The 71,595-nt window shown below is 35.8% G+C and overlaps 6 protein-coding genes across 16 annotated transcripts; 4 read left to right on the forward strand and 2 right to left on the reverse strand.

Annotated features, from left to right (window-relative positions):
- The first annotated feature begins 803 nt into the window (after positions 1-803).
- Positions 804-8,416, forward strand: LOC142531606 (nuclear pore complex protein GP210). 9 transcript variants are annotated; one of them, XR_012816344.1, is made up of 5 exons: positions 804-1,074; positions 1,193-1,458; positions 1,968-7,447; positions 7,527-7,574; positions 7,983-8,416. XR_012816344.1 is itself a non-coding variant. In XM_075637805.1 (3 exons), the coding sequence occupies exons 1-3, from the start codon at positions 905-907 to the stop codon at positions 7,382-7,384; spliced, it is 5,853 nt and encodes a 1,950-aa protein (XP_075493920.1). In that variant the 5' UTR covers positions 804-904; the 3' UTR covers positions 7,385-7,676. The 9 variants fall into 9 exon arrangements, 1 of the variants encoding a protein (XP_075493920.1); XR_012816347.1 differs by having other exon boundaries at positions 7,989-8,416; XR_012816346.1 differs by lacking the exon at positions 7,983-8,416 and adding an exon at positions 7,881-7,895.
- Positions 8,417-22,923: 14,507 nt separating this feature from the next.
- On the forward strand, positions 22,924-26,116 carry LOC142531996 (serine/threonine-protein kinase D6PKL1-like). Of its 3 annotated transcripts, none has more exons than XM_075638290.1 (4): positions 22,924-23,153; positions 23,260-23,396; positions 23,838-24,988; positions 25,103-26,116. In XM_075638290.1, exons 3-4 carry the CDS (start codon positions 24,108-24,110, stop codon positions 25,950-25,952), a joined length of 1,731 nt encoding a protein of 576 aa, XP_075494405.1. In that variant the 5' UTR covers positions 22,924-23,153; positions 23,260-23,396; positions 23,838-24,107; the 3' UTR covers positions 25,953-26,116. The 3 variants fall into 3 exon arrangements, with proteins under 3 accessions (XP_075494405.1, XP_075494407.1, XP_075494406.1); XM_075638292.1 differs by having other exon boundaries at positions 23,894-24,988; XM_075638291.1 differs by having other exon boundaries at positions 22,924-23,396.
- A 554-nt stretch (positions 26,117-26,670) lies between these two features.
- LOC142531997 (U-box domain-containing protein 45-like) lies at positions 26,671-28,360 on the reverse strand. The gene is made up of 3 exons (XM_075638293.1): positions 27,812-28,360; positions 27,310-27,721; positions 26,671-27,187 (listed from the first exon to the last, which is right to left on the reverse strand). The coding sequence occupies exons 1-3, from the start codon at positions 28,027-28,029 to the stop codon at positions 26,813-26,815; spliced, it is 1,005 nt and encodes a 334-aa protein (XP_075494408.1). The 5' UTR covers positions 28,030-28,360; the 3' UTR covers positions 26,671-26,812.
- Positions 28,361-30,177: 1,817 nt separating this feature from the next.
- Positions 30,178-33,267, reverse strand: LOC142531995 (putative pentatricopeptide repeat-containing protein At3g01580). The gene is made up of 2 exons (XM_075638289.1): positions 33,102-33,267; positions 30,178-32,861 (listed from the first exon to the last, which is right to left on the reverse strand). Exon 2 carries the CDS (start codon positions 32,584-32,586, stop codon positions 30,472-30,474), a length of 2,115 nt encoding a protein of 704 aa, XP_075494404.1. The 5' UTR covers positions 32,587-32,861; positions 33,102-33,267; the 3' UTR covers positions 30,178-30,471.
- A 27,516-nt stretch (positions 33,268-60,783) lies between these two features.
- On the forward strand, positions 60,784-64,483 carry LOC142530780 (serine/threonine-protein kinase STY13-like). The gene is made up of 6 exons (XM_075636612.1): positions 60,784-61,511; positions 61,896-62,028; positions 62,238-62,433; positions 63,411-63,535; positions 63,631-63,789; positions 63,887-64,483. Exons 1-6 carry the CDS (start codon positions 61,381-61,383, stop codon positions 64,196-64,198), a joined length of 1,056 nt encoding a protein of 351 aa, XP_075492727.1. The 5' UTR covers positions 60,784-61,380; the 3' UTR covers positions 64,199-64,483.
- Positions 64,484-65,163: 680 nt separating this feature from the next.
- LOC142531989 (SUPPRESSOR OF GAMMA RESPONSE 1-like) lies at positions 65,164-68,469 on the forward strand. Its single transcript, XM_075638283.1, has 6 exons — positions 65,164-65,452; positions 66,323-66,455; positions 66,728-66,914; positions 67,006-67,502; positions 67,574-67,864; positions 67,957-68,469. Exons 1-6 carry the CDS (start codon positions 65,445-65,447, stop codon positions 68,008-68,010), a joined length of 1,170 nt encoding a protein of 389 aa, XP_075494398.1. The 5' UTR covers positions 65,164-65,444; the 3' UTR covers positions 68,011-68,469.
- Positions 68,470-71,595: the final 3,126 nt, after the last annotated feature.

Here is a 71,595-nt window from a genome sequence, read left to right on the forward strand (position 1 = left end):
TTGAAGCCATATCCAAAGATATCTATCCAATTTTGGACAATAACAACGATGAGAATGGTTTTTTCAACAAAACACCCTCTCCATGATTAAAACCCTACGTCATTGTTTGATTCGTATGATATGATAAGTAAATCGTATATAATAAGAATGATTATAAAATAAAATGTAAAGATAAATAATGTAGTATGATAAGTTATATGATGTTTGATATGATTTTAAATTAATTGTTTATTTTTTTAATTATATTATAATTACTAAAGTGTTCTCGTCATATATTAATTAATAATATATTTTTAAAATAATTGAATAAATAAATAAATTTTTTAGAATTAATTTATTTAAAAAATAATAAATAAAAATTTAAATATTATATTAATTATTAAATTTTCCCTCATTTCTGAAGACAACTAACAAATCAATTAATATTATAAAAAATAATTTAAATTAAGTAATAACATAAATAAACATTTATTGTTATAATTAAAATAACAATACAAATTTGAATATTAAATCACGGTTAATATATTTTAAAAGTTAGAATATTAAAAAAATTAAATTAATTAAAAATCATATCTTCTTCTCAAAAGATTATATGAGTAGGTCTTTTGTGATACGGTTTCACGAATTTTTATCTGTGAAACGGGTCAACTCCACCGATATTCACAATAAAAAATAATACTCTTAGCATAAAAAGTAATATTTTTTTATAAATAATTCAAATAAGAGATTTATTTCGTAAAACAAGATTCGTGATATCATCTCACGTCAATTTTTATATCTTTAATGGTTTTTCCAGAGAAATTTCCATATTTCCGCCCCAAAACCCCGCGCACTAAAACCCTAGTTTCCAAATTTCCTCTTCCCCTGATGATCACCCCTCTTCCTCGATTTTCACCTGAGAAAAATGCTACCATTTGCTCCAGTTCTGCTTTATGCCCTCTTCCTGCTGCTGCATCATGCAAACTCGCTGTCGAGCTCCGGCCCTCACGTTGCCGATGTTAACATACTCTTGCCTCCCAAAATGACTTACCCAGTTGAATACAGACTTCAAGGCAGCGACGGTTGCTTCAAATGGTACGTTGTACATCTACTATGTTGAATCCAACTCCTGGGTTCATATTTATGTCTTCTTGTGTGGTGAGAAGTAGCTGGTTTTGGTTATGAGTTGTGTGTTTGTTTGGTGCTTGATTAGGTCATGGGATCACCAAGACATTTTATCTGTGTTTCCGGAGTACAATTCGAGTAGTCGTTGCTCGACGAGTGCCCGATTGAAGTCCATTGCTCCATATGGCGGGAGAAAGGAGACTGCTGTTTACGCAACTGATTTGAACTCTGGAATGGTGATTCGCTGCAAGGTTTACATTGACGCTATCTCGAGGATCCAGATATTTCATAACTCCATCAAGCTTGACCTCGACGGGTTGGCTACTCTTCGTGTTCGGGCCTTTGATAGTGAAGGTAATGCTGAAAATATACTGGCTCGTCACTTTTGGAATGCTTGGCTTTTTTCCCCCTCTCTCTTGACCATTTTGTTCTCTCTCGGCAGTCGGCACACTAATTTAATCATATTTCGAGTTTCATGTGTAAGCAATGCTTCTTTTTTTTTTCCTCCCTTTTTTGGGGAGGGAGGGAGTGCGGGGTGGTTTATTTTGAAGTACAGTATCTATCGTCTACAACTGCTGTTCCCCAAATTTCAGAATTTTCAAGTTGTTGGAGTCTCCTTGGTCAGAATCATAAGCTTCATTTTTTTTAATGAAAAATAATTATATTAAAGCAGATGAGAGGAGATCGAAAGCTATGAGGGGGTCATTGGCTCGTCTGGCTTTTTTATCTTTTTGTTGCATACTGCATTTTGTTAACTGTGCTTGCACAACGAGTCCACGCGTGTTTTCCGCGTGCAAAAGTGCTTGTTTCTCTGTTTTGTGTATTGTCATCATTTATTTTCTCATTCTATCTCTGATACACAGAAAATGTATTTTCCTCATTGACGGGCCTGCGATTCAGTTGGCGACTGATGCCTGAAATTGATGGATTTCCTCATAACCTTATCCATGTTCCTTTGAAGGAATCTCCATTGAGCGATTGCGGTGGCTTGTGTGGTGACTTGGACATCCAGGTGAAGCTTGAAGAAAGTGGTGTATATTCGGATCTGTTTGTAGTGAAAGGCACTGGAATTGGGCATGAGATAGTTTCTGTTCATCTGCTAGAACCATCATTCATGCATTTGGAAGATAAAATTGTTTTGACTGTTGCAGAAGCAATGTCATTGGATCCTCCATCACCTGTTTTTCTTGTTATCGGTGCTGTTGTCAATTACAATTTGAAGGTTATTCGTAATAATAGTCCACATTTGGTAAGTTTACCCTCTCCTTTCCATCAATGGTCAGTTTTGAATTCTTCAGTTGCTCAGGTGGAGAAAGAAATGGGTAAAGTTCATGCATTGGACTTAGGGATGACCACAGTTGTTGTTGATGATACTAGGGTTGTTGGGCACATGCAAACATCATCTCTTCATGTCGTCTTGCCCGATTCTTTGTTGTTGTTTATATCCCCTCTATCTCTACACGGAGATCTTTCTGAGGGCACCAGGCCCATTCCCTCTGTATCACGCTGGTATGTTGTTTATGGCAGACAATATCTCGTTGAGGTGAAGGTTTTCTCGCCGGGACCTGGGGCACAAGAAATTTACATAACAGAAAGCGATGATATTGAAATTCACGATAGCAATGAGTTCTGGAATATTCTTCCAGTATCAGATGCTATAATAACCAAACCGAATTATAGAATACTTAATGCAAATTTATGTGGATTGGGAAGGCTAATTGCAACTTTGGCTTACAACAGTGGAGATGAAATGAGAATAGAAGTTCTTAAGGTTGTTCAAGAAGTCATGGTCTGTGATCAAGTTAAATTCACTATTAAACGAGAGAGTGATGCTTCTGACAGTATTCTCCTCCCGTGGGTCCCTGGTGTGTATCAGGATTTGGAGTTGGAAGCAAGTGGAGGTTGCGCAATGTCTTCCAGTGACTATAAATGGTTTTCATCAGATGTGGCTGCTGTGTCTGTGTCGGCTTCTGGAATTGTTCAGGCAAACAAGCCGGGAAAAGCAACTATCCGAGCAGTGTCTATCTTTGATTCATTGAATTATGATGAGGTGGTTGTTGAAGTTACGTTGCCCTCTTCAATGGCTATGCTTCCTGGATTCCCTGTGGAGACTTCTGTTGGAACATATCTTCATGTTTCTGTGACACTAAAGGCACCAGGTGGATCCTACTTCTATGCATGTGATGCTTTCAGGTCTTTGGTGAAATGGAAAACTGAAAGTGAGTCTTTTATAATTGTCAATGAAACTGTTGGTTTAGTTTTTCCGAACAAGCAGGAAGACGTTGAACTCAAATCCTTATCACATGGTCCTCCATGTGCTTGGACCCTTGTTTATGCATCTAATCATGGTCGCTCTTCGGTGCATGCAACATTGACTAAAGAAAATCAACATTTTGACCAGACTAGTATAGTCCCCGTTGTTTTGAAAGCATCTTCTAGTATTGCAGCATATTTACCTCTCATAGTGCATCAGGCGAGCAATGGGAACCAGTTTGGTGGTTACTGGTTTGACTTAGTTCAGGCCCAATCGCAGAATCAGTTAAGTAATTTGGATCATCTATATCTTGTCCCTGGAACACACATGGATATAATGTTAAAAGGGGGACCAGAAAGGTGGGATCAAGATATTGAATATATTGAAACGGTGGAAGGTTTAGATGAACATCAATTGCATGTGAAAGATAGAGTGGTCATTTATCAAATACCAACCAGCAATGGTAATGCATACAGAATAGTATGTGAAAGTTTGGGGACTTTTAAACTCATTTTTAGGCGTGGTAACTTAGTTGGAAAAGATCATCCTTTGCCTGCTGTAGCGGAAGTACAGTTATCACTTGCATGTAGTTTTCCATCTACCATTGTAATAATAGCTGATGAAGCTTTGAATGCACCTCAAATTTTACAATCTGCTGTTCAGGCTAACCGTACACCAGTAGGAATTCATGTATCTCCAATTACAGTTGCAAATGGACGGAGAATACGAGTGTCCTCAGTTGGTATTAGTGATTCTGGAAAACCATTTGCAAATTCATCTTCTCTCGATTTAAGGTGGGAACTTATTGGATGTCAAGGTATGGTACTTATGGATGATGCCTACAGTTCATCAACAGCAAAATCCAGTTGGGAGAGATTTTTAATCTTGCAAAATTCATCTGGACTGTGCACCATTCGCGCTACGGTTGTTTCCTTCATCGATTCTATTGGCCATCATGATTTTACCAGGATGCCTGAAAGTTCAATGAATAATCTGACAGATTCAATCCAGCTGCAACTCGTTTCTACTCTTAGAGTTAGTCCAGAGTTTAGCTTGTTGTTTTTCAGTTTGGATGCCAGGTTGAATCTCTCAATCAGTGGAGGGAGCTGCTTCTTGGATACTATGGTAAATGATACTCAAATTGTGGGTGTTATACAGCAAAGTCCTGCTCATCATTGTCAACATTTAATGTTGGCTCCTAAAAGCTTGGGGTCTGCACTTGTGACTGTTCATGATATTGGTCTTGTTCCTCCACTTGTTGCATCTTCTGCAGTCCAAGTTGCAGATATTGAGTGGCTAAAGATTACAACTGGAGAATATATAAGCATCATGGAAGGAAATATGCAGTCTCTACATTTTTTGGCCGGGGTTGGGGAGGGGTGGAGCTTTGACTCTTCTCAGTACATTTACATGAATATCCGTGTTCATATTGAAGATGATATGGTTGAGCTTGTGGAGGATTATGATTTTGCATTTGTGGGAGATGGGTATGTGCATGCGCCGAATTTCACCATCCGAGGTACTCATCTTGGGGTGACAACTATTTATCTTAGTACTGTCCAACATTCTGGACTTGAAATTGTGAGCGAACCAGTCAATGTGGAAATCTATGCCTCACCAAGAATACATCCCAGTGATATATTCCTAGTACCTGGTGCATCTTTTGTGCTCTCTGTACGAGGTGGTCCTAAACTTGGTACACATGCTCAATATGCGAGTATGGACGGTCAGATTGCAGAGGTTCACAAGTCTTCAGGTCGACTCTCAGCCATTTCTCCTGGGAACAGTACAGTAGTTGTCACAATATACAGTACTGGTGATTTCTTGCTTTGTCAAGCATACGGCTCTGTTAAAGTTGGGATTCCTTCTTCAGCAATTCTGAATGTTCAGAGTGAACAACTTGCTGTTGGCCGCTTGATGCGAATACATTCTTCTCTGTCGGAAGGAAATTTATTTTCCTTTTACGGGCTTTGTAAAAATTTCAATTGGACTGTGGAAGACAAGGAGATTCTGAATTTTCATGTGGCAAATCATGCACCAGAAGTAGAGCATGACAGTTTAAGAAATATTCCTTCTGGTTCCTTGAACAAGCAAGAGAGTAGCTTTATTCAAATTATGTATGGATTATCTGCTGGCAAGACAAATGTTACTGTTTCTTTCTCCTGTGATATCAGATTATCGAATTCATTTTCGAAGTCAGTGTTTTATAGTGCATCTAGATTACTGTGGGTGGTCTCTGATCTTCCACTTGCTCTTGGATCACCAATGACCTGGATCCTTCCTCCTCATTATACATCATCAGATCTATTACCTTTATTTTCTCATGGGTACAACAAAGGGGATCCGCAAAGTGATAAGCTTGCAATTGTGTATTCTCTGTTAGGGCATTACAATAGGAAGAATGAGGAGGTGCAGGATGCTGCAATACATATCAAAGGTGCTAAAATCATAACAAAGGGATTTGACAATCTTGTGTGCATCCAAGCGAAAGACAGGTCAACTGGGAGAACTGAGGTTGCTTCTTGTGTGAAGGTTACCGAGGTTGCTCAAATAAGAATTGTGACAGATGAGTTTCCTGTCCACGCGCTACCCATGGGTGCACAGCTTGATCTTCCAATCAAATATCACGATGCTCTTGGAAATCCATTTCACGAGGCTCATAATGTTACGCTGTTTGAAGCTGAAACCAACAATCCTGATGTTATCTCAATCAACAGCAGCTATCAAAATGGGGGTATCCATATTCTAGCAAAAAGCCAAGGGATAGCCCTTTTACAGATATCCTTCATCAATAATCCTCAGAAATCAGACTATGTTCTGATTTCTGTCGGGCCGCTCTTATATCCTCAGAATCCAGTCATGCACCGAGGAACAAGCCTTAATTTTTGCATTAAGGGCTTCGGGGATTCAAATTCAGGCCAGTGGTTTAGTGGCAATGCGAGTATTTTATCTGTGGAGAGACTATCAGGAAAAGCTGAAGCTATACGAGCAGGTCAAACCCATGTTAACTTCAAGAGTTCAAGTTTGCATCTTAGCACTCAGGTTACTGTGTTGGAGACGAATACTGTGTTGGTTGAGCCTCCAAAAGAGGTACTTACGAACGTGCCATTTCCACTGAAGGGATACGCCTTCACAGTAAAATTTAGTGATGCTTACACGGACCTTCATGAAGCTGTCGGAAACAACATTCTATCCTTGTTTGAGTGTGCAGTCGACCCTCCCCACATTGGGTTTTCTAAGCCATGGAAGGATCTTGACACTGATAATCTGTATTGCTTGTTCTTCCCTTATTCTCCAGAACATTTGGCACGATCAACTCCCAACTTGGGAGATACCGGACATCATACATCAGTTTCTGTCAGAGCTTCACTCAAAGGAAACCATCATATTTCTGGTTCTGCATCCGCTGTTTTTATTGGTGGCTTTACTGTACTTGAAATGGACCAACATTCATTGCATCTTAACATGACACCAGACTCAAACAAGAGGATTGTAACCATTATCGGGAATACTGATATCGAGATCAATTGGCGTGACAGGGATCGCCTTTCCATTAGACCCATCGGGGAGAGGGGAGATGCCGGGGAAGGGAAGCATGTGCGATATGAGGTCAAAGTTCTTGGAGGCGAGAGTTTTGAAGATCAACTCATCCTCTCACTCCCAGCAACGGGCCAAAGTGTTGAAATTAATGTTAGTTTTGAAGCTGAGGAGAGCAAAGCAGTGGTCAAAACAGCAGTTGTCACTTCATGGATTGGTGTAGTGGCTATTTTCTTCTTGTTGATATTAACTGTGACCTTCCTGATATATTGCCTTGACAAACCTGATAGATCAGAACCCATTATTCGTTCTGGCACCACAAGCGTGGCAGCACCTGTCACTCCTGACCGATCTAGCCCTGCCGTTGTAAATGATCAGTCTCCTCGGACACCACAGCCGTTCATAGACTATGTTCGGAGGACATTGGATGAAACTCCATATTACAGGCAAGACTTCAGGAGGAGGATCAATCCTCAAAATACATATTAGCTTGCATCGAGTAAAGTTTGCAGTGTATTTTAAGCCGCCTTGCCTCATCTTGTAAACTAACATGTAAGGGCCATCATTTCATAACAGTCTGTGTGTGTGTGAACTTAATGTCATATTATATGTTCCTTGTACAATTTTGTAGGACATAAGGATTACACATTTACACATGTTATTGGCCTTTGTGGATTAGGTGAGTTACTTTCATCTAGTGGTTTGCTCGATTTAATTGTTGAACTTTTCCCACCATTTTTTGCTTATCTTTATGCAGATAAGATGTGGAAGTTTACTAGTATATTGAGCTAATTTACCATGATAGACCTGATGATCAAGTGTCTTGTAATACATATTTACTGCTCGTGAGGAAAGACGAGATCGTCTTGTACTGATACAAAATTTTGGCTGGTTTTCAGTTGAGAAATGTTAAAAGTTAAAAGATAGTGCTTTATTTCCATCTTTTCACCTTGGTGTGATCACCTATTGCCTCTTTATTATGTAGGCGTCAAGAATGTAATTAGAAAATGTTTAGTGAAGGGATATGGTGGTTTTGGTGCTAATCATTGTGATGATTTCTTGCTATCTCCTTTTTCTTTTTGTGAAGCATCAGGCAGTGGCGAAGCCGTTGAACCCTTAAGTTTCACAAAAATACGGAAACGAGCCCAAGCCAAAGCTTTGCAGGGGAACACAGGTGAGGCGAATCCCCAAGCACGTTTACGATACTGGGGTTATCTTGAAACATAATCCGGAAACTTTATCACCTGTGTTCGGTAACGAATATGGTGAGCCTGGTCAGAGTTATGCGGGATATGGTGACGACGATTGTAGACGTGATGTGACTATGGGTAGCGGCAATAGTATCACAGGTTATTTGCAAAATTGAATGTCTATTACCTTATTTACTCGTTCATGTTTCTTAGTTCGTGAAAATGATCGGAAGAGAGTAGGAGTTTTGATGAGAGACATAATCTGAATCTAGTGTATTGTCACATACTTTTGTTGTGTAATTCATAAACTTGAATTAATAAATAATTTATTCACAAATTAGTATTTGTTTTAGTTTTCAAATTAATTTTATTTTTTAAAAAAAGGTTTTAAATTAATTTTATAATATATTATCTAAATAATTCATCTATTATAATTTATAATCTCGAATTTGTTGTTAATGGCAATTTTTTTTTTGTTTTTGATGGTTATTATCGAGTCTTCTACGATTTAGTTGCAGCAAGTTATCAACAATAACAAGAATCGAAAAAGGAATAGGAGAATTTGCCATGTATTGCTTGGATATTTTAGAAAAAAAAATTAAATGATTTGAAAAATGTAAATCACTTGCCTCATGAAGAAAATTATATTTATAATTGCATCAATGGCAACTCAAATTCCCAACAATTTTGGAGTTCAATTCAACTTGTTGAAATGAAAACTTTGAGATATAAACAATTATTTTGAGATTATGAAGGAGCAATATTAGTCTTCGACCTATTTATATTTTATACCTAAAATTTACCCTGAACAGATGACTTGTCAGACCCTTAATTGTATAAAAAAATATATTATAATAATTATAGTTTTTAACAAATTTAATTTTTAATCAGTAGATTTACAGCAAGAAAAAAATTTAAAATCCAATCAACTTTTTCCCTTCAAAAATTTTCTCGCGTCGAATAATTTCAGTGAATGTCAAGCTTGATCCATAAAACCTGTCATCCATCTGAAATACATCTGAAACTGGTTGAGTGTCCGTCTGACTTGGATCCATATCCATCCCTTCAAATTCCAAGAAAAAATTCAATCCCTTTAAATTCCAAGGAAAAGAAACATGAACGTTAAAAGATTGAGATTTGATCTTAACTCAATCTCAAAATTTAAGTCTAAGAGAAGGATTGCCCATGTCTGAAATTGGTTGAGTATCCGTCTTACATGGATCTATTTCCATTCCTTTCAATTCCAAGAAAAAACACATGAACATTCAATATTTAGAGAAAAAACACATGAACATTAAAGATTGAGATTTTGATCTAACTCAATCCCAAAATTTAGCTCTAAGAGAAAGATTTTACAAGTTTATGTATAAAAATTTCAAAAATGTAATTCAATCGATATGTGATATTCAACACATAACGGTGAGTCCAAGCTCTGAATTATGATATCATGTTAAGATTGAAATTTTGACCTAATTCAATCTAAAAAACTAGCTCAAAGTAGAGAAATGTTTCAATCCATTTAAAACTCCCAATGATTTAACTCAACCGATATGAGATATCTAGCACACCAAAAGATGTGAGATATCTAACGCACCTCCTAAAGCTTATGAATGAACAATTGGAGGATGAAATTTACTATATATTTTCGAGTGGCCATAGAGCAATCCAACGCATAACGCTGAGCCTGATATCCAATATCATGTTAAGATTGAGATTTTGACCTAATTCAACTTTAAAATCTAGCTTTATTGAGTTGATTGTATCCAGGTACACACACATGGAACTTGTAACAAGTATCCTTAGTATGTCCATTAACATTGGAAACAGGACAAACAGGTCGTTCTTTTGGGTGATTCTTAGAGTTGAAGCGAATTTTGTTTCCAGAGAATTTGTTATGTTCACCTTTGACTGCAAATGCCATTCCATCAGGTGACTATGTATGTGTAATTTTCAAACCAATTTGTTGTTGTCTCACCTCTTGCATTATCATAGATAAAACTTTATTGATCAATGGAAGATGATCAAGTAAGAGGATTTGACTCCTTACTGCTGAAAATGACTCATTGAGCTCATTCAAAAATGCTAGAACGTAAGGAAGAACTCAAATTGGAAATCTCCAGCCACCATTTAGAAGGTCCACTTCTTCAACAGTAGGTGCAGCTATTGTTGATTCTCCAATGGCTGCCATCTTCTATTCACACCCATTAACATGTGCAGAATATCCTCTATAAATAGTGGCTTTAGCTCGTTGTTCAAATTATCCCATTCCCAGTTGAGGAATCCTAATCCCAAGTAGAGGAGAGCCTCGAGAGTGCTGTAAGGATATGAGAGTTTTTTTATTTTTCTGTAAATTAAATCTATGAATTGAATAGATTGATTTTTCTCTCAAATTAGTTTGATCTTTTATAGTTTAATTCCCAACAAGTGGTATCAGAGCCTGGTTAGAGGTATTAGCCATCGAAGGAGAGCTCTTTGTGAAAAATTCGATTTCGTGAAAGTGTCTGAAATCTTGTTTTGATTATACCATGACGTAGCTCTCGTTCCCACGAGTCTACCGGTATTTTCAGATCGAAAATCGGACATCAAACGAATTTTCTGTGATTTTTAAAAGTTCTTTACGAAGAAGATGATGAACAGTGTCCACCACGCCATTGCAACGTAAGCGTCCAGTCAGTGCCACGTCATCAGCACTATTCAATTTTTTGAAAATTGCATTTTGGTCCTTATACTTTCTGCTCAGTTTCAAAATGGTCCTTTATCTTTCCTAAAGTACAGAATGGCCCCTGAACTTTTGGTAATGACTTAGAGACCGCCGAACTATCAGAAATTTATATATAGTGATCCCAAAATTTTCAGCAATAGAATTTCTGACCCCGAAGTGCCTATTCCACCATTTTCGGCCGTTCCGGACACAACGGTGTACTCCGTTTTACGAGATTCAGCTCCTATTTTGATAAATAAATATTGAAGATGACCACAGAAGAGTCAACATCATATTCTGGAGCTATGATTATGCTCACGACAACCAACTACACGCTGTGGAAACCTCGGATGGAAGATCTCCTCAGATGTAAAGATTTGTTCGATCCCGTAGAATTGAAAGGTGAAAATCCTGATCCAACCAAAGCGTCAGAGTGGAGGAAATTAAACCGGAAATCTATTGGTCAAATCCGACAATGGATTGATCATAGTGCCTTCCACCATGTTGCACAGGAGACAGACGCATATGCTCTCTGGAAGAAGCTGGAGGACATGTACCAGGCCAAGACCGCTCGGAATAAAGCCCTGTTGATGAGGCGGTTAGTCAATATGAAGTTCAAAAGTGGAACTTCTGTTGCCGAGCATACCAGTGAGTACCAGAGTCTGGTAAATCAATTATCGTCTGTAGAGATGCCGCTTGGAGATGAGATGCAGGCACTCCTACTTCTCAGTTCACTTCCTAATTGCTGGGAAACACTTGTAGTTTCTCTCAGCAACTCGGCTCCAGATGGCAAACTTACCATGTCCATGGTTAAGGATGCCCTGTTCAACGAGGAGGCCAGGAGAAAGGATATGGGCACAGATCAGACTCATGCCCTTGTCACAGAGCCCCGAGGAAGACAACAAGAGAAACAACAAAGGGGTAAAGGCAAATGGAGAGGCAGAAGCAAGAGCAGAGGCAGATCCACCGATGGCAGAAAACCTTCGTATAAATGTCATCACTGTGGAATAGAGGGTCATATGAAGAAGAATTGCTACAAATGGCTAGAGGAGCAAGGCCAGAGCAGTTCCCAGTCGAAGAACAAGGGTGGAGAAACACTAGTCATCATTCCTGAAGATGTAGCGTTCTGTTCGACCCATAATGAGACATGCCTTCACGTTTCAAAAGAAGACACAGAATGTGTGGTAGATACTGCAGCTTCCTATCACGTGACTCCGCACAATGAATACTTCATGACATACAAAGCTGGTGACTTTGGAGCAGTGAAGATGGGAAATTCCAGTTCCTCTGGGATTGTAGGAATTGGAGATATCCAAATAAAGACAAGTGTTGGAAGTACAATCACTTTGAAGGATGTCCGACATGTGCCAGATCTTCGGCTCAATCTTCTTTCTGGAATAGCCCTTGACAACCAGGGCTATGATAATCATTTCAGCAATGGCACATGGAAGATGTCAAAGGGTGCTTTGATAGTCGCTCGAGGACACATTTGTGGCACACTGTACAAGACTCACATGAAGATATGTACAGACACCCTCAACGTAGCTGAGAATGAGGGTTCTCAAAATTTGTGGCACCAGAGACTCGGCCATATGAGTGAGAAAGGGTTGTCTACCCTAATAAAGAAAGAGCTTATCATCGTTGACAAAGATGCTGTACCAGATCCTTGCAATCATTGTCTATTTGATAAGCAGCACAGAGTCTCATTCAGTTCCTATTCAACGAGAAGATCAGAGTTGCTCAGTCTGGTACACTCTGACGTTTGCGGTCCCCTGGAGGATGAGTCACTAGGCGGAAATAAATATTTTCTGACGTTCATTGATGATGCTTCTCGAAAGGTGTGGGTCTATTTCCTGAAAACGAAGGACCAGGTATTCGAATACTTCAAAATGTTTCATGTCATGGTAGAACGTGAGACTGGGAAGAAATTGAAGTGTCTCCGGTCAGATAATGGAGGCGAATACACTTCCAAGGTGTTCGATGCGTATTGCAAAACATACGGACATTCGACATGAGAAGACGATCCCTCGCACCCCTCAACACAATGGTGTAGCCGAAAGAATGAACCGGACAATCATGGAATGTGTTCGGAGTATGCTCAGTATGGCTAAACTGCCAAAGTCATTCTGGGGAGAAGCAGTCAGAGCCGCATGTTACCTGATAAACAGATCACCATCAGTACCACTGAATTTTGAAGTTCCGGAGAAACTGTGGTCTGGAAAGGATCCATCATACTCTCACTTAAGAGTATTTGGATGTTTGGCGTACGCACATGTATCCAAGGAGCTCAGACAAAAGCTTGATGCAAGGACCACTCCATGCATTTTCATTGGCTATGGAGATGAAGAATTTGGATACAGACTGTGGGATCCAAAGGAGAAAAAGGTGATCAGAAGCAGGGACATTGTGTTCCATGAAAGCCAGACAATAGAAGACATTGCAAAAACCTACAATGTCTCAGAAGTCAAATGTTGGTGCTCTAAATTCAGATGCAGCACTAAACCCGTTTGATATAGTGACAGAATACATGCCAAAAGAAGAAGCTGAGGAAGAAGGGGGTGTTGAGCAGGGGGAGCCACAACCCACTCCACCAGATGTTCCAGGACCATCACAAGGCCCAGATGATGGTGAATCTTCTCAGACTATTCCAGAAGTTCGTAGGTCTGAACGAGGACGGATTCCATCTAGAAGATATACGGAATCCGAGTACCTTCTGCTTACTGAAGATGGAGAACCAGAGAGTTTCCAAGAAGCACTATCTCATAAGGACAAAGAAACATGGTTGTCAGCAATGCAAGATGAGATGAAATCTCTGCAGAAGAATCACACTTATGAGATCGTAGAACTTCCAAAAGGTAAGAAGGCACTAAGAAACAAATGGGTGTTCAAGATGAAGAAAGATGGCAGCGGACAAGTGGTGAAATACAAAGCACGATTGGTAGTCAAAGGATTCCAACAGAAGAAAGGAATTGACTTTGATGAGATATTTTCACCAGTAGTCAAGATGACGTCAATCCGAGTTATACTTGGCTTGGTAGCAAGTATGAACTTGGAGCTTGAACAGATGGACGTGAAGACAGCTTTTCTTCACGGATATTTAAAAGAAGAAATCTATATGGAGCAGCCAGAAGGTTTTGAGGTTTCAGGTGATAACCTCGTTTGCAAGCTTAAGAAAAGCTTGTACGGTCTAAAGCAGGCACCAAGGCAGTGGTACAAGAAGTTTGACTCATGCATGGCAAGTCAAGGCTATAAGAAAACTGTTGCAGATGAGTGCGTTTACATTCGGAAATTTTCAGACGGGAGTTTCGTTGCTCTTCTAATTTATGTAGACGATATTATGATCGTGGGAAAGGATGCAACGAAGATTAGTCAGTTGAAGAATGAACTCTCTAAGTCTTTTGAAATGAAGGACTTAGGACCAGCTCAACAGATTTTGGGAATGCAGATTGTTCGAGACAGAAACAACCAACGGTTATGGTTATCTCAGGAGAAGTACATTGAACGTGTGCTCGAGAGGTTCAACATGAACAACGCCAAACCAGTCAGCATTCCACTTGCCAATCATTTCAAGATGAGCAAGAGTGCATGTCCTTTATCCAAGAAAGAGATAGGGGAAATGTCATCAATACCATATTCTTCAGCTATTGGAAGTTTGATGTATGCAATGGTATGCACAAGGCCAGATATTGCTCATGCAGTGGGAAAGGTGAGTCGTTTTCTCTCCAACCCTGGGAAGCAGCATTGGGAGGCAGTAAAGTGGATTCTCAGGTATCTAAAGGGTACTACTAAATTATTTCTTTGTTACGGGGGAGCTGATCCAATATTGGAGGGCTATACGGATGCAGATATGGTCGGAGATATTGATAATAGCAAATCTACTTCAGGATATATCTACACTTTCGCGGGGGGAGCTGTCTCATGGCAGTCACGACTAGCAGAAGTGTGTTGCTTTATCCACAACAGAAGCAGAGTATATTGCCGTCGCTGAAGCTGGGAAAGAAATGTGGTGGCTAAAGCGATATCTTCAAGAACTTGGAATCAAGCAGAAAGAGTACAAGGTACATTGTGACAGTCAAAGTGCTCTCGACTTAAGCTAGAACTCCATGTACCATTCCCGTACAAAGCATATTGATATTTGATATCATTGGATACGTGAAGTTATGGATCGACAACTGTTGAGACTAGTTAAGATTCATACGAAGGAGAATCCAGCAGATATGTTGACAAAAGTGGTAACTCGAGAAAAATTAGAGCTATGCAGAGACATATCTGGAATGCTTGTTTTTGGATATGGCTGGAGGGGGAGAATTGAAGAACTCAAATTGGAAATCTCCAGCCACCATCTAGAAGGTCCACTACTTCAACGGTAGGTACAGCTATTGTTGATTCTCCAATGGCTGCCATCTTCCATTCACACCCATTAACATGTGCAGAATATCCTCTATAAATAGAGGCTTCAGCTCGTTGTTCAAATTATCTCATTCCCAGTTGAGGAATCCTAATCTCAAGTAGAGGAGAGCCTTGAGAGTGCTGTAAGGATCTGAGAGTTTTTTATTTTTTCTGTAAATTAAATCTATGAATTGAATAGATTGATTTTTCTCTCAAATTAGTTTGATCTTTGATAGTTTAATTCCCAACACGTAATTCATCTGATGATGCGACTGGAGTTTCTTAATTCCATCACAGCATTGTCCACGAACACGTTGAGGTCTGAAATCATTTAACTCTTCCCAAATAGTTTTAAGTTTTGTGTAGTACACTTACAAAAATTTGGGCTTGACGATGATTGATCAATTCATGCCTCAATTGGAATATCATGGGTTCATTGCTATGTTGTCATCAAGCTTTGATGTCCTACCAAATTTCTAGGGCTGATCCAGGAAAGATGATACTTGCAGAAATTTCCTTTGAAATGGAAACGAGAATCCATGAGATCACAATGTTATTGTTTCGCATCCATGAAATCAACAAATTTGGATCCGAATTATATATCCGGCTTGGGAATCAATCCATCAATTTATTCTTCACATAAAGAGCTATAATCATAGCCCGATGCCAGGAGGCAAAGTTATCTCCGGTCATCGATTGAGAAACGAGGACAAGTCCAAGGCTATTTTGAGTGATGCATATAGTAGGAACTCATAGGATCATTGAAATTACCAGTTGATTCCATTGCCATGATGTGAAATTTGCATGGGAACAAGCGATAAATTTTTTTTTGCCAGACAACGAACTTCGATCGAATAAATCAAATCATATTTTGATCTAGCGAGCGCTCCTGATTCAGATTATCGATCTTCAATACATGAAGAATGCGAGCAGCAAGCTTTCTGATACCATATTGAAAGTGGGAAGAGAAGAGCAAGTTGGGAATTTCTCATTGTCAATTGACTGGAATGAAATAAATCCAAGAGATTCTGTACAAAAAATATATAGCAAGGTTAAGCAACTAATAACCAACTAAGAAACAAACTAAACAATGTTAAATGATGTATAAAGACGCTAATACGAGGTTGGTGCATGTATCCACCATCGTTGTACGCCACATTCATTGGTACCTGGGCTAAATCTTTTTTTATAAAAAAATTTATATGTAAATTTTGGATTAATTTGATATTAGTCTGGTGGATCAATTTAAAATATTAGAAGATTTTAGAATCTAAAATCTTAGTTCGAATAGACCGATATTCCTGACTCTGCAGTCATACAACTTTCTTGTGAAACACAAGCTTTAAAGCAACATGTTTGGGGTTCAAGCTCCAACGTTGTTAAAATATACTGTGTTAATTTGGGCAAATATTGCCTATCTATTTTCGTGTATTTTTTCCTTACTTTGATTAGCATGTGATTGGTCATACTTTCCTTTATTCTTTCTGTACCGTTAGAGTCATAATTGTCGAATATGTATTTTCCTTTTTTCTTTCATAGCATTTTCTTATATATGGATGTAAGAGCTCTTGAGTAGATGATGAGATGTATGAGAAAACATTCTTCCAGAATTTGTTGGTCTCCTTATTTTTTTACATGGTATCAGAGCAATACGTTTTTGGGATTATCATTTTCTAATATATTAGGCCAATATGACAGATTCAACTTCTTCAACATCAAACAAAGTTGGAGGAAGCGTCGTCGTCGACACATCCGACCCTTTTCTTCTTCTCCACTCGGACCATCCGGGAATTATTTTGGTCAACAAACTTTTGAATGGTGACAATTACGGTACTTGGAGTCGTTCGATGAGCATAGCTCTTAGCGCCAAAAACAAAACGAGTTTCATTGATGGAACCGTCAAGAAACCAATATCAAGTACTGAAAATTTTCTCCCATGGAAAAGGTGCAACGACATGGTTTTATCTTGGATCCTTAATTCCGTTGAGCCAGATCTCGCTAATAGCGTAATCTATGCGGAATCTGCCGCTGAAGTTTGGGCTGATTTGAAAGAAAGATTTTCTCAAAACAATGCCCCTAGAATATTTCAAATCGAAAGAGATATTGCCTCACTTCAACAAGATTCTATGTCTATTGCTGTTTATTTCACAAAACTAAAAGGATTTTGGGATGAACTGTCCTCATATAATGATCTTCCAGCTTGTTCATGTGGTGCTTTAAAGAAAATGGAGGAGCGAGAACATAGAGGAAAGGTGATACAATTTCTTATGGGCCTAAATGAATCGTATTCCGCTGTTCGTGGTCAAATCCTACTTATGCAGCCCCTTCCTCCTATTGGAAGAGTTTATTCCATGATTATAAATGAAGAAAAACAGAGAGACATGATTGTCTCTAAAGAGGCCATGCTGGTAGACATACGAAAAAGCAATTATGGGAACAACCCATCACACAAAGGCAAAGCAAAGTTGTATTGCAGTCATTGCAATGGAAACAACCACACCGTTGATAAATGATACTACTTACATGGCTTCCCCACTGGGCATAAAAACCACAGGAATAATGAGAAGAATAAAAGAACGAGAGAATCATCGGCCAACAATTCCCAACTAGAAACTCCGGGCTTCACAAATGAACAATATCAACAACTCTTGGCTCTCTTGAACAATGGTGACACTCTGCCGAATGCAAATGTTACAGGTCTGATCACTCCTTTTTGCTCTTCATGTCATATTGATTCTGAAACTCCCAAGAGATGGATCATTGATAGTGGTGCCACTGACCATATGGCTTCATCATCTAAATTATTACAAGACACAAAAATTTCCCCTCACACATCTGTTGGACTACCCGATGGAAATAAAGCACAAATTTCCTCAATCGGATCTGCTAAAATTAGTCCCAATCTTATCATCAAAGATGTCTTGTGTGTGCCATCCTTTTGTGTCAATTTATTATCTGTTAGTAAGATGACAAAATCCTTAAACTGTTCTATCACTTTTTTTCCTGAATTTTGTCATTTACAGGACTTGTCAGCTAGGAAGACGATTGGTTTGGGGAAGCAACATAATGGCCTTTATTACATAACTTCAGCACCACCAAAAACATCCATTCCTGAAGTCAATAATGCATCTTCAAAATATGATCTTTGGCATAAACGCCTCAGTCACCCATCCATGCAACCTATGAAGCACCTTACTCAATCGATTGGTGAACTTTCTACTCATTCAAATAAAGTTTGTGATATTTGCCCTTTAGCCAAGCAAACAAGACTACCTTTTGGCATAAGTTCTATATCCACTAGTGAACCTTTTGAATTAATACATTGTGATATTTGGGGAGCTTTCCGTGTTATGTCTCATTCGTGTGCTTATTACTTTTTAACTATTGTGGATGATTTTTCTAGATATACTTGGATATTTCTTATGCGTCATAAATATGAAACTCAACCTATACTAAAATCCTTCTTTGCCTTTGTTGAAACCCAGTTTAATAGGAAAGTTAAAAGATTCAGAGTAGACAGAGGCAGTGAGTTTTACTCTATGCGAAATTTCTTTGATGATCATGGAATAATGTATGAAACTACTGTTAGTTCCACACCCCAACAAAATGGTGTTGTTGAACGAAAACATCGTCATATCTTGAGCGTAGCTAGAGCATTAAGATTCCAATCCCATTTACCATTGACCTTTTGGGGAGAAAGTGTGCTTACTTCAGTTTATCTTATAAATCGCATACCCACAGCTTTACTTTTGAAGAGAACACCATTTGAAGTTCTTCACAAAAAGCCACCCACATATAATCATATACGAGTGTTTGGGTGTTTATGTTTTGCTACCAATGTCAAGCCAAATCATAAATTTGATCAGCGAGCTCGAAAATGTATTTTTGTTGGATATCCTATTGGCCAAAAGGCTTATAAAGTTTCTGACATAGAGGCTAAGAATATTTTTTTGAGCCGAGATGTTATTTTTCATGAGCATGTATTCCCTTTTGGTTCCATGCAAGAAAGAAATGAAAATAACCATTTGGTTCTACCTTTAGCCATACATGAACATGTTGTTCCATCTGAAATTCAAACATCTCATAACCATCTAGAAAATATAAACAGTGACCTTATTGTTCATGAAAAACCCACACAAAACATGTCACCTCCTACATCTGAATCAAATGAACTTGCATTACGAAAATCAGAACGTATTCGCCAACCATCGACTTGGTTGCGTGATTTTCATTGCTCCCAAACCAAGTTGATTTCCCCGAGCTCATCGTCATCTTCAACGGCGAACTCAGGTAAGGGTACTCGTTATCCTTTAGCAAATTTTATCTGTTACAAAAACTTGTCATTTTCTCATCGCGCCTTTCTTGCCAATATCTCTAGTCTTGTTGAACCTAACACATTTTCCCAGGCTGAGAAAGATCCTAAGTGGCGAGAGGCCATGAAATTGGAACTTCAAGCATTAGAAGAAAATGGGACATGGACCCTTACTTCTTTACCTAAAAATAAAAAACCAATTGGTTGCAGGTGGGTGTATAAAATTAAGTATAAATCAGATGGATCTGTTGAGCGTTACAAGGCGAGACTCGTCGCTAAAGGTTATAATCAAGTCGAAGGGTTAGATTACAATGAAACATTTGCACCGGTTGCCAAGCTTGTTACAGTCCGTTGCCTTCTTGCCATTGCCGCAGCTCGTGATTGGTCCCTTCATCAACTTGATGTTCAAAATGCTTTCCTCCATGGAGACTTGGATGAGGAAGTTTACATGCTTCCGCCGCCTGGTTATAGTCGACAGGGGGAGAACATCGTTTGCCAACTAAACAAGTCGCTCTACGGATTAAAACAAGCTTCTCGAAATTGGTATTCTAAATTTTCTATGGCTATTCAAAGGGCTAGATATAAGCAGTCTATGGCAGATTATTCACTTTTCACAAGAGCATGTGGCGATTCATTCACGGCAGTATTAATTTACGTTGATGACATGATAATTACGGGAAATGATCCCAATGCCATAAGGAATCTCAAAAATTTTCTCCATGAGCAATTTCGGATAAAAGATCTAGGGAAATTAAAATATTTTTTGGGAATAGAAGTGGCAAGATCGAAAGAAGGAATTTACATTTCCCAACGAAAATATACGTTGGATCTACTCGATGAGACGGGTCTCCTTGGAGCTGCACCAATCACTTTTCCCATGGAACAAAACATAAAACTCACACCTACAGATGGTGAAAGCCTTAAAGATCCTTTATTTTATAGAAGACTTGTTGGAAAACTCATTTACCTTACAATTACCCGTCCAGAAATCACTTATTCCGTACATCTTCTTAGTCAATTTATGCATCACCCTCGCAAACCACATCTTGATGCAGTCATTCGAGTTCTGCGTTATTTAAAGGGGACACCTGGACAAGGTATTTTTCTTTCAAGCAAAAATACTCTAAATTTGATTGGTTATTGTGATGCAGATTGGGGAGGTTGTCCTACGACAAGAAGATCAGTGTCTGGATATTGTATTTTTCTCGACTCCACTCTTATTTCTTGGAAAACAAAGAAACAACCAACTGTCTCTCGCTCCTCGGCAGAGGCAGAGTATAGAGCAATGGCAGCAATTACATGTGAGCTGACTTGGTTGAGATACCTTTTGCAAGATTTACAAGTCAATAATTTGGACCCTGCCATATTGCACTGTGATAATAAAGCAGCACTACATATTGCAGCGAATCCTGTCTTTCATTAGCGAACAAAACACATTGAAATAGGCTGTCATGTGGTGAGGGAAAGAATTCGGTTGGGACAAATTTCCACTACCTTTACACCATCACATGCTCAAATTGCCGACATATTTACTAAACCTCTTGGAAAATTGATTTTTCAATCTCACTTGCGCAAGTTGAGCATCTCAAATATCCATGCTCCAACTTGAGGGGGAGTGTTAAAATATACCGTGTTAATTTGGGCAAATATTGCCTATCCATTTTCGTGTATTTTTTCCTTACTTTGATTAGCATGTGATTGGTCATACTTTCCTTTATTCTTTCTGTACCGTTAGAGTCATAATTGTCAAATATGTATTTTCCTTTTTTTCTTTCATAGCATTTTCTAAGGAAAAAAATAAAAAAGAAAAATGTGTTTTTCCTCAATTATTTTGTGTAAATTGGTAGTGAGTTGCAAAATGTAGCACAAGAAGAAGCATCGATTGGGAGTAGAGGGTGTTTGTAGGTATTTGAGGTGGTAGAATTATTAAAAGGCTCTAATTCAATTAGAACAAATCTATTTATTGTAGACTTGTAGGGGGACACGCCATCGCTGCCGCATTGAATTGTATACTTTGTTCAAGTTAATGATTCAACCTCCTATTTCTAGACTACATTAATCACACAATCTATCCAAATCTAATTTAATAAAATATTAATTAATGTTCGCGAGTAGCTCGCGAACTATTAGATAAAATAATTTGGATTCTAGTTCAGCTCCAAAAAAATTCGAACATTTTCGAGTTCAGCTCGAGTTTTATAAATTCGAATACGAATCAAATATTTATCGAGAAAAGTTCGTTAACTTACTCATTTATTTATAATAATTTAATAATTTTAGTTTCATAATTATATAATTTGGGCCGAGAGATTCACGGCTGGTCCACATGGAACGGCCCGCTTCACGTGCGTGCATGTGGTCAAGTAAAAAGTTGACGGTTACACGGTTGACAATCACACGTCATTATTAATTCATAATTAATATATTTTATTAATAACAAGTTTTCAATCTATTTAACTCCAATTATCTTCATATATATATATATTTTATTAATAACAAGTTTTCAATCTATTTAACTCCAATTATCTTCATATATATATATATATATATATATATATATTTGACATGTATGATGTGTCGCACCAATAATTGAGTGCCACATCATCAATATTTTCATATTTGTGTATGGTGGTATGCACTATTTCAAAATTATATATATATATATATATATATATATATATATATATAATTACAATTGAAAGATTAGAGTAATAATTTGATGTCATGGTATATTTTTTGATAAATAAAAATATTTGTTTTTTAAAATTATAAAAATATTATTTTTTATTTAATGAAAATATAATAAAAACATATTTGAGTAAATTTATATCTAATTTATGAGTAATATATTCTAATAAATCTTTTTAAAAAAATTTATAACCCCCCAAAAAATACTAAAAGCATCTTTTGAGAACAATTTCAAGCCTGTCATACAAATTAATTTATGTCAAAAAGCTAATTTTCATTTCAAATATATACCGAGTCGACCCGTATCACAAATATTAATATGTAAAATATGAGACTTACTCTTATTTTTTGTATTTGTCATTTTAAGGCTAAATTATGAGTAAGTCTATTGTGAGACGATCTCACGAATATTTATCTGTGAGATATGTCGACCTTACCGATGTTCACAATAGATACTCTTAGCATAAAAAATATTATTTTTTCATGAATGATCCAAATAAGAGATCTGTCTCACAAAATACGACTCATGAGACCTTCTCACACAAGTTTATGCCATAAATTATTAGCAATTAAAATAGAAAAATATATATAAATATTATTATTCAAAAACATAGAAATTAAAAGTTTTTTTTTAAAGATTAAGATTTAAAATAAAATGTTTCTTGATTTTTCAAATAGAGTCAATATTTTCTTGACTTGTTGATAATTATGTGTAATTATCATATTATACACACGCTAAATTTATGTAGTGAATAAGAATGAACGTTTCAGAATATTTAGCGAAGAGATTTGTACTCGTTTTGCCTAATAATACAGCAAAATTTTTTACTCTTCAATGGAGTAAAGGTGGCTTTTCAATCTTTGGGTTCTTCACCATTTACCCTGTATTAATTTTTGTTTTCTTGACTGGAATTTCGGTGGTTACTTCTTGGCAAAGATTTGTGCAATTTCACCCAGTAAACGAAAATTTTCGGCCAAGTAAGTGAAATCATTAAGTGGATTTATAATCTTCAGCTGTTCTTTTTCCTTTTCCTCTGGGGCTGCTGTAGTCCATCTGTAATAATCCCTTTATTGTTTCGATCAGATCTGAAAGGATTCGTAACACGATATGTGAAATAGCAGTTTCTTGTTTCAAATATCGGTTGCTTCTTCGATATTTTGTGAAGGGCTATTTGCTAAGAGTGATGTAAGATTGTTCAGTCATATGCATTGCCTTATGAGGTAAATCGAGAATCTTCTTTGAGTTTTCGCTGTTTATTCTTTCTGGGTTTTTTTTTTTGTTTTTTTACTTGGTTTTTGTTCTTGAGGCAACGTGAATTGATCCAGTTTATGATGAAGCAGTAACTTTTACCTTTGTCTGGGCAGTTCTTGGGGTTCTTTTCTTGATCTGGTTAAGGGGGTTGATGATTTACGATGTTTCTGATCTTCTGTGATTTTTTATTTTTATTTTGTTGTGGAAAAGGATTGCTTTTTTATGCTTAGATTCTCAAATCAGTTTTGTAATGTGTTTTTTAGTACATAAAAATATAGATAGATCTTCACATTCATTGAGTTCAATGGACCACAAATGTAGCCATCGTTTTCTCATTTAATCTCTACTACTTCGGAACCATGTTAGACTCGGTTTGATTAAAAAATTTCCGTTTTGGTGGTATGTTTCAGCACTCATGCCGTATGACACTATGGAATCACTTGTTGAGGACATTAATTCCTTACAGATGAATTCCAATTCCATTGCTAACATCGAGTATAATTCTTCTGTAACTGGGACTAGTCGTCCTCCTCATCCCCCATCTAGAGAACCGTATCCATACGAAGGGAAATCATCTGGATCTCCTGCCATAACTGCAAAACAAGAGACTAGTAGAACCTATATTCCGACTATCTCAGGGATCAGTTTTAAATGGCTCTTATAAATCTCTCCATTCCAATATGCTGGAAAATGGAGACCGAAGTAGATTCGACAAACTAAAAGAGAAAATTCAAGGCCCTTGTGATATAGATAATGAATCAGGACAAGATAATGCCCAGAAGCAGGATTTAATTTTGGCTTCAAAAAGGAATGATGACAAGAATCACAACTCAAATGGCTTTTTGGAATCGGTAGATTTTACTTTGTCTCGGGCAATAGGAGATATTGATCTTTTAAATGAGTACTTGCCTTCTAAATCTGGAATCAACAATTGCCCGAGTCCTCAAAATAGTTTTTACTCGGCCACGCAGTACACAGAAGCCAAACAAAGCTTCACCAACACTGAAGTGAGTGAACGTGCCAGCAGTGAGGAGAAGTCTGGTGAAAGTGGGGAAGTTAGCAACTCGTGTGATTATGTTGGGAGTAGGAAGACTAGCATCAGATGCAGCACTGGTAGCGATGTTAGTGATGAGAGCAGCTCTAGTAGTTTTCACAGTGCAGTGTACAAACCGCACAAAGCAAATGATACAATGTGGGAAGCTATTCAAGCTGTCAGATCTCACAATAATGGGGTGTTAGAGTTGAAAAATTTTAGGGTTTTCAAGAGATTGGGAGGTGGAGATATAGGCACTGTTCATCTGGCGGAATTGATAGGCACAAGATGCTGTTTCGCTATCAAAGTGATGGATAAGGAAGTTTTGGCGAGTAGAAAGAAGCTTCTTAGGGCTCAGACAGAGAAAGAAATTCTGCAATCTTTGGATCACCCTTTTCTCCCCACCTTGTATGCGCACTTCGAGACAGAGAAATTATCATTCTTGGTGATGGAATTCTGTCCTGGCGGAGATTTGCACGCGCTTCGACAAAGACAGCCTGGGAAGTTTTTTCCTGAGCATGCTGCCAGGTAAAATTTCTTACATGCTTGCTTTTATAATCAAACTTTTATGGTGTAGATAGAATTTCATGAAATTGTCTATCATTAGCATGTAACAACTTAATTGTGCCATGCCTCTTTCAGGTTTTATGTTGCTGAAGTCCTCCTTGCTTTAGAATATCTACACATGCTTGGGATCGTTTACAGAGATCTTAAACCTGAAAATGTTTTGGTTAGGGAAGATGGACATATAATGCTTTCAGATTTTGATCTCTCCTTGCGATGTGCTGTGAGCCCTACTCTAGTGAAGTCCTCGAATATTAACTTGGAGTCAAAGAGCTCTGGATTCTGCATCGAGCCATCATGTGTCATCCAGCCATCTTGTATCCAACCTTCATGTTTTGGACCACGTTTCTTAAGCAAGCCCAAAAAAGAAAAGAAAACCAAACAAAGGAGTGAAATATCCAATCAAGCCTCTGCTCTTCCAGAACTTATGGCTGAACCCACCAGCGCTCGATCCATGTCATTTGTGGGCACGCACGAATATCTTGCACCTGAAATTATCAAAGGCGAAGGCCATGGTAGTGCAGTGGATTGGTGGACATTTGGGATCTTTTTATATGAGCTTCTGTTTGGAAGAACACCATTTAAGGGGGCAGGGAACAGGGCCACATTGTTTAACGTTGTTGGACAGCCATTGAGATTTCCGGAGTCACCTACTGTTAGCTTTGCTGCCAGAGATTTGATCAGAGGCTTACTTGTAAAAGAGCCTCAGCATCGGCTTGCATACAGGCGTGGTGCAACCGAAATCAAACAACATCCATTTTTTCAGAATGTGAATTGGGCTCTTATACGTTGTGCAAGTCCTCCAGACATTCCACCACCATTCTTGATGCAAGATGGGAGGGCACCAGCAGCAGCACCGGCACCCTCGAAGGGGCATGGTGTTGATGTAAAGCCTTCGGGTAATTACTATGAGATTGATTTCTTTTGATATCTTTTTCATATTTTGAGAGCTCTATCTTCTTAACTAAATGTATTCAGAGGGTTATTTTTTTCACTGAAATGAGGTTCGAATTTTTGTTCCTTATTTCATCCATGGTAAGTGTAAATTTCTGTTGAATAATTATTTGTCCTTTCTTATACCGCAAGTGACTGCAAAGTGCTAATAATTGACCTTATGAAGTACCCTTTTCTTTTAAGGAAAGATCTGTATTTGGATGGAGTTTTTGTTGATTGTTTGACATGATAATCACCTTATTTTAATATATGAGTAGGTCTCTTGTGAGACGGTCTCACGAATCTTTATCTGTGAGACGGTCTCACGAATCTTTATCTGTGAGACGGTTCAACCCTACCGATATTCACAATAAAAAGTAATATTCTTAGCATAAAAAGTAATATATTTTCATGGATGATCCAAATAAAGACCTGTTTCACAAAATACGACACGTGAGACCGTCTCACATAAGTTTTTGGCTAATCTATTTGCTTAGGAGTAGGATGTTCTAAATTCTTGGCTTAAAGAGTTGTATAAAAAGTTTTTTGTGGGAAAAATACCAATGAACAACTGAAATTGATTTGTTTTCATTGATTGCTTAAATGAATCAGATTTAAATTGACGCCCTTTCATAGATTAGCCTAAACTGCATTGATATGTCGCAAAGATTTCATTTGAATCAGAATTTAGTTATACTTATTCGAAGGTAGTATTAACTGCGAGCCAAACATAAAATTTCTTAAAATCTCCTCGGATTACTTCTGTACAAAGAAAGTAAAATACAATCCATAAGCCTCAGTAACCAAAAAGTCGGTAACAATAGGAAAACATCAATAAACAAAAGCTAAAAATCATCATGTCCTAAGTTTGGCAATCATCTCCTCTACCAACTGAGTTGATGTCCCCGCCCTCTCTCTTCTATCGATCTCCCTCATTACCTCTTCGAACATCACATTCTTGGATTGCTGAATCTTCGAAGAACCTCCACCGGAGCGATCTCTAAGCAACAAAAGCAAAGCTTTCGCCTTTTCTTTGGCCAGCCATGTACCATCGACGCTCAACTGTAGCAGCCCTGGTACTGCACCTTCTCTCAAAATCATTCCTCTGAATCTCTCCTTGCAGCTTTTGCATAGCAACACTAGAATCCCCACTGCGTGTTCCTTGGTGGCAGCTGATCCTTCCTCTACTGCCTCCACCAAAACCTGGATCATTCCTCCAGTTTCAGAAACCTGATATCAAATACAATCAACGTTAAATGTCTTTACTTTTAATGCTGGAACCCTTTACAAATTAATTTAAAAACTTGTGGCTGACCCAAAAAATTAAAAACTTGGTGATTGGTATTTGGTACCTGATTAAGGGCAATATCTGATGAGGAGACAATTGCTTCGACCAATGCCATAGATTTCTCAGCCAAGTCTGATGATCTTTCAGACTCATAAATTAGCCGGAGCAAATAAATCAGGCCACCTGACAGCACAATAGTTGGGATGATCTGCAGGGACGTGGAGAGATTGTTCAACGTGGACAAGATATCGAGCTTGGCCTGATGGCTAATGGTATTGCAGTTTGGAAATTGCAAGTCTAGGAGTTGGAAGAGAAGTTGAATCGCCCCAGATGATGCGATTTCAGGCTTGTTTGCCGAGCACGAAGAGAGGATCAGCAAAGCTGCCAATGCGAGCTCTAGCAGCGACTCGTTCTTCCATTTCATGATTTTCAGAATAGCTGGTATAGCACCAGATTTAGCAATTAGAACTTTGCTCCTGAAAAGGATTAGTATAAAATCTCAATCTATACATCCAAGTAAGATTCTGTGTTTATTTAAGAATAATATGCGTACATTTAACACCAACCTTTCACTTCCATAGGCAAGATTAAGCAGAGCAAAGAGTGCAGCTTGCATGGATTCATAATCTTGTGTAGTACGAAGCATCAAAACCAAGGAAGAAACCACTCCTTTTTCGGCTAAACTCTGCTTTTGCTTCTTGTTAAGCTTGCCAATATCTCTGGCAGCCATAACCCGAGTCTCTGCGTCACCGAATAGAAGGGCTTCCACCATGGCTGCTTCCATGGAACTACGTCTTAGGCTCTATCACTCTTCCTTTGGTTCCAAGTGTATAGTCATACGAGAAGAATGCAAGAATATATATATCTGGTATATACTAGGGTGATTACTTGGATAGGATGCAAGGTTAGCTCTACTTTTTGGCTGAATGAGAGTAGGACCTTTTTACCTTTGTATTGTTTGAGTTAGAAGCAACGGACTATTCCCTCTTCAGCTTTTGATAACAACCCGAAGAGGAAATACCCTTCAGTGAATCTTTCTCTTTCCATTTATAGAAGAAACCGTCTGTCAGCCTTTTTTAATTGTTTTAACATCATAGCTGAGATCCTCCCCTCTAAGTTACTCATGCTAATCTAGTGTATGTTGTCTTTAAAGTTAAAAATACCTCAATCAATACTAATGATTTGAGTAGTGGTTTAGAAACACACGGGTTTTGCTATTGGTTAATTCACGATTTTAATCCCTTGATATGCATTTTTTTTAATCTATTTTTATTCAAAATACATCATCAATATCTGATGTCACGTCAACACCAATAAATAATGATTAAAATCTGAAATAAATTTAAGTGTAAATATAGTAACAATATCTGTCTGCTGCTTTATCCGGAATAACATGTCTTATGTTGGGCACTTGTCCCGTTGTCGGAAATGTAACCACCCTCGTAAATTGTATAGTGGGAGATACGCAGGCTGAAATTATATAATAATAATATATAATAACAAAGAGAGATGTCACGTCTCTTAAATTTATACGGCGGCTCGCAAAATCGTGCTTGGAATGATCTTTACAGAAACTCCCATTGGAAGTTGCTCCTGTGCTTCCGTCTTTTTTCCCGGATATGTTGACTGTGGAAACCCCAGAAGTTGGTTTCAATGCAAGTTCTTTGAATATGTCACTGTCACAACAAAATATCACCTGATACATCGCAGAGTGAGCGGCCGTTAGCTCAAGCTTCATGTCACTATTCCAGCTCAGTCAGGCGGATAAGGCTGGCGTCCCCGAGGCCATGAATCCCCGAAACCTCAAATTCTCGTGATATCTGCGTCGTTGTCGACTTGAAACCAACTGCCTTGTCTTGTCCTAGCAATTGACATTGTATGGAGCCTGATGATCCTTTAGGCAGAGGGTATATCGAAAATCCTGGGATATAACTATAAGACCACATGCCAACAAGTCATGTGAATCTCGATGTAAATAAGAGAAATTGGTTAAATAACATCGGTCAACTCTTTTTTTAAGAAAATGATCTCCTCAAAGGTTAAAAAAGAAAATACCCCATGAAAATATTCTAATAAAGTTTTTATAAGAAAAAAACCAAGTCAGTTTATAATCGATTATATGCTAAAAATAATGATATGTCTGCGTTTGTAAATACCTAGGTGCACATAAGGTAAAAAAAACTAAGGCATGATAAACTTATCATATAGTTTCTCTAGTCTACATATTTTCCAATATAAAACACTCTAACTTAATTTTTTTTAGAAAATTCGATCTTATCCATGCTGACACTACCTCCACAAGTCAGGATCTTTCTCATGTGTCAAAAAATTGACACATGACAAGATTTTGCTCAACACATTACAAGATTCTAGCATGTACAGATAGTGTTTGTATTGATATGATGAAACAAACTCATCTCTTTTAGTAATTTTAGATCGCTACTCAGCCGAAAAATCAAACGATCCAAGAACATAGCCCAGGTTGGACCTGAGGCGTGTGCCTCTGCCTCAGGCCCATCGTTTTCGGGGTCTCAAAAAATTATTCAGGCTAATAGTTATGATGCAATTTCCCAAAAATGTGTCTAAATTTAGATCTATAATTTTATGGCTTTCGGTGTTTAAATTCATTTCTAAATCTTGGATTAACACCTCACGTCTAATCCACCGACTTCGTTAGTTCTTCTCCTGATTCAATTTTTTTTTTTCAATTTTCCCCTCTCCATCTCGTGTATAAGGTATACGACCCCTTTATTTTTGTTTCAGTCATTTTGTGGTTATTGACCTGTTCTTGTTGTACAATCTTGTCATAATATTATTTGATATTTTAGTTTATATTCTAAATTTTGTGTTTGAAATTCTAAAAATTATCAGGTACGACTTGTCATACTCGTCGAATCATGTTTTCTGCACCCTTTCATACTTCTATTCCCTTGTATCCTTCCTTCGATGATGCTTTATTGAACACGTCTCCATAGTTGGTGTTTGGTCTAAGAATTGGAACATTTGAGTTAAAATACAATACTAAAACCAGTAATATTTTATAGAGGTTTGGTCTTGTATATTTATCCATTACCATAACCACGGGCGGAGCCATGGGTGACTTGTTTTTTTCGATATTTTTTATACATAAAAATTTGTCTTATTTTCCGATAGCCTGAGGTTCTATTTGTCAATATTATCTCAATCATGGTTAGAAATGAAAACTTGGCTCCGCAGCTGACCATAACTATAAAATTTCCCCCGAATCATGTAACCGAAAATCCGTGCGAGAAAACTTGCTCTGTTCTTTCATCGTCCAGTCTAATTTGGTCAGTAATCCATAAATTTGTGCAGAGTCTTGGTGAGATCTATCATTAGCTGTGAAACCGACGGCTTCATCCCTCAACTCGATCACACTTCGACCTGGCGGTACTTTACCCAATCCTTTATGTTTAACCATTTTCCTAACTTCAGCTGCCCTTTCCCACCTTGCATCAACAGCATACATATTTGAAAACACAAGGTAATAACCAGCATGGCCCGGATCTAATCGAACTAGTTTCTTAGCCGCAGCTTCTCCAATTAACATGTTCTGATGAATCCTGCATGCACCAAGCAAGGCTCCCCATGTACTGGCTTCTGCAGGATCTGGCATTCGCTTCATAAATTCCACAGCATTTTCCAAATTTCCATTCCGACCAAGCAGATCAACTATAATTCCATAATGTTTTTCTGTTGGGGTTAGAAAATACTCATTCACCATCATGTTGAATACTTCAATGCCTTCTTTTACTAGACCAGCATGACTGCATGCTGATAAAATGGAGAGGAATGATACATGATTCGGCTTGATGGACGAAGACTTTACCATCTGGTTAAATAATTCGATTGCTTCATGCCCTTTACCATGAAATGCGTATCCTGCAAACATAGAACTCCAAATTACAAGATCTTTATCTTCAATTCCATTAAAAACTTCTATAGATCCATCCAAGCTACCACATTTTGCATAAGATTCTATGAGAGAGGCACCAACAAAACGCTTGTTCTCCAGGCCATTTTTTATCCCAAGACCATGGAAGAAGCTAGTTTGTTGAAGGACACCTGATTCTGAACAAGCTGTCAGAACTTTTACCATAGAAACAGCATCAGGTTGGTGACCAGCCACAATCATATCGCGAAAAACTTGGATTGACTTGTAAAACAATCCATTTTCAACGCATCCACTCAACAAGGACGAATAACACATGGCATCTTTCTCAGGCATCCTTTCGAAAATTCTAATCGCTTCATCAGGGGAAGCGCAGTTCAAGTACATATCAATTAGAGCAGTAGAAACCAAGATATTCAACTCTAACCCATTCTTTGATGCAAGCTCATGAATTCCTTTCCCCATCTCCAAATCACAAGTTACTTCGCATGCTTGCAGAGCGCTAATTAGAGTAGCAGCATCACACTCTCCAGATAAAGTTATCATGTCATTAAAAAGATCAAGAGCTTCTGCTGCGTTTCCATTATGAGCATAACAAGAAATCATAGAACCCCATGAAATCGCATCTTTTTCCCTCATTTTCATAAACAATCGAGCTGCAGCATTCACAAATCCTGTTTTTGCATACAAATTTAGGAAAGCATTCGACAAGGGTAAAATATTCTCAAATCCCCATCTGATCATATAACCATGAACACTTCTCCCCACCTTTAAGTTCAATAACTTTGCACAAGCAGAGACAACGCTGACAAGTGTAACGGAATCAGGCACAAACAGATTAATGACAACCATTTCAGCGAAAAAGGCAAGCGCCTCTTCATATTCTCCGTTCTGCTCATACCCAGTGATCATCGTAGTCCACAAAACAACATCCGGCTCGGAATACTCTTCAAAAACTCGTAATGCATCATCCATTTTGCCACATTTAGAGTACAGTTCGATTAATTCAGACCCAACAAACAAGTTTGAATCCACCTGATTATCCTTCTTGCCAAATCCATGAATAACTCTACCAAAATTAAGTGCTCTAAGCCTGGCACAAGCTTTGAGGGTGACAGATACAGTGTGATGATCGGGTCTTCGAAATGAAAACAAACGGCGAAAGAGAAACAACGTTTCACCATACCGTTTTGCGCTGCAACAACATTTAATAACACAGTTCCAGATATACACATCCCTATGAGGTGTTTCCTCAAACAGTTTCCGGGTTGTTTCAAAGGGAGTGAGTTTCGAATACAGATCGATCAGTTTGCCCGCGAAGACAGAGTCGTTGATGAAACCAGTCTTGACGGCAAGCGAATGCAACTGGGTTAAGCATTTCACATTCTTACATGCCCCAAAAATCTTGAAGAGAGGAACACCAGTTATCATATACTGCTTCGCGAGCGGAGTCCACACCAGATTTATTGAAAGGAGGGAAAATACTCGTTTTATTCAAATTGAAAATCACGTGGAATGGAATACATGAACTATGGGTAGGTTGACCATCAGTGTTTCGTTTGTTGATTGAGACTGTATTTATACTGATATTTCTCGGTGGTTGTGGCTCATCGGCCTTAGCCAAGAACTAAGCAAGGGCCTTTGTTTGCAGAGTTCCTGTTTGATTTTCAACAAATGTGATATGTTACAATCTAGTTTCCATTAATCTCGTACCCGCCCAGTATTCTCCTATAAATATATCATGTCATGTATAACTGATTCAATATACTATTTTTCAGCTACATTCTTAGTTGTTCCTCTTATATCCTCAGTCTATGACTTCAGCATCGGAGGGACTACATCGGGACACCCTCCCGGCCCCCTTCTAGCAGTCTTTTTCGTGAATTTCAAGCTCATGACAATTTCGAAACCTGCGTCTGGACTAGTGTCACTTACTGAAATCGGACCCCTATGTATTCATCATTGGGCTAAGGCTTGAATCTCAATCTGAGTGCTCATTTGATTGTATCCCTGCTAAAATTGAAATACAAGCTTAATAAAATAATCTACGACACTTGTAAATTTCATGGCTCATTTATGGAAACTCTCCAACTTAAAGAGTGCCAAAAAATTTGCGATAATTGGATGATTCTTGCTTCAGCAAGCAGGATACACATTATCATGTTGCTTGCATACCTATAGTTCATGTATTCCATTCCACATGATTTTCAGACTGAATAAAAATCTTTCTCCTTCATGTATTCCATTCCACGTGATTTTCATGTGGAGTGAAAAATTTTCTTGAGAATTGACACACTAAAGCAATTATTAATGTCGGAACAGCAATAGCAGTGGTGATTTGATTTCATGCCATTTTCCAAGAAAATATATGCTTGCTGTCCACCAGTGTGATGTTTGTAAAAGGCCCTTTTTATGCCTATGATAGTGAATAACATTCTGTGTGTGTGTGTGTGTGTGTGTGAGATTTTTACTTGGTTTTCTACGTGACTTTTATTTACAACATATTAGAGTATTTCTCGTTCATTTATCCACAACTTTCTACTCCTTGACTTAACATGCTGTAACTTCATTTTCCCACCCACTTTACCAGTATCATTCAGGGTACCAAGAGCAGATGTCCCATTCGCCTGTCCAAGCAAATGATATTATTATAAAATGGATGAATGATCGTAGCCCTTCTTTAGTTGTGGTGGATTTCGGCTGTGGTAAGAATCTCGAACCTGGAAAATATGATCTAATTTTTGGCATGTTGCTTGTTAAAGTCAGTTTTACAATAATATTCAGGTGATGCACGGCTTGCAAGAAGCGTGAAGAATAAAGTTTTCTCATTTGATCTTATCTCAAGTGATCCTTCGGTGATTGCATGTGATATGTCCAATGTAGGTTTCTATCCTTTTCCTTGTCTATTTCTCTTTTGGGTTGATAAATATGGGATTGTTGCCCCATGCTTTGGTTGATGATGATTCTGTTAGAGTAGATGTCTTGCAAGCCAACGGTTGGCTAGGGAATTTATTGACTCAAGTTTAATGAACCATCTTTATTTTAATATAATTTAACTTTTTATGGTCTTGTTTTACTTTATCTGTATACCCATGCAATCAGCATAGATAAAGTCCTTGATTATGCTTTAATACAAATAAATCGTAATTCGATGTTGAAACTCATCTGTAAACACTGCATATTTTAAATTCGTTCCTAGTCGATTCAGCCGCCTAAAACATGGATAAAGGTCGCTTGATCTCGAGACTAGCATCTGTGATGTTGTGTATCGCGTTTCTTGGTAAAGGCATAGAGATGTTCAAACATGCAGATGAGTAGTCATATGATGATTATACCGAACAACCCTCTCTCAGACTTTCCAAGTGGTTATCATTCATCGAGAGGATAAGTCCGTGGTTGTGATTGTACACCATTAGTCCTTACGACCCGGGACAACACTGAGGCTCTATATGCTAGGGCTGTGCTTTGACTCGTTTACCAGCTCCAGGAGAGTCATCAGGTGGTGAGGTTGGGTATAGTTGCGACACATATAGGAGCCAGTGCATTGTAGTCGGGGATTCACCGCTCACCTACGGGTGTGGATATCCTATGTGATATGATGAAATAATAGTGCATGGAATCTCTGGCCAGAGTATGAGATGTACGTTAGAGAAGGAGTTCTCCAATGGTACATGTGATGCCACTATTTATATGTGTCACATAGTTATCGAATTATTATGCAACCCTCGATGAACCAATGGTTGCAGATTCGATCGGGATATATGAGATGAAGGGACCGTACTGTACGCTAATCATAATCGACTGGTTCTTGCAGGCACTATCAGTGATACCTAGGGAATCATGGGGCGATGCTACTAGACGCTCTTACCATGATTCGATGGGTTTGATCAGAAATATGATTTCTGACATTCTCTGTAATGCCCGAGAATTTTATTACTGTAATCGGAAATGATTTATTGATAATTGATGTGATTATAGACGGGAAGGATCAGACCGGAAAAGACAAAAGAAGACTTGAATTATGTGCGAGGACTGAACCCCTCGCGTATATGCGCGACCGAGCAGGGCGCATATGCGCGAGGTAGGCAGAGAAGACGCGCATATGCGCGAGCTGAGGAATTCAGAATATGCCGAGACTAAGTGTCTAGCGCATATGCGCCGGAGGAGGTCGCGCATATGTGCGAGACGTGCAGTGCAAAGAGCGAGCCACCTATCCTTGCCATGCATATAAAATGATTAACAATTCTTTCATTCTTCAATTGTGACAAAAGGAAAAGCGAGAAACCCCATAGAGAATCTTCAATTCTTGATACTAGAATTCTATTTACGGAGGATCCGTCCGTTTGATTTTCAATCCGACTTCAGTACTGTATTCCTCTCGACAAAGGCTTTAGAAGAACGTAAGTTTTCTTATGTTTTGATATGGTTTGAAAATCTGATATGAGACGAATCCTGATATGACTGTTATTATCTGTTCCTGAGATTGTTATCATTGTATAATTGAAATCAGATCGAAGAACGGATATCATATGGAATTGTTATGATTTTCAGATTGAATTTGATTGAGATTATACAGATTTGATATCAGATTGAGTTTGTTATCGATAATGAGTTGTTGAGATTGATATATGTTGAATTGTATTGTTGGGTATATCGAGATTGTGCAGTTATGCCGTTGAAACAGAAATAGATTGAGTTCTGATTATATCCAGTATTGATTTGAGTTGTATATTGATATTGTATTCCTCAATATTGTCGTTGCCATTGAGTATTGACAGGCTTCAAATTCGAGACTTCGACTTCGTCAGATTGACAAAAGAAAGGTATAAATCAATATTGAACCGGGAAGATATGACTCAAGTTTGATTTGACTTGAGTTTCCCAAAACCACATACTTTATGTTATTGCATTGATGTTTGCAATTCATGAGATTGATATGCTTAGTCTATTGATTTATAGCAAAGCATGTATTGAGTCATGGCCGGATGTGCCTAGTCATTGGCGGAGGTGCCAAGTCTTTGGCGGATATGCCAAGACACTAGACTTTTGGTGTATCGATGTTGCTTAGGAGTAGATCGACTTCTATTGCGGAGATTCGATACAGAATGCCAAAGTCTGAGTTAGACCGAGATCCCTAGATTAGAGAAGAGTCGAGTCAGAGATTATGAGTCCAGAGTTGAGTTACAGTTTTGTATCGATTCATGTTTTTCAGATTATGAGACATGTTATTGATATCTGTTTATATGATTGCATGTATACGTTGTTTGTACTGGGAATATATTTCTCACCGGAGTTATCCGACTGTTGTTGTGTTTGTATGTGTGCATGACAACAAGTGGGAAAGGATCAGGGTCAAGAAGAGGATGATAGATAAATATTAGCGTGGAGATCCAGACTTAGAAGTAGAATTGGTTTCAGCATTGGATATGTAGTTGTTGAACCTTAGTTGAAATGTACTTTGTACAAGACTTGTACTTTACTGTTGATATGTATATCAGATTGATTATCTTATGTTCCGCATTTATGTATTTTAAAAAAAAAAATTTAGACCCAGATTAATTAATTGATCCAATTAATCCCAGAAGATGAATTAGGTTCGGGTCCCCACAGCAGGTGGTATCAGAGCAGTATGTTCCTTAGACTGAGATAGAAGCTAGTGAGCGGGTAGATTGAGTTTTCTTTCCTGCTTTTACATGCTAGCATTATTATATGTTTTACTGCTTTGAAAATACATGTTGACCTGAGTATCTGACTTGATTGGAAACATGTATGACTTGAGAATGAATCAGAACCGATTCTTGATCAGCAGTAAGATGATCAGAGGAGGACTGAAACAGAATTGTTGTATTTGGTTACTAATCATTTTGATAATCAGATATGCCTGCTCGAAGAATCCCAGAACAGGGTAGTACTTCGACTAATCCAATGATGTCACAGCAACTCCGATGGAAACCCTACGGAAGAGATTTCAGTTGTCCAACCCGCCGACTTTGAAAGACACTGAGACTTCTGTTGACTGTGAGAGTGGCAGTAGTAGCAGTGGGAAGAAGGATAATTTGAAAACCCGAAGGAAACAGTTTAAGAAGTCTGGTAGCAGTTTATCTAGCTCCAGTGGTTCGCGACAAAGCCAGAGTTATACAGAGGTCTATTGCAGAACTTGTGGTGGGAGACATCCCACAGAGCAATGCCAAGGAGTGTTTGGTAAATGCAACATATGCAGACAGCAGGGACATTTTGCTAGAGTGTGTCCACAGAGAGGTTCCCAGAGATCTCAGGGAGCAGAATCATCTGGATCAATGGCTCAGACTGATAGACGATCAGCTGCTGTTCACTCCTTCCAGCCACCGACTACTACTCAGTCACAGCAGAGGCCAGAAGGAAGTCAGACTGTTAGCCAGCCTCCGAGATAGCAGGCCAGAGTATTTGCTTTGACTGAAGAACAGGCACATGAAGCACCAGATGATGTCGTTGCAGGTAACTATTCTTTATGTGGTTATTCTGCTTACGTATTGATTGATACGGGTGCATCCCATACATTTATTTCTGAGCGATTTGCATTGATACATGTATTGCATGTTGAGTCATTATCTGATGTAGTATCTGTCTTTTCACCTTTGGGGAGAGGTCTTGTATCAGTGACGTCTGTTAGACATTGTATGTTACAGTATGATGGGCATGAGATTGAGTTAGATTGTATTGTACTTAGGTTGTCTGATTTTGACTGCATTATTGGTATCGATATGCTGACCAAGTACAAAGCTACCGTAGATTGTTTCCAGAGGATTGTGAGATTCAGACCTGAGATGGCTGATGAATGGAGATTTTACGGTAAGGGTTCTAGATCGAGAATTCCTTTGATATCTACTTTATCTATGACTCGATTATTACAGAAAATAGCAGAGGGATTCCTTGTGTATTCAGTTGACGTACTGAAATCGAGCCCATCATTGGCTGATTTGTAGTGGTATGTGAGTTTACTGATGTCTTCCCAGATGAGATTCCGGGTTTGCCTCCAGTTCGAGAGATAGACTTCAGCATTGAATTGGTACCAGGTACAGTTCCGATTTCTAGAGCTTCGTACAGAATGTCACCGATTGAACTGAAAGAATTGAAAGATCAGCTAGAAGATTTACTGGCCAAGGTTACATCAGACCGAGTGTTTCTCCTTGGGGTGCTCCAGTACTGTTTGTCAGAAAGGACGGTTCAATGAGACTTTGCATTGACTACCGGCAACTGAACAAGGCTACGGTAAAGAATAAATATCCTTTGCCTCATATAGATGATTTATTTGATCAGTTGCAGGGTTCTTTTGTCTATTTCAAGATCGATATGATATCTGGATATCATCAGCTGAGAGTCAGAGATTCTGATATCTCGAAGATAGCTTTCAGAACCAGGTATGGCCATTATGAGTTTATTGTCATGCCGTTTGGTTTAACCAATGCTCCAGCTGTATTTATGGGTTTGATAAACCGTGTATTTCAGAAGTATCTTGATGACTTTGTGATTATATTTATATATGATATTCTTATTTATTCGAAGAATATGATTGATCATGCTGAGCATTTGAGAACTGTATTAAGAATTCTGATAACTGAGAAATTATATGCTAAACTGTCGAAATGTGAATTCTGGCTGAAGTAAGTTGTATTTCTGGGACATATTATATCGGGAAATGTTATTTCTGTTGATCCTAGCAAGGTTGAGGCAGTGATTAACTGGCCTAGACCGACATTTGTGCCAGAGATACGCAGTTTTATGGGTTTAGCAGGTTATTACCGTCGATTCATTAAAGATTTCTCGAGTATTGCTAAGTCGATTACTCAATTGACTCAGAAGAATGCACTATTTGTTTGGTCTGAAGAATGTGAGTCTAGCTTTCTTAAATTGAAGAAGAGATTGACCAGTGCACTGATATTCACTATTCCGTCAGGTACTGGTGATTTTGTTGTTTATTGTGATGCTTCTCACAGAGGATTGAGTTGTGTTTTGATGCAGCGAGGACATGTCACTGCTTATGCCTCGAGAAAATTGAAGTCACATGAGTCTCGCTACCCAATTCATGCTCTTGAATTGGCAGCCCTCGTATTTGCATTGATTATTTAGGAGACATTATCTATACGGTGAGAAGTTTGAGATTTATTCTGATCACAAGAGTCTGAAATATATGTTTTCACAATCAGAACTGAATATGAGGCAACGAAGATGGCTTGATGTATTGAAAGATTTTGATTGTGAAATCAAATACTATCCGGGAAATTCGAATGCAGCAGATGATCCACTGAGTCGAAAGATTGTCAACCGTTGAGACTTTATGTTGTTCAAGTTGAACCAGAGCTGATTTTGAGAATTAAAGAAGCTCAGAAAGTTGATCAGAATGTGCAGAACTCGATTTCGATGGTCAGGGCAGGGCATCGATCAGAATATCAGGTACGTGATCATGTACTGTATGTGAATAATTGTCTTGTTGTGCCAGATGTTTCAGATTTGAAACGACAGATATTGTCAGAAGTGCACAGTAGTCGATTCAGTATTCATCCTGGTGGCAGAAAGATGTATAATGATTTGAAAAGACAATTTTGGTGGAAACAGATGAAAGTGGATATTGCAGAGTTTGTATCGAAATGTCTGTATTGCCAACAGGTGAAAGCAGAAAAAAAGAAACCAGGAGGTTTGTTACACAGCTTGTCTATTCGTGAATGGAAATGGGATCACATTTCTATGGATTTTGTGACGAAGCTACCACGTTCCTCCAGAGATTGTGATGCGATTTGGGTCGTGATTGACAGATTGACCAAATCAGCATGTTTTATCCCGTACAAGATGACGTACAAGCATGACCAGATGGCAGATATTTATGTCAGAGAAGTGGTCAGATTGCATGGAGTGCCGAAGTCGATTGTATCAGACCGTGATCCTCGGTTTACTTCGCACTTTTGGCACAGTTTACAGCAGGCTCTAGGTACGAAGTTACATCTGAGTACCACATATTATCCACAGACTGATAGACAGTCAGAGCGGACTATCCAGACAGTGGAAGATATGCTTAAAGCTGTAGTGCTAGATTTTGGCACTAGTTGGCAAGATTCTTTGCCACTTTGTGAGTTTTTGAACAACAACAGCTTTCAGACGAGTATAGAGATGGCTCCATTTGAAGCGTTGTACGGCAAGAAATGCAGATACCCTCTATATTGGGATGATATTTCTGAGCTACCTGAGTTGAACCTGATAAGATTCGAGATATGACTGAGAAAGTGAAGCTGATTCAGAAGAGAATGAAGACAGCTCAAGACAGACAGGCCAAATATGCCAATGTTTGTCGTCGACCGTTGGTATTTGAGACAGGAGACAGATTATTTCTGAAGATTTCTCCTTTCAGAGGCGTTGTCAGATTTGGCAAGAAAGGAAATTTGTCTCCACGATATATCGGTCCATATGAGATTCTCGAGAAGATAGGAGATCGTGCCTATCGACTCGCCTTACCGTCTTCTCTATCTGGAATACATGATGTCTTTAATGTATCTTTATTGCGGAAATATCTTCCTGATGTATCTCATATTCTTCAGCCAGACGAGGCAGAACGTAATGAGACACTGAGTTATTTTGAAAAACCGATTCAGATTCTTGATTGTAAAGAAAAGTAGCTCAGAACGAGAACTATTCCGCTTGTGAAAGTTCAGTGGAGTCGTCATGGCATTGAAGAAGCTACCTGGGAGACTGAATCAGACATGAGACAGAAATTTCCAGAGTTATTTCACCTGATGTGAGTTTCATGTGTAGCTTCTGTTATACATTTCTTATTGTATCTGATTTGATTGCCTGTGATTTCGGGGACGAAATCAGATCTTAGAGGGCGTGAAATGTAATGTCCGAGAATTTTATTACTGTAATCGGAAATGATTTATTGATAATTGATGTGATTATAGACGGGAAGAATCAGACCGGAAAAGACAAAAGAAGACTTGAATTATGTGCGAGGACTGAACCCCTCGCACATATGCGCGACCAAGCAGGGCGCATATGCGCGAGGTAGGCAGAGAACCTCGCGCATATGCGCGACCAGGACCCGCACATATGCGCGAGTATGGCAGAGAACCTCGCGTATATGCGTCGGAAGGGGACGCGCATATGCGCGAGCTGAGGAATTCAGAATATGCCGAGACAGAGTGTCTCGCGCATATGTGCCGGAGGAGGTCGCGCATATTTGCGAGACGTGCAGTGCAAAGAACGAGCCACCTATCCTTGCCATGCATATAAAATGATTAACAATTCTTTCATTCTTCAATTGTGACAAAAGGAAAAGCGAGAAACCCCAGAGAGAATCTTCAATTCTTGATACTAGAATTCTATTCACGTAAGATCCGTCCGTTTGATTTTCAATCCGACTTCAGTACCGTATTCCTCTCGACAAAGGCTTTAGAAGGACGTAAGTTTTCTTATGTTTTGATATGGATTGAAAATCTGATATGAGAGAAATCCTGATATGACTGTTATTATCTGTTCCTGAGATTGTTATTATTGTATAATTGAAATCAGATCGAACAACGGATACCGTATGGAATTTTTATGATTTTCAGATTGAATTTGATTGAGATTATACAGATTTGATATCAGATTGAGTTTGTTATCGATAATGAGTTGTTGAGATTGATATCTGTTCATTTGTATTGCAGGGTATATCGAGATTGTGCAGTTATGCCGTTGAAATAGAATTAGATTGAGTTCTGATTATATCCAGTATTGATTTAAGTTGTATATTGATATTGTACTTCTCAATATTGTCATTGCCAAATTGAGTATTGACAGGCTTCGAATTCGAGACTTCGACTTCGTCAGATTGACAAAAGAAAGGTATAAATCAATGTTGAACCGGGAAGATACGACTCGAGTTTGATTTGACTTGAGTTTTCCAAAACCACATACTTTATGTTATTGCATTGATGTTTCATGAGATTGATATGCTTAGTCTATTGATTTATAGCAAAGCATGTATTGAGTCATGGGCGGATGTGCCTAGTCATTGACGGAGGTGCCAAGTCTTTGGCGGATGTGCCAAGACATTAGACTTTTGGTGTATCGATGTTGCTTAGGAGTAGATCGACTTCTATTGCGGAGATTCGATACAGAATGCCAAAGTCTGAGTTAGACCGGGATCCCTAGATTAGAGAAGAGTCGAGTCAGAGATTATGAGTCCAGAGTTGAGTTACAGTTTTATATCGATTCATGTTTTTCAGATTATGATACATGTTATTGATATACGTTTCATGCTTTTATATATGTTTATATGATTGCATGTATAAGTTGTTTATACTGGGAATATATTTCTCACCGGAGTTATCCGGCTGTTGTTGTGTTTGTATGTGTGCATGACAACAGGTGGGACAGGATCAGAGTCAAGAAAAGGATGAGAGATAAATATTAGCGTGGAGATCCGGACTTAGAAGTAGAATTGGTTTCAGCACTGGATATGTAGTTGTTGAACCTTACTTGAGATAAATGTACTTTGTACAAGACTTGTACTTTACTATTGATATATATATCAGATTGATTATCTTATGTTCCGCACTTATGTATTTACAAAAAAAATTTAGACCCAGATTAATTAATTGATCCACTTAATCCCAGAAGATGAATTAGGTTCGGGTCCCCACATTCTCATTATCAATTGTTGATATATAGAATGGGGCAAATAAGGGTAAGCCCGAATAAAGGATTATGTCCTGAATCACAAAGAGTTGTGAACCCACGGCTAGCTGTATCCCTGAACCATTGAGGGTCACACAAGCACTGATTTACTTGTTCTCGTTGAGATAATAAATTCAAGGAGTTGAATTTATAGAAAACGTTGAGATAATAAATTCAATGAGTTGAATTTATAAGAAATAAGTTTGATATGATCAATCGATAAGCTTATAAATAAAGTTTATAAAAGCTTATAGAAATTTTGAGACCATTACTGTTAAGACAGTCAAAGGAGTACACCTGCCTTATTTAGACATTGGTGATCTCGAAATTAAAGTGTGCATCATAATAACAAACAAGTTGAAATTGTCAACATCGATGATATTTGATCACCGATCGGGATTATGATGAGATTAATGTAATGGGAGCATAGATCATAGGCTTGTAAGAGTATAAGCTCATCATGCTAATTTATTAAAGTTCAAATGGGCTTTAATAATTAAATTATATTTTAATTGAGTTAAAATATAGCACATTAAGTTTTTATAAAATATAGTATTGATTTATGTGCTATGGAAATGTTCATGATAGCCATAATTTTAATAACTTGCACATAAAGTAAAATAAATTAATGCATGATATTATTTAAAAAGGATTATGCATTAAAAAATCGAGATCTATCATGATATGGGATGGAAATATTTAGAATCTTTATTTACTTAATTAATGAGATTAATTAGCTAAATTAAAGGTTAGAAATATTATAATTATTTTGATTCCTTAATTGAAATAAGGCATCCGAGAATTTCCTTTTTTTACACAAAAAAAAAAAAAACTTTCGGCTATGCCCATTAAAAATTGCTGCTCTTGATTTTAGTTCTTGTTCCAAGAAGTTTTCGGCAATACATTGAGTCGATTTCTTCGTGTTCTATCTCTACGCAAAATATATTCTATAATTTCTAGTGCAAGTTAGAAAATGAACAAGTAATCCGGTCGTGGACCTGATTCGAATATTAAAGAAGTAGATCGAAGAACGTTCGTAGGGATTTACAACAAGAGCTACGTCCGCTAATACCGGAGTAGTTGGTGACAAGTGAAACTATTCACCAAAGATATAATTCTTTAACATCCTATGAATGTCAATGTAAGGTCCATGTTTATAAAGTTTATTTTTATATATGATCAGTATTTCTGAATTACAAAAACCCAAAAAAAAGGCTATAATTTCACGACTTCGTTAAAGTACTAATTCGATTTTATAGTATAAAAATAAAATTGGGTAATTATTGAAGTGCTGGTTGAGTGACACTTTATTTATTATTTTATTTTACTTTCATCAAAAAAATAATTTCTTTTCTTTTTCTTTAAAACAAACTTTTTTTAACTCCTTTTCATTAAATAATAACACATAAAAACTAAAGTTAAATTTTGGTTTTTGTTTCATTTTTTTTAAAAAAAATTATATTTAATAGAGATTTTTGGGAGTGTTGTTCCTTCTCCAAAAATTGTTTCACACTCCACTTTTATTATTTGGTGTCTTGAATTGCAAATTTGCCCACACTTAATTACTCTTTAGTTTTAGACAAAAACTCGTGTGAGACGGTCTCACTGGTCATATTTTGTGAGATTGATATCTTATTTGGATCATTTATGAAAAAATATTATTTTTTATTGTGAATATCGTTAGGGTTGACTCGTCTCACAAATAAAGATTCGTGAGACCGTCTCACAAGAGACCTACTTTTAATTTTATTAGACTAAAATATCCTTTCATTACCCTACCACCAATTTAATATTCCTATTTTATTTTCAAGATTTTAGTTACTGTTCTAATTTCATCCTTTTTCGGTCACTTCTTTATTCTTCTTTTTTTATAATGGAAAAACATCATTAGCGCTCAAGATTTAGATATTATTGAAGACGTAGTAGTGATTGGGCAATAATTTGTTTCAGAAGATATCAAATAATTTTTTTATGAAGATGCTATCATTTTATGGGCAATTTGGAGAAAAATACATCTGTCTATGATTTATTTAAGATTCAGTACCCAAGAGTTTTTTTTGTATTTTAATACCTGACAAAAGATCAATTTAGTTTTTAATACATGTTTTATGCATTTTTACCTTTTTACCCTTTTAATTAATAAAAAATGATATAAATACATATTTCTATTGGTCATCTTCTCTTTCCACTCATCATTCCCAATGCATTTGGATGACATGTAAATTGAATTTAAATTTAAAAAAAAAAAACAAATTCGCAACTAATTGAACTTTTTGAAATACTTAGTTTTACTTGCGAAATACTTAATTTCAATTTTAAAATACTTGATTTAGTAAATAAAATACTCAGAATGTGTATTAAAATACTGAATATTCGAATATGCAACGCAAGTTCACCAAATGCTCGCATTTCCATCCAAGATCCATTTGGATGACATTTTCATTTCATTTAATTATTTTTTTATTGTTAAAAAAATAAATTCGCAACTAAGCATTGAACTTTTTCAAGTATTTAGTTTTACTTGCGAAATACCTAATTTCAATTTTAAAATACTTGATTTGGTAAATGAGATACTCAGAATGGGTATTAAAATACTGGATATTTGAATATGCATCGTAAGTTCACCAAATGCTCGCATTCCATCCAATATGCATTTGGATGACATGTTCATTTCATTTAATTATTTTTTAAAAAAAATTCGCAATTAAGCATTGAACATGTTGAAGTATTTACTTTTATTTTCGAAATACCTAATTTCAATTTTAAATACTTCATTTGATAATTGAGATACTCATAAAAATTAATAAAATACTGGATATTCTAGTAGGCAGTGTAAGTTCACCAAGTGTTCGCATTTCTATCCAAGATGCATTTAGATGACATGTACATTTCATTTAAATATTTTTTTATTTTTAAAAGAAAAACAAATTTGCAACTAAGCATTTAACTTTTTCAAATACTTAGTTTTACTTGCGAAATACCTAATTTCAATTTTAAAATACTTGATTTGGTAAATGAGATACTCAGAATAAGTATTAAAATACTGGATATTCGAATTTGCAACGTAAGTTCACCAAGTGCACGCATTTTCATCCAAGATATATTTGGATGACATGTTCATTTCATTTAATTATTTTTTTATTGTTAAAAAAAAACAAATTCGCAACTAAGCATCGAACTTTTTGGAGTACTTAGTTTTACTTGCGAAATACCTAATTTCAATTTTAAAATACTTGATTTGGTAAATGAAATACTCAGAATGAGTATTAAAATACTGGATATTAGAATATGCATCGTAAGTTCACCAAAATGCTCACATTTCCATCCAAGATGCATTTGGATGACATGTTCATTTCATTTAATTATTTTTTTTATTGTTTAAAAAAACAAATTTGTAACTAATCATTGAACTTTTTCAAGTACTTAGTTTTACTTGCGAAATAACTAATTTCAATTTTAAAATATTTGATTTGGTAAATGAGATACTCAGAATGAGTATTAAAATACTGGATATTCGAATATGCAATGTAAGTTCACCAAGTGCTCACATTTCCATCCAAGATGCATTTGGATGACATGTTCATTTCATTTAATTATTTTTTTTATTGTTAAAAAAACAAATTCGTAACTAAGCATTGAACTTTTTCAAATACTTAGTTTACTTGCGAAATACCTAATTTCAATTTTAATATACTTGATGGGTAAATGAGATACCCAGAATGAGTCTTAAAATACTGAATATTCGAATATGCAATGTAAGTTCACCAAGTGCTTGCATTTCCATCCAATATACATTTGGATGACATGTTCATTTCATTTAATAGTTTTTTTAATTGTTAAAAAAAAAACAAATTCGCAACTAAGTATTGAACTTTTTCAAGTACTTAGTTTTATTTGCGAAATATCTAATTTCAGTTTTAAAATATTTGATTTGGTAAATGAGATACTCAAAATGAGTATTAAAATAGTGGATATTCGAATATGTAACGTAAGTTCATCAAGTGCTCGCGTAAGATGTATTTGGATGACATGTTCAAGGACATTTCAGCAGCCACAAAGCTTTGAAGGAGAAAAAAAGGCTTAGAGCGAAGATTTGAAGATTTCCGGACAATGTTCTTCGAGAGAATAGTCCATGATAGGAACGAGTAGCATAATCCGTGGATTTACAATTTACAGAGAAATATGAAGTCAGATACACGTCGATAGTCATAGTTCAGTAGGTCGAAAGCTATGAGATTTAATAAAACGACATGCAATTCACCATTGATAAATAATTAAAGAGATTTAATTACTTCACTGAGTTGAATTAGTTTGGCATAGCTTGAGAGAGCGTGTTCAGTTGGATATGAAATCTCGTCGAAAGCATAGATCATTGTCGAACGAATTAAGTAGATTAGCGAGGGGTAGGTGAATCGAGATTCACAACAAATTCATTTATCATTGAACTTTAATCAATCATTCTAGCTTATTTATTTCATCATTTAATCCTTGAACCATTTCATTGAGTTTTTATTTAATAATCGTAGTAGTAAACAATCATCTGAAGTATCGCTGCTAAAAATTGAATAACTGAGAATAATAATTGAGAAATACAGTCCTTAGACAATGAAAGTTTTGCTCAATCACTAAGCATGGAACATTTTGACATCATGCACTTGCGATTATTGAAAGTCAATGACTATATTATTACTTGACATCGTGCACTTGCGATTATTTCGAGCTTGAATATTATTAATTTTTACTAAGAATTTTACAATGAAAGTTTTGCTCGATCACTAATCATGGATTACATATTCATCTTATTTAATATTTTTTTGGTAAAAAAATTCTCAAATAAGCATGAAAATTTAAAAGTACTTAGTTTTATTTGAGAAGTACCTAATTTGAGTTTGTAAATACTTGATTTCGTAAATGAGATACTCACAATATGCATTAAAATACTGGATATTCAAATATGCAATCTTTCCATGGAAAATTCATTAGTATACTTATTCATATCATTTAAATAAATAAACATAATTCATTATTCATCATGGACTAATTGAGAGATGCATTATGAACATAGTTCGTAAATGAGCTTGAATTTGCACTTTAAGCATATTTATCGATTCTTGGATCAATGATTTATAAAATACTCATAAATATTAATTGACAATACTTTTTGATATTCATTGAATGACTTATTTGACAATTATACTTATTTGACATAATACTTATTGGTAATTATTCATTATATTTATTAGTATTTTTTTCTTTAAATGAGATGAATATGTCATACAAATGCATATTCCAAGGAAAGATAAACACTTGGTGAGCTTACGTTGCATATTCGAATATCCAGTATTCTATTACATATTATGAGTATCTCATGTACCAAATTAAATATTTGCAATATCAAATTAGGTACTTCTCAAATAAAAACAAATACTTTAAAATTTTTATGCTTAGTTGGGAATTTGTTTTTTCTTTTACAGAAAAATATTAAATGATATGAATATGTCATCCAAATGCTTATTCCATGGAAATATCAATACTTGGTGAACTTACATTGCCTATTCGAATATATAGTATTTTAATACATATTGTGAGTATTTCATTTACGAAATCAAGTATTTGCAAACTCAAATTAGGTACTTCTCAATTAAAACTAAGTACTTTAAAATTTTCATGCTTAGTTGAGAATTTGTTTTTTTTAATTATTAAATGAGATGAATATGTCATCCAAATATATCTTCCATAAAAATACCAACACTTGATGAACTTACGTTGCTTATTCGAATATCCAGTATTTTAATACATATTGTGAGTATCTCATTTACGAAATCAAGTATTTGCAAACTCAAATTAAAATACTTCTCATTTAGGAAGTAAAATAAAGTATTGGTAGACTCGAATTAGATATTTTTTGTACTAATTTAGATATCACATTTTAACTTCACAAATGACACATCAAAAGTCACTCAATATTACTAACTATATTTTTTTTATCCCGAAATAATCAAAATTGAGTCTTAAAATGGTAAAATCAAGTATATGTGAAATCAAAATAGGTACTATTTGTACCAATTTTAGGTAGCACGTTTTTTATTCACAAATCTCATCATAAAAAAATATTCAATATTATCTTCAAATTATATATTTTGACATACTCAATCGAATTTGAGTATTTAAAAGGTAAAATCAAGTGTTTGTGAACTCGAATTATGTATTATTTGTATTAATTTAGGTATCACATTTTTGTTTCACGAATATCATCATCGGTGTCACTTAATATTGACTTCAAATTATATTTTGGCATCCTCAAATAATTGGATATGAGTATTTACGGGGTAAAATAATGTATTTATATACTCTAATTAGATACTCTTTGTACCAATTTAAGTATCACATTTTAACTTCACAAATGACACAATCAAAAGTCACTTAATATTACTTGAAACTTAAGTATTTTCTTACACATTTGAAGTATTCAAATAGCCAAATCAAATATTTGGAACCCGGAAATATGTATTTTATTGATCAAAATAAGTAATTTTTCTAATTCAACAATGAGTGAGAAACTGTGTTTTTTCAAAAATTAGATGACATGAATAAGTCATCTTAATGCATTTTCAATGGAAATACCAACTTTATTGAATTTATTATGATAGCTCGAAGATCCAGTATTTTCTTACACATTTGGAGTATTCAAAGAGTAAAATCAAGCATTTGGAACTCCAAAATAGATATTTTGTTGGTCAAAATAAATACTTAATCTTATTTCATGATGAGTGATGCCTATGTTTTTTTAAAAAAATAAAATGACATGAATAAGTCATCCTAATGCATTTTTCATGAAAATACCAACAATGACTGAATTTACGGTGAATGCTCGAAAATATAGTATTTTCTTATATATTTGGAATACTCAAATAGCGAAATCAATTATCTGAAACCCCATAATAAGTACTTTGTATGTCAAAATAAGTATTTACTTTTATTCCATGATAATTGAGAAACAATATTTTGATAAAATTATATTTTAAATGGAGAAAAATAATATAATTTTGCTGGATAAAATAATATATTTATTTAAATAATAAAGGGTAAAAATGTAAAGTTTGCTTAATGGGTAGTTAAAACTAAATGTATAGAATTGTCAGGTACTGATTTCTAAAAAATTATGGCTAGGTACTGAATTTTAATGAAAACATTGACAGATGTATTTTTGGGAAATTTACCGTCATTTTATCATGAACTATAAAAAAATATTTTATAAAAAATATTTTTATCTTTCAACCTTTTTTCTTATTTTTTTGCTTTATTAAGTCATTTCTTGCAATTGAAATTCAACCTATGATATTGAGATTTATTTGAAAATTTTTGATTCAAAAAATTATGCTAGTATGAGATTTTTGTTTCAAATCCAACTTAATTATTGGTTCATGTGCGTTAAATTATGGACTTGAGCAACATAGAGATTTTTTTTTTGTGTGTGAAATTCGAGAATCAAGTTGTTAGGATCAATGTATTGTTTAGAAAAGGCTGAATAACCACTTCTAACTTTATTTTATTTTGTTTCTAAAATATTTGTTTCAAACTTTTTTAGGACTCAGAAGTTGATCTCGACTTTTGGAAAGTGCAGCGGACTACTTAAAAGTGCGGAAACAATCCACAACGCTTGATGAAAACTTAAGGACAGTAATATAAAATTGTTGAGGAAATGCTGGTGTCTCACAATGAAACAAGGAGCAACAGAATGGAAGGACGAACTGAAAAGGGGGTCAGTGGGAGAAATAAGCCATTGAGTTAGTTTCTTCGGTTGTGATCTGTTATCATTCCGATTGAGCAGCAAGAAACGGTTGAAGGGGCCATGGGTCAGTCCGTGTGTGTATATATACTCATGATCTTCCTATTGAATAAACAAGTAAAAATTCAGTGCAAAGGCAGAAAGCTTGTAACAAGCAGGGAGAGTCTAACTTGAGAGGAAAGAGATCAACGAGAGAGGAGTGATCTTGTTTGTGTAAACTCTTGAGGGTTATTTTTCTTTTTTCCATTGCTTTGTACAAGAGGGATTCTTTCTGGTAATTGAATGCAAGAGCTGGTCATCTTTCTCTCATGATGTAGGTCATTTCAAGACCAAACCACGTAATTCGTTTCTTGTTCGATTTAGTTTCTTGTGTGTGCATGCATGGTCTTGCATGGTTTAGCCAATCGAATTCGGTTCCATTCTCTTAGTTGAGTTATCACTAATATAACTCAACATCCTAACAAGTGGCGCCGTCCGTGGGAAGGAGAATTCAACGAAAATCGATCGGCAAAGATTCAAGAAGATGGGATCAATGAAATATGACATTGAAAAGTTCACAGGAAACAATGATTTTGGATTATGGAAAATCAAGATGCGTGCAATCTTGATCCAGCAAGGCCTTGCCGGAGCTCTTAAAGGAGAAGAATCATCAGATGAGGAAGACTCAAAGGAGAAGGTAGTCAATGCAGCCAAGGCACAAAGTGCCATAATCCTGTGCCTGGGTGATAAACCCCTCCGTGAGGTCTCTAAAGAAACTATAGCTGCTGCTATGTGGTGCAAACTCGAGAAGTTATACATGACTAAGTCCCTTGCCAATCGGCTGTACATGAAACAAAGATTGTACTCATTTAAAATCGAAGATGGCAAGGGAATCTCTGACCAGATGGATGAATTCATCAAGATCCTTGATGACCTTGAAAATATCGAATTAAAATTGGAAGAAGAGGACAAGGCTCTGATACTGTTGAATTTTCTTCCAAGAACCTTCGAGCATTTCAGAGATACCTTATTGTATGGAAGGGAGCAATCCATCACACTTGAAGAGGTCCAATCTGCTATTAAAGCAAAGGAACTGCAGAGAAGAATTCAGACCCATGGGCAACAAATTCAAGGTGAAAGTTTGAACACCCGGGCAAGGACTGAAATAAGGCAATATAAGGACAAAAAGGGCAGGTCAAGATCAAAGAGCCACACAAGATACAAATGTTTCATATGCCACAAAGAAGGGCATTTCAAACGTGAATGCCCAGAACGTAAGAAAAAGGGGATAGACAGGATAAAGGATGATGGTGAGGCATCTGTGACTTCTGATGGGTATGGATCTGCTGAGGTTCTGGCTATCTCAGAGCAAGACACTTTGAATCAGTGGATATTAGATTCAGGGTGCACATTCCACATGTGTCCTACAAAATCATGGTTCGAATCCATTCAAGAATCAGACTTAGGTCTGGTTATTTTGGGAAATAACAAATCATGTAGAGTAAAAGGAATTGGAACCATAAGGCTGAGGATGCATGATGGTACTGATAGAATTCTGCAACATGTTAGGTATGTCCCTGAACTTAAGAGGAACCTTATATCACTAGGGACACTTGAGTCAAATGGATATTCCTTCAAATCCGACAATGAAAATATGAAAGTACTAAAAGGATCTCTTGTCGTCGTGAGAGCTGTAAGGGACAACTCATTATATATTCTCTTGGGAAATACAACCTAGGTGGAGCAGCTAACATAGAAAACCATGATGTAAAGTCAAAACTTTGGCACTTGAGACTTGGCCATATAAGTGGAAAGGGCCTTCATGACTGCCAAAAGGGTTCTGGGGAGAGGCAGTAACCACAGCTTGTTACTTGATTAATAGAAGCTCATCCAGTGCCTTGAAGCTTCAGACACCTATGGAGTATTGGCATGGAAAACCTTCTGGTTACTCAAATCTAAAGGTATTTGGGTGTTTGGCATGTGCTCATGTCAAGCAAGACAAACTGAAAGCTAGAGCACTAAGATGTATATTCATTGGTTATCCTCCAGGAGTTAAAGGGTACAAGGTGTGGAATCTGGAACCAACTGGACCAAGGTGCTTTACTACAAGGAACATTACCTTTGATGAATCCAAGATGGGATATTCTCATGTCAGTAAATGTAGTACCTCAGCAGATGATCTCAGTCCTAACTCCAGCGTTGAAATAGAAAATAGTGGAATTAATCCGAGCCTATCCCCAGATCACAATGAATCAGAACATGTAAATATGGATTCAGTTCAACAACCTGGATGTCAAACAGAAGGAAATCACTACATGTTGGCCAGAGATAGAAAAGAAGAGAAATTAAACCACCTCACAGATATGCTCAAGCTGACATGATATCCTTTGCACTCACAATAGCTGAACAGGTGGAGATTTCAGAACCTGTAACATTCAAGGAAGCCATGAGATGCAAAGACAGAAACATGTGGATGAAAGCAATGAATGAGGAAATGGAATCTCTTAAAAAGAACAACACATGAGACCTTGTTGATAGACCAAAAGGACAGAGAGTAGTTGGCTGTAGATGGATTTTTAAAGTAAAGGAAGATGGGTCAGCCAACTCTAATCTAAGATATAAAGCAAGGTTATTGGCAAAATGTTATACACAACTAGAGGGAATAGATTTTAACGAAATCTACTCTCCAGTGGTTAAACATGGATCCATTAGGCTCATGTTGGCGCTTGTCACACAACTGGATCTAGAAATGGAACAACTAGATGTTAAAACCGCCTTTCTCCATGGTGAACTTGAAGAAACCATATACGTGGATCAGCCCGAGGGATATTCAAGGGAAGAAGACAAAGACAAGGTGTGTTTGTTAAGAAAATCTTTGTATGGTCTTAAACAGAGACCTAGACAATGGTACAAAAGATTCGATGAGTTCATGACACAAATACACTTCACCAGGAGCAAGTTTGACAGCTGTATTTACATGAAAGGCGAAGGTGCACGACCAAGTACTTTCCTGCTAATATACGTGGACGACATGCTAATTGTAAGCAAGAATAAGGGTGATCTTCAAGCACTCAAAGAGTTGCTGAGTTCTGAATTCGACATGAAAGAGCTTGGGGAAGCCAAGAAGATACTTGGGATGGAAATAAGTAGAAATAGAGAAAGATGAACACTCTTTTTCAATCAAAGTACATATATCAAGAAGGTACTATAAAGGTTCAGGATACATGAAACTAAGGAAGTCTCTACCCCATTGGGACATCATTACAAATTGTCAAATGATCGATCACCAACAGAGGACTCCGAAAAGGAGGAACTACTGAAAAAGGTGCCCTATGCAAGCGGGGTGGGAAGCTTGATGTAAGGGATGGTCTGTTCTAGACCAGATTTGTCATATGCCATGAGTATGGTCTCAAGATTTATGTCAAATCCTGGGAACACACATTGGGAAGCCTTGAAGTGGATCATGAAATACTTAAAGGGCCATTCAGATCTAGGACTGATGTTCAAGAGAAGGGTTGAAATGACTCAACCTTTGGTTGGGTTTGTTGACTCAGACTATGTTGGAAATTTAGACACAAGGAAATCCATGACTGGAATCTTTTTGACCCTATATGGAACTGCCATAAGCTGGAAGGCCTCTCTGCAGCCTTTGGTGGCTCTATCCACCACCGAAGCTGAATATATAGCATTAACTGAAGGCACAAAGGAGGCAATTTGGCTTAAGGGAATTCTGACAGAACTGGGATTTAAACAAGAAGTTGTGTCGGTACACTGTGATAACCAAAGCGCAATACATCTTACCAAACATCAAGTGTTTCATGAAAGGTGTAAACACATTGATGTAAAACTACATTTTATAAGGGATGTTATTGCTGGGGGGGCATATCAAGGTGGAGAAGATCTCAACTCTCGATAATCCAGCAGATATGATGGCAAAGGTGCTACCACAGGCCAAATTAGGCTATGCTTGGACTTGGTCAATATGGTAACAAAAAAGCCAAGCCTGAAAGGGGAAGGAGAAAGAACCATTCTTGAAGTTTATTCTTTGTAAGACAAGGTGGAGATTGTTGAGGAAATGTTGGTGTCTCACAATGAAACAATGAGCAACAGAATGGAAGGACGAACTGAAAAGGGGGTCAGTGGGAGAAATAAGCCATTGAGTTAGTTTCTTCGGTTGTGATCTGTTATCATTCCGAGTGATCAGCAAGAAACGGTTGAAGGGGCCATGAGTCAGTCCGTGTGTGTATATATACTCATGATCTTCCTATTGAATAAACAAGTAAAAATTCAGTGCAAAGGCAGAAAGCTTGTAACAAGCAGGGAGAGTCTAACTTGAGAGGAAAGATATCAACGAGAGAGGAGTGATCTTGTTTGTGTAAACTCTTGAGGGTTATTTTTCTGTTTCCATTGCTTTGTACAAGAGGGATTCTTTCTGGTAATTGAATGCAAGAGCTGGTCATCTTTCTCCCGTGGATGTAGGTCATTTCAAGACCGAACCACGTAATTCGTTTATTGTTCGATTTACTTTCTTGTGTGTGCATGCATGATCTTGCATGGTTTAGCCAATCGAATTCGGTTCCATTCGCTTAGTTGAGTTATCACTGATATAACTCATCGTCCTAACAAAAATAATACAAGATTTGTTTTTGGAAGGTCGAAAGACAAAACTTTTGTACGTTTCACCTTCTTATATCTTCATAAAGTATAACTAAAAGACTTTTATCAATACAATCTTGTGCAGAACTATTTCAGTAGGACTTATCATTGCCTAAGTTTCTATTGATTTTAGGAAAGACACTTTCCACATATTACAAACACTTCACATTTTCAGTAGGAAAATACAATGAAAGAGTGTTTAAAGAAAGATGACACGGTCACGCAGATAATATTCTGAATCTGATACAACTTTATAGCATGTGCTGGTTTTTTTGTAGAATTTCAGTATATGATAATCTAGAAGGTGTGAGTGATTTCACAATTTCACAAAAAAATAAGTAAATGTGAAACACATCGTAAATATTTTTTTATAAACTATCTTTAACGTTCGAATGAGAACGACTATTTTTTCCTCTTAAGAGTACGTGAATCCAAGAATAGACTTTATATTTGTTTTTGCACCCAAATTGGTAATGAACAATATTCTTAGTTTGGTCCACTGTTATTTTTTCTTTAAATGCGTTCTGATTTTCCTTAAATAACTCAATACCAAAAATTATGATTCTGATTTTCCTTAAAAATTTCATTAAGCAACACAACACGACAATGAAAATATCTTTATCAAAAGTATTGGAGCCACGAGATCTTTAATGAGACGAAGAAACGATTTTGAATTGGTAAACGCGTTTCAATTACTTGTATTTATTATTTATTGTTTTTCTTTGTTTTGTATGTATCTTTTGTTTAATTTAAAAAAAAACAAGATTTTAAAAAAATTATTGGTTTACAAAGTATTTAAAGTATTATGTACTGATATATCTATATACTGATATATTTATCTTATAGGATCATCAATGATATAAAATTCAAATATGAATCGAAGCCGTTTAAAAAAATTATGAAGTTCAATTAAATGAGTATTATTAAAATTTTGAGCTCTTATTTTTAAATTTGTTTTATGTAAAATGCTTGGGAAAATTTTATTATTATTTGAAAAAATTGTGAATTAAACTTTATATTTCGATAGTTATATGACTAAATTATAGTAATTTTTATCATATATTTTTTAATGTATTCCTATAAAAATATAAAAATAAAATTTAAATCTTTGATGGCGTGATTTTTTTCCATTGTAAATAAATTTTAAAAATAGAGAGAGAGAAACAAATGGAAAGGTATGATTGAAATCATATAAATAGAATATGAAATTTAATAATTATTATGATTATGAAAGGACAATTAAGTCTACTAAAAATAAGGAATAACTAAATGAGGGTAAATGTGTAAGTCAAAGCAATAAATAATAAAATTGGAAGTGAGAGTCAAATAATTTTACATCCAAATTGATTATATATTTAACACGATTAGCGTCGTCAGACAAATTTGTAAAATAATCTTGATCAGTTATTTTTATACAAAAAATAATCTCTTCAAATATATTTAAAATACAATTACCTTAGCCAATCAATTAATTATACAAGGAGTTGGTCACTTGTGAGACGGTCTCACGAATCTTTATATGTGAGACGGATCAATCCTACCGATATTCACAATAAAAAGTAATACTCTTGGCATAAAATGTAATATTTTTTTATAGATGACGCGAATAAGATATCTGTATCACAAAATATGACTCGTGAGATTGTTTAACATAAATTTTTGTTTTACCTAAGAAAATATCAACAAAAGGTGGTTGGTTGATCAGTGGGACAAAACTTCCTTACTTTCCTCGATGAAATCAAATGCAAAGAACATTTGTAGCTGAGTTTGACCTCGACTTTTAACTATTCACATTAGGCTTTTAATCCTTTTTGACTTGTCAAATTCAAAAGGTGACATTTAAAATAATAAGATGAATATGTGTTCAAAACTTGAATTTTTGTAGATTGAGCAAATATAAAAAACAATGTTACATGATTAATAAAATATTTGTAATGTAATCAAATAACCAGACACAAAATATTATAAACATTTCACTCTAATATCACATATATTGTCGATTTGGATGTGTTCTACCATTATTTTCTAGATCGATAGTATAGTTAACCAAGCACATCTTTCTCATGCATAGTTCATTAACTTCAATTTAGTAAAAATTCTTGTTTTTGACATAAATATTGGGTTTTAACGATTGTTTATTGAGTCTGATCACATCGATCGTGACGATAATACATACACAAAAATGACCAATTCAATTATCTAAAGAAGGAAAAACAAATGTATGGAATTGGTTGAGAACTTGGAAGTTTCTTACACAAAGTCAAAAGCCAAAACAAATCACCGACCGATTTCACAAGATTCACATTCCTCGCAGGAACCTTCTTCTCCCCATTCTTTTTTGACTTAACCAAATACTCAAACTACTCCCCCATATTTAGTTTTGTTCAACAACCATCTTTAAATCCATAATCCTCTCTATCCCCCTCCTCCCGGTTGATTTCATCCTACATGTAGGGACACTACCCCCATGATAGAATCAAGAGCCTAAATTTAGCCAAACATACATGAGGTCCACTAATTTTTTTAAAATCAGATATGTGTGTGAATCTTGTCCATCCAAACTATGTGGGGGTAGTGCCCCATATGTAGCATCGAAGCTACCCCACTCCCCTATTTATAGCAAATGTGGTCATATATTGCTTGTTGTCTTTAATGTAATATTTTAGGCTTAAGATTTTATTTATTTTCGGAGCGATTAAATTTTTCTCCTGAAAAACAATACAATACCAAAAAAAATTTTTTTTAAAAAAAGCGGGACGAAATTTTCTGCTTCAATTCGTGCTATAATTCACTTCAACAAGTATACAAATAATTAGAAATTAACCGCACATTTGTTCCACCAAACTCAACTCATATTGTAATTCACACAAATAGTTGAGACTATTTTTGGCCGATTTTTTTTTTTTCAAAAAAAAAAACTTTAAGAATCTGCAATCGTTACTTTTCGATGTGCTCGAAATAAATTCAAATAATCATCACAATAATATGCAAATCACGTTTTCGTGACGTACTCCTAAATTGCATTTAGTATCATCATAAAAAGTCAGAAAAGCACCGAGTGATCAATATCGGTCGAATTGGATGCTTTTCTTTATTTTCTATTTATCTCCTTTTTATTTTTCATGTTAAAAAAACAAAAGACGTCCTAATAAATTTATTAAAAAAATCACCGACTAGGAGTTTAGTTGATAATCTGTCGTATATATATTCACAATCTAAAAATAGGATTTTTTTTTTTTTTAAGTATAAAGTCGACCAAAAGTCCATAACATGTCGTCATGTTTTTTTTTTTAATCAATTTTGGTTAAAATTTTAATTATCTCACAATTCGATCGAATTCATTTATTTATAAATTTCGTTTAAGTTTATTCGAAAATCTGGTTTTATTTTATGAAATATTGAATATATAGTTTATTTTATTCTTTTTTGTTATTTTTTTCCCTAAAAAAATAACGAATTGAAGATAAATAACTGAGTTTTTCCCTATAGGTTTTCAAGTTTTTTTCAAACATGGCCGTCATTTTCAATTAGTATTAGTCTTCCGACGAAAAGACTTTTCACACTTGGTTTTATTTTATATTTAATAATAAATAAAAGTAAATTATGCTGAAAAAGACTTTACACACTTGGTTTTATTTGATATTTAATAAATAAATTTAATAAATTCAAGAAAATTATGGTCAACCAGCCTATGCGCGTTTTATTTTGAAAAATGATTCTTTCTTATGTATATATTTTAAGGATAATAAATTAAATTCATTAATACAAAAATAATAAGTTCTAAGTTACAAGTAGTAAAACGATGTAGAGAACCACTATTAATCCACAATAGCGTCGTTGGGTCCAAGATCTTCTACAAAATGTGTTAATGCTTGAACCGTCTGAAGAAAATCTGAATAAATGCAAAGGTTAGTGAGGACGAGTTGTAAGCAGAAATCCATACACCGAAAAGATTTGATATCGTCGATCGATATTAAATTGTCTTTATTTTTTTCAATGCAGTTTCAATTATTTTGATTTTTCTAATTTTAAAAAAATTCACTAATGGGCGGAAATATTCAATTTCAATTCGGTTCGCTTTTCATATCATTTGCTAAAAAATTCGATTTATTAGATTTTGTAAAATTCAATTATGTGAACCGAAATTAACTTTGGATCCAACATCAAAATAAATTAAAAATAAATAAACAATCGAAAAGGCGTTGAATCTAAGGCGGACGCCAACCCAAATTAACCATTGAGAGTGGAACACGTTTTTAACTCGGCTCAAGTGAAACAATTTCAACTTCCAATCCACTTTCAAAAAGGAATCAACATGAAAAAGAAATTTAATCTAACTAAATCTTTTTTTAATAGAAGAAAGAGTAAGTTCAAGGTAAAAATTTGTGTAAAGAGTTTCATGGGTCGTATTTTGTGATAAAGATCTCTTATTTAAGTCATCCATGAAAAAATATTACTTTTTATTGTGAATATCGGTAGGATTGACCCATCTCACAGATAAATATTCGTGAAATCGTCTCACAATAGACCCACTCTAAGTTTACACCGTTTAATCTTATCTATGTTTAAAATAAAAATAATATTTTTAATATAAAATATAATATAAATTTTTTTCATTAGTTCTTCTTTCAACTCAATTATTTTTTATTTAAATGCTTAGTTTTATATTATTTGTGAGGTGTTTTGATTTTTTTATTAAGAGAGCTTGCGTTCTCTTTGAAAATACGATGAGTAGTTGTACACCATAAAATATTATAGTTGAATTTTATTCATCTTATTTGTTGTCTGAATTTAAAATTTTAGAGTTATACAAACATCATCAACTATAATTTTTTATAAAACGTTTGAGTTCTGAGTGAACTTATCATATCTTAATTTTCACGATTATTTATTTCGCAAAAATTTATACGAGACGGTCTCACAGATCGTATTTTGTGAGACAAATATCTTATTTGAGTCATCCATTTATGATAAGAGTATTACTTTTTATTGTGAATATCGATAGATTTGACCCGTCTTACATATAAAGATTCGTAATATCGTCTCACAACGATATTTACTATTTTTTTTTTATCAATTTTCTTTTGTTAATTAAGACGAGATATAATGGATAACGTTAAATTTGATGGGATCACTGTACTAAAAAACCAATCAAAATGCGCATTAATTAATCATAAAAAAAGGAAGCACGAATCTGATTGGAGACTGGTGGAATCATCATAATTTTTCGAGTTTCCTTGTCCCCTATGCAACTGTCAATTTCCATGTGCCACTTTTTTAATAATTTCTCTCTTTATTTTTTAAAAAATATAGAAGTAAAATAAATAATGTATTATTACATCTTAAAATATCTTATTTTTCCCAAAATGGGTATCTAGTCTATTTCCCATTTTGCCCTCATGTCCTCACCAATCCCCACTCTCTTCAAATGGGCATCTACTCTATTTCCCACTTTGCCCTTCTACTGTCCCCTCCAATCCCCGGACTCCGCCTCACGTATATATATTATACGTTAAAATATTCAAGAAGACAAAATACAGACCCCATCCTGATCCTGACACGGGCTCAACTCTATTCCTCCGCGGTTTTATTCCATCTTCGCAGATCAAAGAGTACGGGAAACAGTACAACGCGGTGAGGAAAGGCGTAAATAAACATACTAACCCCACTTCATCTCGCAAATTTAGAAAACAATACGACCTTTTTTGTACTTGATACCCATCCAAGATTACCTTTTTCTTGATTGGTTTTGGATTCTGGGTGTCCCCTTTCATCTGTTTTCTGGCGATATTCATTGATCTGTTCTGTTTAGGAAGGATCTTTGGTGGGTGTGAATCGGTGTGAGATCATTAGGGTCGCATCATTCTGTGGTTGCAAGAACTTTGACACTTGTGTTTCAGATTCAGTAATCTCTGTACAAGATTTGGGGTATGGGTTTTTGACCTTTGGATGGTAAATGCTGCTGGGTAGTGACAGGACTGCTTATGGGAGTATTTCTGATGTGGGATTTGCGTGAAATGTTGGATTAGGGGGTGAAATTTTTTTACTTGGTGAGGCTTTAGAGTAGATGTTAGCTTCTGTTGTGTAGATAAGTTGAGCGGAACATAGAGTGAAGGATGGGATCTGGAAATGGATTCTACTCAGGGGCTGAACTTTGTTTAGACTCCAAGTGGTTGATTGATCCCAAGCTTCTTCTTGTTGGACCCAAGATTGGAGAAGGAGCTCACGCCAAAGTGTACGAGGGAAAGTAAGTCGACTTATGTTCTGTCTGAATCTTGATCTCTAATTCGAGTTGAAGAAATTGGAACTAGACAAGGAATTGATTACCTTGCTTCAAGATTGTTTATGTTACTTGTAATTTTATCTTTGATCTTCACAAGAGGTTGACATTGTCATTCCTCTTTGCCAAGATTTAAATATCCAGCATATCTTTTGCCTCAGAAACTAAATCGCGCATTACTGAATTTATTGGTCCGTGTGCTCGAAGGGATTGTATTTATGATTAGAAACTGTATGCTGTATAATGAAAATTCCACTTAGTTAACTAGGTTGTTGCTCTGGAACATATATTTTGCTATATTGGCTGATCATGAAGAAGTTAATTTGCCTTCTGTTAATCACAATCCTTCAGATATAAAAACCAGAATGTGGCCATCAAAATTGTTCACAGAGGAGAAACGCCCGAAGAGATCGCTAAGAGGGACGCCAGGTTTGGAAGAGAAGTTGAGATGCTGTCTCGAGTCCAACACAAGAACTTGGTCAAGGTTGTGTCTTACATTTAGATTCCTGGATTCATGCCGTGTCCTTTATATGAGGCGTAAAACTTCGGCATGAGAAACTTAAAGGAAATGGGAATTGAAATTTAATGTTTTCGGTTGGAAGATATTGCCAGCTCCTTTTGGTCTGCCCCTGCTTCCATTTTGGTGATCATGAAAATTGTCGATGTCTGAGACTATATTGTTGTTATATACAGTTTATTGGAGCTTGCAAGGAACCTGTGATGGTGATAGTGACTGAGCTTCTCCTTGGTGGGACTTTGCGGAAGTACTTGGTAAATATGAGGCCAAGGTGTCTGGACATGCGTGTTTCCGTTGGATTTGCGCTCGACATAGCCCGTGCCATGGAGTGTTTGCACTCTCATGGAATTATACATCGTGACCTGAAACCTGGTATGTTTCATTTTCTCTTCTTTGGATTATCAGACGCGTATATTTAATTGTATCCATCAGCGTGAAAACTAGTCTACCTTGTATCTATTACTTTTATCATATATAAAACTTTTGTAGCGATCACCGACTACTTGCTTGTTCTTTTATATGAGACTGATTTAATAGAAAATAAGTAGATATTGTTATCAACCTGATTTCCAGCCCGTCTGGGCAAGAGAAGTTATAGTTTCTTTCCTGCAAAATGCTCTGGAAGAGCATCTCAGTTCTCTCAGGCTACTTTAGTCTGTGAAAGCCTCGTAGGTTTGCATATTCTGAAATCAATTACCAATTCAAGGATGCATGATCCCGCCATCGTTTGATGCGTGAATCTCTGAACTTTCACTTCAAAAGCTGACAACTGGAGTGTTTGTATTGAAAATACGATCGAGATGATCTTTTATGTCTCTTTTTCATTTTTTCAATACATAGTTCATGATAATGTTGTTCACGCTCTGATAACCAATACATAGTTCATTATACACTTATTCACGCTCGTCTATGCCCGACCACGGTTCCAAAAACAGCCGTTCTTGTTCCAATGAAAGATGAAACCGGAATGGAACTGCTTGGATACGGTTTCGGCCTATGGTGGTTCTGGTTTGAATCAATTTGAACTAAAATTTAGTCTTTAAAAGTTGAAGGGAAAAAGAAAAATAACGATATAATGTGGGATTGAAAAACTAATTGTTCAACGATTATACTATAAAATAACATTAATCTGGGGTAAAATTAAATATATAAAGATCAGATAGTTTAATTACATAATTTAATATGTCCAAGTATACTAGAAGATCTAAAAACTGAAAATTAATTTACAGTATCAGTTCTTTAAATTGAGGAGCCGGAATTGAACTGTGAGTTCATGGTTCAGGTTCGGTTTCGGTTCTACGATTCCTTGGTCTAAGCTTGTCTATTAAGTACTTATTTATTTCCTGCAGAAAACTTACTCTTGACAGCAGACCATAAAACTGTAAAACTTGCGGATTTTGGTTTAGCAAGAGAAGAAACATTGACAGAAATGATGACGGCCGAGACTGGAACCTATCGCTGGATGGCTCCAGAGGTACTTTACCAATTTTTTCCCATTATGTCCCATGATTTTTGTGGTCGCCGATAGTACTGAGGTTTCTTCATTTTTTCCAAAATTATTGGTTCCAGCTCTATAGCACAGTCACCTTGAGACGTGGAGAAAAGAAGCATTACAACCATAAGGTGGATGCTTACAGTTTCGCAATTGTGCTGTGGGAACTGATACATAATAAGTTACCCTTTGAAGGCATGTCAAATTTACAAGCAGCCTATGCCGCGGCTTTTAAAGTAAAAATCCCCTTCTTCGCTCTGATACACGGATTTCCTTAGACTGGTAAACCAAACTATGTTCCTAATTTGTTATTTGTCTCTTTTTTCTGATCAGAATGTAAGGCCGAGTTCAAATGATCTACCAGAGGATTTAGCTTTAATAGTGACTTCATGTTGGAAGGACGATCCGAATGCTCGGCCCAACTTCACTCAGATAATACACATGCTCTTGCATTATCTATCGACGATTTCACCACCAGAACCGGTTTTGCCACTCAGGATTTTCTCTACTCAGAACATCACCTTCCCGCCAGAATCCCCAGGCACAAGCTCGTTGATGGCTAAACGGGATGACACGAGCGACACGCCCAAGACACCGATGGAGAACAAGCCAAGATGGTTCTTCTGTTTTAACATGTGCTGCTGATCTTCGCCAAACACAGTCAATTTTCTTCAGGGCAATTTTCTTGAGTGAAGCTGGAACATCTGCAGAAAAAAATCAGGCATACAACCAAGTCGACTTGATATCGTAAATCGATAATATAAAAGGGGAGGGGAAGAAAAGATCGAATCCAATGTTGGTTGTATGAGATCTTCTTTTCTCTTCAAGTATAACTAAAGAGTTCAGTTGTAATCTTCATTAATGCAAGCTAATCCAAGCTTCATTGTACAATGCAACGCACATTTTACAGTCATATCAGTTATCCCATCACCTGATTTCCTATCTGGATATGGTAAGGGAATCCAAGACACAAGAAGATCCTGGATTTTAATAGTTTATTATCAAGTATATTAATTAATGCATGCTCTTCAAGTAGGTTGGGATCCTATGTAAATTGCTTTTTTTATATATAAAAAAAATCAATTAAAAGCAGCTTTTTGAGAAGTAAAATTATTATTTTTTTGTAAAATGTAAATGACAAAAACTTGTGTGAGACGGTTTCAGGGGTCGTATTTTGTGAGACGGATCTTTTATTCGGGTTATCCATGAAAAAATATTACTTTTTAGACTAAGGGTATTACTTTTTATTGTGAATATGGGTAGGATTGATCCGTCTCACATTTTAGGATCTGTGAGATGGTCTCACATGAGACTCAGTCAATGTAAATAAACAGTTAGAAATAATGGACAAGTGCAATTTATTTTTTAAGATATTATTTAATATTTTTTTAAAAAATATTCTTATAATTAACTAAATGTAATATGTCATAATATCATATATATTTTTTTATAACAAAAGGATTTTATATTATAATAGCAAATATACCAATATCTATAAACTTATAAAAAATCTTACAACCTTATTTTAAGGGGAAAAAAGTAGTAAATAAATTATCCTAAAAGGCCTAAAACACTTTCCAAAGAGTCTCTAGTTTTCTATTAATAGCTTGGAGGGCAAGTCTTAAGTAACCAGAGAATTTTCTTCCCCACCGCAACGTTCGGGAATAGGCTCGTAGTTAGCTTCGGTCATACGTGGCCCCATGCTCTGCGCGTTTATGTCGATTTCATGTCCACACATGCCTGAGGTTCAAATCCGAACCAAAGGGGGAGTTTCCCGCTCATTTACCACTGATTCACAAAGCTAAGTGGAGAGAAGAGAAAAGTTCACAGGCACTCTCTTCACAGCTTCGAATGCATTCTGATCACCATTGTGCTTATATTGTCCTAAATCATGGCTAGGTAAATTGAAACGTGAATTTCTATGTGAATTTGCAGCTTTCCTTTTGAATTATTGGAGTGGAAAGGGGATAATCTAATCTCGGAAGACCAATCGATTTTCAATGTGAATGGTTCTTTTTTTTTTCTGTGAAAGATTCAGAGTGATTTTAATGGGTAAAGAATGTATCGGCTACACATTTCTTTGCTCTTGATTTATAGTTTCTGGGTTTCGATTATTAGCCGCAATACTACCAAAGAAAGTGTTAGGAGCTGTGCTGATGAGCCCATCATATTTTATGGAATATGCCTTCTATTTGTTTTCGTTTTTAAGTTTTTGCTGAAACTTTGTCTTCTTTCTCTTTGGGAAAGAGTGTCGAGAGGGGTTCGGGGGTGTAGAAATGGTTGTAATTCTATATTGTAAATAAAAAAGTTAACAATATCATCACAATAGCTGGAAATATAGAATTGAAATCAGTGCAAAACGGTTCTTCATTTAGATGAATGTGTTTCTATAGCTGACTAAAATGTAGTTTTTGTTGAATCTTGGCAATTTGAGAGCGATAGTTGACATCCTCCCAACTTAAAGTTCATTACTTTACACTTCAAAATTGAGGGACCGCCATAAATATAGAGGATGTATCTCGACTTAATTTCTTTATCAGTTATAGAGTCATGAAAGTGTGTTCGTCTGATGCTGCATATGCCCTTTTATCATAAAGTTTGGTGTCTTCTTTCTTTCACATCTGCAGGTGCGGCCTCGAATTTGAAGAGGCACACCTTTAACTTAGAAGTTGAAGTTCAACTCAACGGCTGTTTCTTACGAATGCATTTATTTTTTTGGTTCAAATGTGTTTCTTTTGTTTATCTTGGCCTAATTTATAAACAATGCAGGACTTGGCTTATTGATAGCAGAGGACTTGCTAAGAAAGTGAAAAATGCAGGTCTTCCGGCTGCATATCAAATCAAAGATTGTGGAGCAAATAAGGAGTGTCCAAATTGTCATTACCACATAGATAATACTGATGTGAGCTCCAACATCTTTAAAAATCTGAGTAGTTTTTCAACTATTAAGCATAAAATAATATCTCAGCGTTTATCCATGGCTCACAATTTTTCATCCTGTTCAGAATAGTCTGTAATATGAAAAGTTAGAAGACAACGTCTTATTCGATATTTAACAACTGAAATTTTCTTCTGGCGTGAATGTTGGAGATCTCCATGGAGCTGGCTCGTTTTTGGCTAAAATTGGTTATTGTGAAATTAATCCACACCCCACCCCTTCCCCCCAAAATTCAGGTTTCTCATGAATGGCCCGGCCTCCCTGTTGGTGTGAAGTTTGATCCATCTGATGTTGAGCTGTTGGGCCATTTGGCTGCAAAATGTGGGGTGGGGGATTCAGAACCACACTTGTTCATTGATGAATTTATCCCAACTCTAGAAGGCGATGAGGGCATATGTTACACTCACCCCGAAAATCTTCCTGGTGAGTTAGCTCCGCTCCCAACTTTTGGATGAGTGAGTTACAACTTATATTGTTTCTTCTCTTAGTAATTCATCAAGTACAAATGTTTCAGGTGCTAAAAAAGATGGAAGTAGTTTTCATTTCTTTTACAGAATTATTAATGCATATGCTAGTGGTCACCGGAAGCGCAGGAGAATCCATGGTCAAGAAAGCACGATAAAGGCGAATGTTCGCTGGCATAAAACTGGGAAGACCAAACCTGTGATGGAAAATGTAGTGCTGAAAGGTTTTAAGAAAATTATGGTACTTTATGCACCTTCAAAAAAGGGGTCCAAGCCTGATAAATGTAACTGGGTAATGCACCAGTACCATCTTGGTGCTAATGAAGATGAACGAGAAGGAGAATACGTAGTTTCCAGAATTTTCTATCAACCACAGAAGGAGAATGAGTATAATGAAACTTCCATTGTAAAAGAAGAATTTGACTTGGGGTTGACTCAGGCTATTCCAAAAACTCCCAAGATGTCTACTCCTGATCCTCCCCGGCCACATAACACCCCCTCCTTCAATGGTGGCTCAGATGATCATTTGATAAAGTCATTTGTCCAGGTTGGTGAGATTTCACCCCTTGAAGTAATGCGAATTTCAACATAGTAGTAACCTGTTGTATTCTGGTGTAGAACGCAAAGAATCTCAAAGACCCATCGGATCCTCCGTCTGGTTTTTGGCTCGAGGATGAAGTGGAATATGCCACTTGTCTGGCTGGAGAATCGCAAGCCGCTGACTTTGTGGATGTAAACTCACTATTTTGCAATGAAATAATTGATTCTAACACGATGTTTGGTGATCCAAGGCGACATAACTCCTCTTTAGCTCAGGAGGGTGGCGATACAAGAGATGTCACTGCTTCCGGTGGAATATCAGATCTTGACAACATTGAACTCGATACCCCCCCGGATTTCAATCTTTCGGTAAACCCTTTATCCTTCAAATGTACATTACACCATCTCTTAAGTTAGTTTACATAAAATTTATAATCTTGATATACTGTTCCATGCTGTAGGATTTACAGTTTGCCTCTCAAGACAGTGTGTTTGATTGGTTGAATCAGTTATAGATTGTCAAGAACTTTCACATATGATGGCAATCGAAAAACGAATCATCTACCTTCCTTATTCAGGGCACTTGACATTCAAGAACTGAGGAAGAAAATTAACAAAAAGGAGAAAAATTAAAGAAAAAAGTTCACTCGCAACGGTACCTGGCTTGCTTTCCAGGCAAACGCCTACGCTGTATTTGCCTGTATTTTCAGCTTAGCACGTCAGAATCTGCTGGAATGTTTTAGAGTTCTCTGCAACCGATTCATCCGTAACGAAGAAATACGAGTCCAGTTTTGGTTTTTCGTGGCTCGAGTACGTTTGATCTGAAATGCTATCGAGCTATATATGCTCCCTTCAGATCCCTTAAATATTACGTTTGTGTAAAACATTATGGTTCAAGAAACAAAACCAATGTAAGAATTCATAATTCACGTGTATGGTGGTGCAACTGTGAATTTTAAAAACATTAGCGTGCATTTGAATTGAGTCATTTGAAATTCGTTATTTGATTTCGAAAATAGATTTGAAATTCATAGTTATAAAGTTGAATTATAACGGAAATGAGGACGCCCGATTTATGAAATAATCAAAGAGCAATTGCCTCCTTTTATCAATTTTACAAAATTTAAAACCAAACCAAACAATGAATTCGTTTTCAGCCAAACCAAATCGACCATGGATTATGGATTTGTTCGGTTCGGTCTGGTTTGGATGATTAATTTTAATTTATGAGTTTCAGAGTGAATTAGTGCGTCAAATATTATAATTTGAAAAATGTAACAATGAACATTTACTAGGAATTGAGTGAATATTTATTTGATCGAGGACTATAATGATTATAAATAGAACACATTAATTAAAATACTTGTGCAGGTTATAAACTTTTGCAACTTATAAAGAAAAACCTAAAATTTTAGGATTGTAATCATGTTTATTTGGACTAAATATGTAATAAATAAATTTTCAATTTAATTGAAGTGTGTTACTAAGTTAACTAATAAAGAAAACAAACTAAAAATCAAATAAAGTATTCATATATTCAAAATAAATCACACAAAATTAACAAACTTTATCCCATAATTTGTAATATTATATAACCGGTTTGTTTTGGTATATATTTTTTTAATCTAGGCTACACCAAAATAGTGTTGCAACTTCAATTCCTCCAATGGCAGCTGCGCTATTTTGCTAAAATAGCACAGCCCCTCTCTTCTGTGGTGCCAAATATTTCTTTTTTCTTTTTTTTATTTTTTAAATTTTTTTAATATAAATATTTGTATTTAAAATTATAAATATTATTTAATTAATAGTATAATATTTATTTTATTATTTTAATAATTAGATATTTAATCATACAACTTATAAAATAATAATTGTTGAATTTTAAAATATTTATTTATTTATGTTAATTATTAATAATTAAAAACTAATTTGTTTTTATGATTTTTAATTAATATAATTTAATACAAATACGAAAAATTAATATAACAATACAATTCATAACTAAGTTGAAAAAGATCATCAAAATACAAATGCAACTTGAAACACATAATTCAAATACAAATGCAAAACAATAATCGAAATGAAAATAAATTTAGAAGATAAACAAACTGGATAATCAATAATCTGGTAAATTTGATATGTATCCTCCAAAATCATCTAAATATTTTCCAAACGTGTCAACATCTTGTTGTTTGTGTCTTTCTCTTTTTTGCATAATTTCTGCTCGTTCAATTCGAACTATTTCACACATTTCTAGATCGTCAATTGTACTTAAATCCATGTACAGAACTCTATTCTCTTCTTAAACCTATGTACTTAAAATATATTAAATAAAATATAATAATTAATATATGTAAAATAAAAAGAATATTTCGGAAATATTTTTTTTTTGTGTAAGATTTGAAAGTAAATGGATTGGAGATTAATGTTGTATTTGGTGCAAAAATCGCACTATTTTAATGTAAAATTTACGCCTAAATAGATTTTGTGGTTGAAGACGACCTTACGGTCGATTTTAAAACCATCCACATGGTGATTGTCAGAAAACCGAACCTAACCATGCGACTTGGTTTTGCAGTTTGGACTGCTGTTTTTGAACATCTCTAGATGACATGGTTCAATGTATTTTTTTATTAAAAAAAATTCTATAATTCTATTAACCTATATATATTAAAAAAATCTAAAGCAACTAGTATTCGGAAACGCCATTGTATTTTAAATATGAAAATCCACCGTAAAGGTGAACACATTTCATGCTTGTTTCGGATTAGATGATAAACACTTGAGCATAGACATTTTGGAGCAGATGAGATAAGGGGTAGGCGTAGGCATTGCTTAAAGGTCCTGTGGACCGGTTCCGATCTGGTTTTGATCGGTTCCATCGCTAAAACCATGGAACCGCTCTTGACTCGAAAACATGCTCACAAATGAACTCTAGTAAATCAAGTTGAACTTGTGGGCTTGTTTTTTATAGTCTAGCTTGAGGGAACACAACTAACAATCTTACATGCATGAGGAAGCATTTCAGCACCTTAAAATCAAACCAAAATAAACCTAGATTTTTTCGGTTTGGTTTGGATCAAAAACTTTAAAATAATTTTTTAAAATGAAATATTTTGATTATTTTTAAACATAATTCGAAATTTTAAAATTATATATTATGATTATAACTAAACATTAAGGTATTTAAAAACAAAATTTTTTTGGCAATGGCATCACAAATTTAAGCATAAAACCTAAAAACCCTAAAAATGAATTACTTTAACACCAGCAATCATTTATAATCCGCAATCACCTATATCAATAAACATGTTTCGAAAAATAGTAAAAAGAAATAAATATATTTAAGAAATAAATTAAATAAAATACAAAGAAATTATAGTAAATTAAGTTTTTAACCAGGTGTTATATTATTTGAATATTTAACAATCGGTTTTATCGTTTTGAATTTTTTTTTAATCGAAACTTCGAATCAAACCCATTTTTTTCAGTTTAGTTTATTTTAAAACCGATCCAGTAAAAGGGCAAAAACTTGTGTGAGACGGTCTCATGAGTCATATTTTGTGAGACAGATCTCTTATTCGGGTCATCCACGAAAAAATATTACTTTTTAGTCTAAGAGTATTACTTATTATTGTGAATATCGGTAGAGTTGACCCGTCTCACAGATAAAGATTCGTGAGACCGTCTCACAAGATACCTACTCCAGTAAAAAATCAATGCAAACCGACATATTGTTTTTGTATTTCAATCAATGCAAACCGACGTATTGTTTTTGTATTTCGATTAAGCGTGGATAATTTTTAATCACATAAATTTAATAAAAATATAAATGTTGAATATAAGTGTTGACCTAATTGCCAATAAATTGTAAAGTCAAAAATAACATTAATTTTAAAATGAAAATAAAAGAAGTGAATTTAAGGCCATGTGAGAAAATAAAAATACTGCCCTCCTAATAAGCAACAGATAATTGACAGCCATGTGATCCAATTATACATCAAAGTAAATGCTGATGTACAATTATAAAACTCACCATCAAATAATTTTATTGATTCCTACTAAATTGCAATAAAAAAATATATGGTGCGGTGCAAAAA

Source organism: Primulina tabacum, chromosome 17 (genome assembly GCF_025594145.1).
Source record: "Primulina tabacum isolate GXHZ01 chromosome 17, ASM2559414v2, whole genome shotgun sequence".
Taxonomy (NCBI): domain Eukaryota; kingdom Viridiplantae; phylum Streptophyta; class Magnoliopsida; order Lamiales; family Gesneriaceae; genus Primulina; species Primulina tabacum.

Bases quoted from the DNA above. Each gene is read 5' to 3' on its own strand.
- LOC142531606 (XM_075637805.1), top strand. From the start codon at position 905: ATGCTACCATTTGCTCCAGTTCTGCTTTATGCCCTCTTCCTGCTGCTG. The intron at 1,075-1,192 runs GTACGTTGTACA...GTGCTTGATTAG, and splicing joins AGCGACGGTTGCTTCAAATG to GTCATGGGATCACCAAGACA. The intron at 1,459-1,967 runs GTAATGCTGAAA...TCTGATACACAG, and splicing joins TCGGGCCTTTGATAGTGAAG to AAAATGTATTTTCCTCATTG.
- LOC142531989 (XM_075638283.1), top strand. The intron at 67,503-67,573 runs GTTGGTGAGATT...ATTCTGGTGTAG, and splicing joins TGATAAAGTCATTTGTCCAG to AACGCAAAGAATCTCAAAGA. The intron at 67,865-67,956 runs GTAAACCCTTTA...TCCATGCTGTAG, and splicing joins CCCCGGATTTCAATCTTTCG to GATTTACAGTTTGCCTCTCA.
- LOC142531996 (XM_075638291.1), top strand. From the start codon at position 24,108: ATGCTGGAAAATGGAGACCGAAGTAGATTCGACAAACTAAAAGAGAAA. The intron at 24,989-25,102 runs GTAAAATTTCTT...TGCCTCTTTCAG, and splicing joins TTTCCTGAGCATGCTGCCAG to GTTTTATGTTGCTGAAGTCC.
- LOC142530780 (XM_075636612.1), top strand. From the start codon at position 61,381: ATGGGATCTGGAAATGGATTCTACTCAGGGGCTGAACTTTGTTTAGAC. The intron at 62,434-63,410 runs GTATGTTTCATT...TATTTCCTGCAG, and splicing joins ACATCGTGACCTGAAACCTG to AAAACTTACTCTTGACAGCA. The intron at 63,536-63,630 runs GTACTTTACCAA...TATTGGTTCCAG, and splicing joins ATCGCTGGATGGCTCCAGAG to CTCTATAGCACAGTCACCTT.
- LOC142531997 (XM_075638293.1), bottom strand. From the start codon at position 28,029: ATGGAAGCAGCCATGGTGGAAGCCCTTCTATTCGGTGACGCAGAGACT. The intron at 27,722-27,811 runs GTTGGTGTTAAA...AATCCTTTTCAG, and splicing joins CTTGCCTATGGAAGTGAAAG to GAGCAAAGTTCTAATTGCTA. The intron at 27,188-27,309 runs GTACCAAATACC...ATTTGATATCAG, and splicing joins CAGATATTGCCCTTAATCAG to GTTTCTGAAACTGGAGGAAT.
- LOC142531995 (XM_075638289.1), bottom strand. From the start codon at position 32,586: ATGATAACTGGTGTTCCTCTCTTCAAGATTTTTGGGGCATGTAAGAAT.